The 72,089-nt window shown below is 43.8% G+C and overlaps 1 protein-coding gene across 1 annotated transcript; it reads left to right on the top strand.

Moving 5' to 3' along the window:
* Positions 1–29,381: 29,381 nt before the first annotated feature.
* Positions 29,382–44,802, top strand: LOC136625731 (N-fatty-acyl-amino acid synthase/hydrolase PM20D1-like). The gene is made up of 6 exons (XM_066600184.1): positions 29,382–29,450; positions 29,536–29,614; positions 35,792–35,863; positions 38,009–38,174; positions 39,089–39,188; positions 40,433–44,802. The coding sequence occupies exons 1-6, from the start codon at positions 29,410–29,412 to the stop codon at positions 40,560–40,562; spliced, it is 588 nt and encodes a 195-aa protein (XP_066456281.1). The 5' UTR covers positions 29,382–29,409; the 3' UTR covers positions 40,563–44,802.
* The last annotated feature ends 27,287 nt before the right edge of the window (positions 44,803–72,089 follow it).

Below are 72,089 nucleotides of genomic sequence, written 5' to 3'. Positions count from 1 at the left end.
ACAGTGGCTTCCACAAGGGTGGACAGAGGCAGTTCATGTGCTCATATATAAAGGGGAATAATGATAGGCAAAGGAGCACCTAGAGCAGTGATGGGCAACCTTTTTGGCTTGGTGTGTCAAAATTCGCCCAAAAACCAAGCATAACTCGAGTGGTGTGTCACTTCGAGAAAAAAAAAAAAATTGTGATATTTATCGTTTAAATAACAAAAATGTATAATTGTAATGTATAACTGTATTTAATAAACCACAAACTAATTATTTAACTTACCTGCTTAGTGACTTCTTTATTCATCCGTCAGTCGGTTTCTTTTGTTGATATTGATATTATTTAACAGTTAAATATTAAACTTTAAACTTGTGTGGGGTGCCGTGAACTGAGATAAGTGAGGGAAGGGGGAATTCTTTAACTTATCGCCTATTAGTGACTTTTTTGTTGCTGAATTTCATTGGCTAAATCTTCAGTTGAAGGTTGGTATTTTGTACACTTCAAGCCCAAGCAAGTGCTACTAACTTCATCTGTCAGTCGGTTCCTTTTGTTGTTTTTGATATTATTTAACCCCTAAGAATAAGGTCTCACAAAAGTACCTAGAGGGAAAAATTGTGAGTAAAGCCATTGCCATATTTTCAGGGTGCTAAAAGTGTCTGGTAATCGGTTCCAGGTAACTCAGATATCCTCTTAATAATTGCATCTTTATTCTGCATATCGTGACATAGAACTGGTGCACATTGTAGGAGAGTGTCTTTAATAACTTCTCCCTCACTGAGTGCTTTTCCATGCTGAGCTATGGAGTGAGCAATGGTCAGACTTGCAGACGTTACATTTGTAGAGCCTTTTACAAATTTAAAGGAGATGTCTCGAGGCAGCAGTGAAATATTTTTTTTGCCCAGTCCCCCTTCTTCAGCATACATTACTAAGTACCAATGTAAATGGCTTTTAAAGCCGGTTCCTACTTACAGTTCTGGCGTTTCATGAACTTATAAAAAGTTTCCCAAAGATGGCCGCCGCTTCTTCTCCCTACGCTTGCTTCAGCCCGACGTGCTCGCTCCCGAGACGCCGGTCACGCTTCGTATTAGCAGGGAGCTGTCCAGTGCTGATCCTTTCCCCCTGCACAAGTAACCCAGGCTTCGTAATAGCAGGGAGCTGTCCAGTGCTGAATTCTCAGCAGAAGGTACTGTAATGCCTCCCTGCAATTCACTTTCCACTGTTTTAGATGAAATAGTTTTTTCACCTAAATATATATGTGTGTGTATATATGCGTGTACACATTTTATATATATATCTATATATATATAGATAGATATATATAGTATACGTGTGTATGAGTATACGCATACGCGTATTCGTGAGTGTATATACACACACACACATTATATATATATATATATATATATATATATACACACACACATACCCACACGTTTTTTTATATGCGTGTGTATATATGTGTATGTGTGTGTGTGTGTATATATATATATATATATATATATATATATATATATATATATATAAATAATGTGTGTGTGTGTGTATATATGCGTGTACACATCTTTTATATATATATATCTCTATATATCTATATATAGATATATAGAGAGATATATATATATAGTATACGTGTGTACGAGTATACGCATACGCGTATTCGTGAGTGTATATATACACACACATTATATATATATATATATATATATATATATATATATATATACCCACACGTGTTTGTATATGTGTGTGTGTATGTGTATATATATATGTGTATGTGTGTATATATATATATATATATATATATATATATATGTATGTGTGTGTGTGTGTGTGTATGTATGTGTGTGTGTATGTATGTATGCGTGTGTATGCGTGTGTGTGTGTATGTATGCGTGTGTGTGTGTATGTATGCGTGTGTGTGTGTATGTGTGTGTATGTATGTGTGTGTGTGTGTGTGTGTGTGTGTGTGTGTGTGTGTGTATATGCATGTATGTATAGGCCCCGGCGGCAGGCTCCGGAGGCACGGCGGGCAGCATCGGGGGCACGGCGGCGGGGGCACGGCGGCGGAGGCACGGCGGCAGCATCGGGGGCACGGCGGCAGGCTCGGGGGCACGGCGGCAGGCTCGGGGGCACGGCGGCAGGCTCGGGGGCACGGCGGCAGGCTCGGGCAGCACGGCGGCAGCATCGGGGGCACGGGGGAAGGCTCGGGCAGCACGGCGGCAGCATCGGGGGCACGGCGGCAGGCTCGGGCAGCACGGCGGCAGCATCGGGGGCACGGCGGCAGGCTCGGGGGCACGGCGGCAGGCTCGAGCAGCACGGCGGCAGCATCGGGGGCATGGCGGCAGGCTCGGGGGCACAGCGGCAGCATCGGGGGCACGGCGGTGGGCTCCGGGGCACGGCGGTGGGCTCCGGGGCACGGCGGTGGGCTACGGGGCAGGGCGGTGGGCTACGGGGCAGGGCGGTAGGCTACGGGGCAGGGCGGTAGGCTAACACATCACCCCCGACCCCTCACTTACATGGGCGGCTTCTAGGCAGGGCTTCTCGGCTGGGCTTCTCGTCTCCGCTCGGCTGGGCTGGGCTTCTCGGCTGGGCGGCTCTGCACCTTCCTCTAACAGAGGATGGTAGCAGAATGGCCGCTCCAGCACGCTCCCGAGAGGTTACAGCTCTTCTGCGCATGCGCAGAAGAGCTGTAGCGGCTAACACACTGAAGCGGCTCGTGCTGAGCAGAAGACCGGACTGCGCAAGCGCGTCTAAAAAAGCAAGCCGCCAGCGAATTTAGACGGAACCATGGAGACGAGGACGCTAGCAACGGAGCAGGTAAGTGGAATAACTTCTGTATGGCTCATATTTAATGCACGATGTATATTACAAAGTGCATTAATATGGCCATACGGAAGTGTATAACCCCACTTGGTTTCGCGAGACCACCCCTTTAAGGATGGAATTAGATTGGCTCTTATAAAGGTGTAGCTGCCTGGAAATGTATTCCTTCCTTTCATCCTCACTTTTTTTTCAAGAGCTGGGAATGATTAGTTTCAAAATGTCTATTTATATTCCATGTTCTACTTACTACCGTTTCAGTACATAGAGCGCAAAATAATCTGCCCTTTTTTTCTATAATGCCATACATCTCGGTCCACGTCTTTTGAAAGGGTTGGCTACTACTACCACTTCCTTTACTTAACCTTGTTTTTTTAGGGCAGAAGACAGAATTATAGATAGCCTGTTAGCCCTGCAGCCAATTAGGGGTTAATTAGCCTAACTGACCACAAGGCACATGTAACTGTCTTTTAGGAAAGGGCAGTAATAGTGGTGAAATGGAGTCTGCACTATGCTGCAAGATGGCATTCCTCATGTAAATGAAGATGGCGGCCGCACAGGCCTCACCTCTCCCAGCCTCCCCCCTCACTTATTTCAGTAATGGTGGTTGCTGGTAATGACAGGACGATGCTGGTGGTTGCTGGCTGGTAATGGTGATGCTGGTGCTTAATCAGAGGGCCTCCAGAGATGTGTCCCCCATGGCACTCCGCTGCTCCGGTGGCCAGAAGGGAGGTCAGCGGCCTAGCCAGAAGTCCCAGAACTAGACAGTCTGTGCCAGAGTTCTGTTGTTTTGGCCTACAGACCTCCGTCACAGGAGGCCGTGCAGGACCTGAGGATGAAACATCCTCGGCATGCAGCCCCATACTTCTCTGTATGCGGCCGCATGCGGCCAAGTGTAAGCGAAAATGAGTACGTGTGTCAGTGCTGACCTAGAGCAATGAGACCCCAAAAATGGCACAGACAGATCAATGTGAGCTTGCAAAAGAAAAAGAAGGAAAGACAGCCTGTTCATTCCAAGTTGGAAATGACACAAAAGGGATGCAATGAAAACTACATGCAGGCACAAAACAAAATCCAGGCACAAAACAGTAGAAGCGAGCGCTACAATATGTTAGAACAAAAAGAATACACATTTTGCCTAAACAGACACTAGAAAGAGTTAATGGAACATGATGGTAAAATAAGGATACACAAAGTACAGACATCCAACATCATGGAAACTTTTTAATGTTGGTATCACTCACAGTAGATCGTACAAACTAAGGGTGCATTTATACTGCAAAGATCGCTCAAAAGATGGCTTTTGAGTGATCATTTTGCATAAACTACTACTTGGCACTAATGCCTATTTTGCCCCCTTCACACGGGTGACACGGCATCACCGTGAGAAAATCTCAGCGATACTGCATTGCTGGTCCGTGCGATATCACTGTGTCTTCTCACGGCAATACCGCGATTTTGTAGCGCTACAAAGTTGCATGTGACGCTACAAACCAATCAAAGCCATTAATCAAGTGCTGGCTGTGATTGGCTAAGCGTCAGCCAATCACAGCCAGCGCTTTCAGAAGGTGGGGATTTTTCAATCCCTGGCCAGAACAAAAGAAGATCAGTGCCAGAACCCAAGGAGAAGATGCAACCGGGCTGACAAGCGTGTCTAAGGTGATGTATGTGTTTTGTTTTTTTTCTGCAGCTAGGGCTTAGTTTAGGCTTTGACAGAAGGATATCCCACTGTCACAGTTGCATCGCACTGCACGAAAACCACGTTTTGTGCGATGCAATGCAACAGGGAGGAAGGCTCCATAGGGAAACATGGGCTACAAAACCTCACGAGTCACGTGCATATAGCGGGACCCGTGAGGTTTTGTGTTGTGTTGTCGCATGCTACAAAATATTGCATGTGTTAAGTAACCCATAGGAAAGCATGGGCTTCAGATACATGCAATTTGCAACATTGTAGCAACGCTAAAAAAATCAGTGACTTTGTCGCCTGTGTCAATGGGGCTTTAGTACCAAGCGGCAGCGTGTGAGCCGCTGGGAGTTGTAATCAGGAAACAGACCTCCCGCTGTTCCCTGATTACATTCGCTTTGATCTGCCAGAGGGGCTTACAGCTGAGAACAACTGATACAATGTTATCAGCTGTAATCAGCTCTCCGCGGGCAGAACACAGAGTGCGGTTCTGCTTATCAGCTGTTCTGCGGAACGATGGTTTTCAAGCAGAACTGTAAATGATCGTTCAGCAGAAAACGGAAGGATGGGCACATTTAGACACAACAATTATCACTCAAAAGCATAAAACAGCAATCCCCCAACTGATGTTCCTAAGGCCTCATGCCCAGGGCCGTGACAGACTCCGCCAGCGGAATATCACACTCCCCAAAGACCCCATACTCCTTTCTCTGGATGTATATTGAAGATTGTAAATCTCTCAGATATAACCTCTCATGGATTCTTCTGTTTCTCTAAGTGATTCCCAACCGGCATGCAGCAGCACCCTGGTGAGCCACTAGAACCAGCTAGGGGTGCTGCAGCTCACCGACCTGATACCTTGAACACCTAAGCGCCACTTATATGCACAGCATGCCACTACTGCGGGATGCTCTGATGGTAGTGTGTGCATCTAGATTTCTCCTCCCCTGACCTCTCCTCCTTGGTTCCTCTGATACTCAGGTGTGGGGCTGTAGAGAGATGGGGGGAGGAGTCCAGGTACACACTGTCATCTGTACATCCCACAGCAGTGTCATGCTAATCACATAAGTGGCGCTTAGAGCTTTAACCTATGGGATGGTGTGCTGTCAGTGCAGCCATGAGCGAGCCCCGACTCTGCTGGAAGTTTTGCAGGACATCAGGCAGAGAAGGGGTTAAATCAAAAGAAAAAAATATTTGGCCAAACATATGAAAAAAAAAAACAGGGACCATCATTAGTTATAGAGGGGACCAGGCTAGGGACATAGAAGGACACTGTTAGGGTATATTCATACATAGCATATTTTGGTGTGGACTCGTAGCAAAATTGGCATCAAAAACTGCACAGTTTTCCTGGAAACCCCTATAAGGTATGTTTACACGAGGTGGAAATGCTGCAAAATCAGCAGCAAAAAATTTATGGCAAATTCTACAGCATTTTTGTATCCAAAACAGAGTGAAAATCTGCGTCTGATTTCAGACGATACGGTGCTCACCTAAGTCTTCGGTTGTCAGCGCATTCCTTCACCTGGTACCCGGCGGTCTCTCATGAGTGCAGCACTGCTGACCAGTTGAGGACACTAGTCAGATGATGCGGAAGTAGCCAGTGGCGCTACACTGACTAGAAGCCACAGAATACCAAAATAGCAGAAGTAAAATCATACATCCTGATAAGCTCTGCTCCTGGTGTAGTGGCCCAAAGTTAATGGGGTCCCCTCCAGAATGTTCTATGCGTGTCTCATGCACTGTCTTGTTTGTGGAATGCATCACGTTTATGTGTATTTGATGGATGCAGGCATAAATGGGTTATTGTCTGGGTCATGTCTGGAAAATGTATCGTTTAGTCTGGTGTGGTATAAAAGAGTGGTTACATGATTAGGTAGAGAGAGAAGGGAGAAGCTCAAACCAGAAGAGAGAGTAAAGTTCTGAGAGAGAAGAGCCAGAGGATTAGAAATGGAGGAGTCTGAGAGGTGGTCCCTTGTTCCCGCCTGGGCCTAATCTTGTAAAAAAATTCCCCTTAGCCTCCATCTCTAAAAGAAGTGAATGTACCCGGACTAAAAGAAACGCGTGGAAACCGCATGAGTCCAGAGAGGAGAAAGGAGCTACTAGCAAGCGAGAGAAGTGTGAGTAACTGATAGGAGAGAGAGAGTTACAGGGAGAGTTAATGCCTACAAATACCCCGTAAATCCCTACTGTAAGAATTGTTGGACTGTTATCATTAATACATGTTTAAGTAAACACGCAGAACCGAACATTCTCGGTTCCTGTTCAGAAAAGTGTACTTTGTGCGTGGCCTACTTTATTTCCTGGGATTGACTTCAGAGGAATAGACCACAGAGGACAGAACGTTGGCATTGCAAGTGACAACTTGGATTACAGGTAACCATGGTTACTGTTCCGGTGATCTCCCCCAGCAGTAACAAGGTCGGGTACCGAGCTACCCTTAGGGAGGAGACGGTAGAGCCTGCTCCTCGGACGCTGCATTAGTACTACCCCCTGACAACACCCCATTTTTGGGATGGGTGTCTCACAGTAAAAAAAAATTCCCAGGGGTGTCCCAAGGCTGAACAAGTTGGGAAACACTGGTCTTAATTTTCAATTGTTGTGTAGATGCGCTTCCATTATTTCGATTATCTCATGATACTTGGTCCCAATTTACAGGAATTCAGGGTAAAAAAAATGTAAATGGATCCTGGACTAGCTGAAGATGTCCCTGGACAACAGCTATCAATATGGCCTATTAGGGTACATGGATGTCATAGAGGAGGGTCCTGCCTATATGAGCCGCAGCAGTGAAGTGCTTTGTAAAAGCAGATCACTTTCCACTCAGTTTCCATGCATATTCTGAGTGGATTCTTTCTGCTGTGTGTGGATGAGATTTATTAAACTCACTCATTATGCAGCTACTCTAATTTGCTGGGGGGTTTCCACTTATCCGCAACGTATCGTCACCGTGTGAACAGACCCTAAAAGTGTTCTTCTTTAGATTCACTACTGGTTTTGGCCATACAAATGCATGCAATTTGCGAACAATACCTTAGCCAAATTACACTAAATTTGCTCAGTAAATTACACCATAACAAGTTGGATTAAGCATCATTTCTCCCCATCTGATAAATACAAAAAGAACAAGCTGACATTGGCCTTCGATCAGTTTGATCAGCTGAGTTGTAATCTTGGTGAAAGATAAGCTTTGAAAAAAGTGTCATACTGTGCAATCAAGCCAAGGGAATCTGTCATCCACAAACCACTGTAAGGCCGCCTGCAGACGGGCGGGTCGGATCCGGCGGCGAGGATTCTCGCCGCAGGACCCGACCCGAGCGCCTGCAGCGACCAGCGTGTACTCACCCGAAAAAAAATAGAAATAGGACATGCCGCGGTTTGCTTGCCGCTCGAGATTTTGCGCGGCCAAACCGCGGCCATCTGCATAGGATTGCGTTTGTTAACGCAATTCTATGCAGGCTTCCAGCGGCGGAAATCCCACCGCGGAATTTCCACACGTGTGCAGGCGCCCTAAGGCTGGGGTCACACAGGGTGGATTTGCTGCGGAAATTCAGAGCAGAATTTAGCTGCAGTAAATCTGCCTGCAGCGCTTATCCTGGGATTAGCCAGCCATGTGAACCAGATTTGTCAAAAATCTCATCCACACGGGACGGACAATCCGTCACGGCAAAGCCAGCAGAAGCAGGCGCTGCGGCGTGGATTCCCCAGCATGTCTATTTTTTTATTCCTATTGTGGCCTCGCTCCCCCCTATGGGAGCACCAGCCGCAATGGAAAAGCATGCGGCCAAGCAACTCCAAAACCTGCAGCTAAGTGCCGCAGGTTTTGAAGCTGCGCTTTCCCGGAGGAAATCTTGTGGGTTTTCACTACTGCAAAACTGTGAGATTTCCGACGGGAATACGATCCGTGTGACCCCAGCCTAATGGCTAAATAGGTGAAAGATGCCGAGTCTGAATATTTCATTTAAATATTGGTACTCACCGGCCTTCCCACGCAGTAAGGTCGCAAATCTTCTGCATGCCATATGGCTATATACTAATGTATACCCAGAACTGCTAAACTCTGCAGTATACTGGAGAGGACTCCGAATGCTTTGGTGCACAAACCAATTTGCAGGATTACAGAGGTGAAATGCAAATTATGGCCCTTTTACACGGGCCGACAGTCTTTTACATGACTGCCTGAGTACTGATGTCACCGCTAAAGCCATCAGCGCTCATGCAGAGCATTTAAACTGAAAGACTTTCCACCAGCTTGCGGGCTTCTCATCCGCTTCTCGCTCAGCACTTCAGCTCCTATGGGACGTGTTGAGCGGAGAGCATTTACACAGAATGAGCAGGTTTTTTAAGCTTACTGAAAAGTCAGCTTAAGAAACCGCGAGCGACAAGTGAGCGATTTTTTTTTTCACATTCGCATTGAACAATTTACGCTCAAATTTGTTCATTTGAACCAATTTTGAGCAATAATCGTTACATGTAAATGGGCCTTTAGTGCAAAGACAATAAGTCTCATCACCTATCCAGCTATTCTAGCTACAGTAGTTATGTGGTGTTTTCTATGGAGACAAATTCTCTTTAAGGGTATGATCGCATGTCATAAAGTAAATCCATAATCCACATGCAGATTTGGTGCGTATTTTCAGCACGGAATTTACTCATTGCATCCCAATAAATGAATTTCTAAGAAAACCCCATTCGTTTACAGCAGAAAAAAATCCACGGCAGAAGATAGTTATACTGCAGATTTTCCAATCTGGAGCATGTTGTCTTTGCAGAAATGCTGTAGATTGGAAAATCTGCAGTATGACTATCTGCTGCCATGGATCTTTTTCTGCTGTAAGCGAATAGGGTTTTCTTAGAACCTCATTCACTTACATTGTACTGTACATTGCACCCACAGCTTGTATGCCAAAAGGTTCCACAAAAGTGTATATAAAGGAAAACGTAAATAAGCACTACACTTTGAATACTCTTGTGCTTACATGATGGACAATGTGATAACTTGCAAAAGTTTGAATTACTTTAACTAAAATGATGTTTCTGTGCTGAAAAATTTGCTGTAAAGTGCTGGCCACTGGGGCCTTACTTCCTTCTAGCTTGCTGTCCACTGCCTTTTATCATATCAAATCCATTTCAGAGACACCGAGACAAATTAGAGGAAGTAGGGGATTCGCCGCGGCAAATCTGCTTGCGGACACTAATCCTGGCATTAGCCAGCCATGTGGACGAGATTTCTCAGAAATGTTCATTTTTTTCTTCTTCCGCTGCAACCGCGCTCTCCTCTATGGGAGCGCCGGCCGCAGTGGAAGAGCGTGCAGCCAGGCCGCTTCAAAACCCGCGGCTAAGTGCCATGGGTTTTGAAACAGCGGATTTCCAGCGGAAATCCCGCAGTTTTCGCTGCGGCCAAAACGCAAGATCTCCGTCCAGAATCCTCCCAATGTGAACCCAGCCTTACAGTGCAATCCTACTCCACCTCATAGCTGACACAGATCGGTCTGTCTGGCACACGATGTGGCTGGAGATTCACTTAATTTATTAGGAGGCATGTGCCTCTTAATAAATGAGGTGCATGTCTCTCCAGCCCACTTTATATTACAACATATACACCATATGGAAACACCTGTCTTTATATATTCCAATGTTATTTGAGCAGATTCAGTGACAACTGAACAAAATGCCTATAAGGAGGGCCAGGTTGAAAAGAGTAGGGCGATTCAATGAGGTTGGCATAGTCTGTGAAAGAGGTTCCTTTCAACCCAGTGCAGCCACATGTCTGTTGGTGCCAGGTAATCTGGGGAGAGGTAAGGGGACAATAGTGAGACGTCCTGTAGCTGCAAGTATAAAGTTAACTGGATGAGGGGATTAGGAATGGAGTAGTGTGGAAGGAACCAGTGAGGGATAGCAGGATAATCCTGTTTCTACAATAGGTTGTAAACCAAATCAGGTCCTGAGGCTACTGTCTAGACTATGAGATGGTGCCAAAGTCTTCATTAACACATATATAGTGTCCATAGTATATGTAGACATAATGAATGCTCTTTTGTTTGCAAGTGTAACTTTGTGGCACTATAGTTTAGCATACAAAAGAATGCCTGCTCACAAGTTAAATATCCCAATGTGGTATCACCTTCTACAATAATATGTAATTGTATAAAATGGATGGGCATACAATTACTTGTATGTTGTGCTACAGGGTATTAGCAATGCAATGGAATTTTATATAGCTGCACATGAAAGAATCATGAAGTTTTCTTCTAACAGGCGGATTTCATGTAATGTTTTAAGTTGTCAGTTAGAGAATACGTGAAAAGGAGATTAAAGCATGAAGATCCCAAAGGGCTATAACCATCTGAGGCTTTCATGGTATATCCACAGCATATATCATACCCCAAATAGATACTGTATGTACTGCAATAGACAAAGAGTTGAATTTTACCAAAGGACTGCAAAAAGAAAATAAGTTTGGTACAATGTAAGCCAGTTAAAAAGGGGTGTTATATTACTTTCAGTAAGAGGAACAAAATAATCTTGTAGATATTACTGGCTATTACTTACTGGATATTACTTTTACTGGCTAACAAAAATAAATAATATTAAACGGCAAGCTTTCAAGACTACATAGGCCTCTTCATCAGGCAGGCATGACTGAAGAAACATATATACACGCACCTACAACATAGTTTATTTTAACACATTAAATAAACTGTGGCACAGAATATTTTTGCCATTTTAATTGCTTTTGTTGTGTTAAGATACCTTGTTGCAGCAAGTGTTGGGTTAAGCTCTGCTACATGTGTACACAAACGAGCAGAGACATCATGTAATAATTTAACATAAAAAAACAGAATAAGGGCTCACACCCACTTGCGTTTTTTTAACGCTGTGTTATCGCTGCGCTTTTTTAACACGGTTGTCAATGGGACTTTCTAATGTTAAAAATGCTTCGCACAAAAATCGCAAAGCGCAAACTTGCAATTTTTGTGCGATGCATTTTTTAACATTAGAAAGTCCCATTGACATTTGCGTTAAAAAAACGCATCAATATTGCAGAGTTTAAAAATCGCTAGTGGAAAGGCACCCTAAGGGCTCCTTTCCACTGGCGATAGCAATGTCGCTGCGAGAAAATCGCAATGTTAAAATGCATCGCAACTCTGCTAAATCGCAAGCTTTTGCGTTGCGAGAATCTGTTTTGCCATTGCAGTGTATGGATGACAGAAAAATGCAAACCGCTGAAACAATCCTCCTGCTGCGATTTTTAATCCTCGCATCGCAGCTTGCCCTTAAACATCGCTAGTGGAAAGGTTGTCATAGAACAACATGTGTGGGATTTTCTTGCGAGAGCTCGCACTCTCGCATCACACTGAAAACGTGCGATTACCTCACCAGTGGAAAGGAGCCCTAAGAGAGTGAACTTGGAGAGTAAAGGCTCATTTAGACAGGACACATACTCACTCTCGTGCTGCTGCACAGGAGCTAGTATCGCTGGCTCACAGCTGGGCGGCTGGAGATTTCACTCCTCGCTCTCCCTGCCCCTCTCTATAGACTTAACATAGCGGCCATTCAATACTGAATTGCTGGTATTTACACTGAACGATCAGCTCATCGTCCATCGTTTATGCAGCATAAACTATGGTCGATGAGCTGAACGATGATCCTTCAGTGTAAATAGCAGATGTTCAGTATTGAACGGCCGCTATGTTAAGTCAATGGAGAGGGGCGGGGAGAGCGCGGAGTGAAATCTCCTGCAGCCTCCCGACCCCCTTGCTGGTCGCTCTGTGAGCAAGCCAGCAATACTAGCTCCCTTGTAACAGAACAGGAGCGAGTATGTGCATGGACGCGTGTCGGGGGGGATGGGGGGCCAAACAGACCCTATTAGAGTCAATGGGGTTCATATGACACTGTTTGGGTGCAGCATATTCCAGAGCTAGGGGTTCCAATATTACCATTGTTTGTCTCCAAAGATGGAGACAGACAATGTAAATTATAGTAAAGTGCTTCACACGGGTGTGAGTGAGGTCTAATCATTTTAAAAGTTTGTCTTCAAATTGAGGTTAGTTCAGAGACCTGGGTGCCCCTACTATCCCTGCGGCAGCCATATTCTCATTTGCACAAGGAAAGACTAGAAGCAATGGGATTAAACTGAAAAGGTGGATAGCACTGAAAGCATATTTCTCGGGTTCTTTTGTTTTTGTTTTTTTTGATGATGTTCATCATGCGGGGTAAATAACGTATTATTTTGATAGCTCGGATATGTATTTTTGTTTTATTAGTTTGATTCTTTTATTATAAATATGGCAAAAGGTTTATTTTTTTACTTTTTTTTAATAATTAGTAAAACTTTATTGATCTTATTTTTATTTTGTCTGGGGACAATAACTTTTGATCGCTCCTGCAGTATGATGTAATCCCATAGCATTACATCATACTGTGATCGGACAGGGGCATTCTGCTAAGACAGCCCTTGGGCCTTTCCCTGCGATCTCATCGTAGGAGGCCGTATGGAACCCCCAAACATCAGTCGGGGGATTTAAATGCCGCTTTCAGAATTGACAGCATTTAAAGGGTTAACAGCTCCGATGAGCCGCGTGGCTTATTAGAGCTATTGCTGCTGGGTGTAAAAAACAGCCGACACCCACAATGCCACAGCTGCAGGACATAAAGACACTATAGGCTGGTCACTAAGGGGTTAAAATAAGTTTACTACTGATTTGTGCCAAAAAGAATGGAGGTTATTCCTCTTACTCCAGTTTTCAAAAGTGTCTAGAAAAGAGGGCTGAGCTTGAGTTGAGTGAAGATTTTCGAGACACTTTTGAGGCGCAACTTTTTAAAAAGTGTGAACTGTACTCTGTTTTTGCACCTGCTATACTTTGATATGAAATAAAGTGCTGCTTTTAATTCTGCATAGTCCCGCCTTTTCATCTTCCCTTTCTGGATATTTGATGCTCTTTAATTCAGGTTGAAGCACCTCTGAGTTACCATGTAGAGTCGCGGTCAGCGGTGGTTGTACATTGGTGAGTGCCATTTGCCTCTTTTCTAAGTTGGATTTTACTTTTTAAAAAGTTACAAAACTTATCACAATCTCACTTCAGTGGCTCAGGGGCATATTTAACCCCTTAACGACCAATGACGTACCTGGTACGTCATGGAGCGTCGGGGTATGTATGAAGAGAGGTTGCGTGGCAACCTCTCTTCATACAGTGCGGGCATCAGCTGTTTATAACAGCTGACACCCGCGGGCAATAGCCGCGAGCGGCCGCGCGGCCGATCGCGGCTATTAACCATTTAAACGCCACTGTCAATTCTGACAGCGGCATTTAAATCCCCCGAACATCCCGCGCGGCCCCCCCGCGGTGAGATCGGGGGAGCCATGCACGTATCATGGCAGCCGGGGGCCTAATGAAAGGCCCCAGGGCTGCCTTAGCAGACTGCCTATCAAGCCGTCCCCGTGGGGTGGCTTCATAGGCTGCCTGTCAAAAAGCAGTATGACGTAATGCTATAGCATTACGTCATACTGCAGGAGCGATCAAAGCATCGCATCTTAAAGTCCCCCAGGGGGACTTCAAAGTAAAGTAAAAAAAAGAATCAATAAAGTTTTTTTTTAATTGAAAAAAAAAAAAGTTGTAAAAGTTTAAATCACCCCCCTTTTGCCATATCTATTATTAAAAAATCTAAATAATAAATTAAAAATATGTATTTGATATCGCCGCGTCCGTAAAAGTCCGATCTATCAAAGTAGCACATAATTTTTCCCGCATGGTGAACGTCGTCCGAAACAAAAAATGAAGAACGCCAGAAATGCACTTTTTTAGTTACCCTGTCTCCAAGAAAAAACGCAATAAAAAGCGATCAAAAAGTCATATGTATTCCAAAATGGTACTATCAGAAACTACAGGACATCCTGCAAAAAATGAGACCTTGCTCAACTACGTCGACGGAAAAATAAAAAAGTTATTGCGCGCACAAAATGACGACAGAAAATAATTGAAAAAAATGTTATGTCTTTTTTAAAAAAAAAAGAGGAGTATAGTAAAAAAAAACCTAAACAAGTTTGGCATCGTAGTAATCATACCGACCCATAGAATAAAGTTATCATGTCGTTTTTGTTGCCATTTGTGCGCCGTAGAAGCAAGACGTACTAAAAGATGGCAAAATATCGTTTTTTTTTCCATTTTACTCCACTTAGAATTTTTCAAAAGTTTTTCAGTACATTATATGGTACTTTAAATAGCACCATTGAAAAATACAACTCATCCCGCAAAAAACAAGCCCTCATACAGTGACGTAGATGGATAAATAAAGGAGTTATGATTTTTTTAAAGGGGGGAGGAAAAAACGAAAATGGAAAAAGAAAAATGGCCGCGTCATTAAGGGGTTAAAGATGAAACAAATTTCTCAATATCATGCAACATTTGATACATTTACACACCTTTAAAAACGAGAGAAGGGAAGAAAAGCGGTCATCAAAATTCCCCTGATGATATATATTCCCTGTAGAATTGTAGCACAGATTCATATTGGCTGCAGTGTACATCTGGTGGTAAGTTGATCCTCATGGGGGATGTTGGAATACAAAAACTCCATAGCCATGGTGGCTGGGATAGCAACATTGGAGAGGGGACCTTTAGCTGATAGTTTATTCAATAGGTCAGGAGTGTCCTGCTCTGGAAGTATGGGTATCAATAGATACTGGCAGAATGCTTTGTGCTTATAGGACTCAAACAGTAAGCAATGGAAGAGGCCAGGATATCACCACTGATAAGGCGCCCACAAGCTATGTAGAAAAAGCACTTGGACTCAGTATGTAATGTATTGTTCAAATTGGATGCTTACATTCGTCTGACTATGGGGATATGCTCAGATAGTCACAAATGTTAATCAGGCTTATCATCATGCTGATCAATGGCTACCGAGGTCAATTCAATGCAGATATATGGATGGCCCTAAAAGTGGGCTTTAGGCCTGGTAGTATAATGGATGGTTCTAAGAGGATGGCATACTTTGGTCCGATATTGGTCTTAGTCGTCTGGGCACCAAATCTTTGCTTAATCTGGTCTGAAGACTGTATGTGGGTTGTGTTCTAATATTGGGTACTGTATTTAGTGGGGGTCCGTATTTAGGGAGGTTTCATCTGCGATCTACTTAGGGGGGGGTTGATCTGGGGGTCTGTATATAGAGGAGTCTAAACGGGGATCTGTATTTTGAGGGGCTTGATCTGTCTGTATGTAGGACATCTGATCAGGAGGTCTGTATTTGGAAAGGGTCTGGACTGGGGTTTGTATTTATGGGAAAGCATGGACTAATGTGCGCATTTAAGGACTTCGGGGCTGTGGCCTGTATTTAAGAGGGGGTATGGAGAATTAATTTGTGGTTCGTTATTTAGAAGAGGTTTGAACTAAGGTCTGTATTTAGGAGGCAGTTTGGACTTGGGTTTGTAATAGACGGGTGAGGTCTAGACTAAGGTGTGTGTTTAAAGGGTGTCTGGAATGGAGTCTGCATTTAGGGGTGTCTGTATTTATGAGGTCTACACTAGAATCTGTATTTGGGGGTCTGGACTAGGGTGTGAATTTAGGGGGATTGATCTGTGGACCTTTATTTTGGGAGGGGTTTGGGCTGTGTTCTTTATTTAAGAAGGTGTGGTATGGGTCTGTATTTAGAGGGTGTGGGATCTGTAGTTTTACCTACAGAATGCATTTCACAAAGAACTTTCTGAAAAGCGAGTTTACACAAGGAGGCCACAGGGCAGACTAAAACATTTTTTGACAAGAAGTTTTACCACAAATTGGGAACACGTTATTCAGATTGATTGTTAATGCCTGTGCGGTTAAGTGAGTGAAACTGCTGCTTACCTGCAAAACTACATCAGGGTACTCCAGGATGATACTGGTAAGGGTTTAACAACTACACTCCTAATTATATTCACTGTCATAGAGTGGCCTCTACTAACAACATTCTTATAGAAAAGAAGCAAGAAATAGTAAGCATGGATTATTCAGACTACGACAGTAAGAGCTCTTCGGGACCTTTCACATGGACTGAAACTGAAACTGGGGAAATCTGTACCAAAAACCACAAGGCTGCATGTTTGAATTTATCTGTAGTGAAGAGGGTCCCTCTAGGCATACACTATCCAGAATGTATAATATACACTCACTCCTGAGGAAAGAGAAAGAATTTTCATCATCACGCACTCTTCATCAATATCTATTAAAATACAAAAATCGGGATTTAAGGTTCCCTCCAGGTGGTACAGGGTGCCCTCCCATTTACATAAGATATTTCTGTCGGTCTCTCCTTTATGCTGCAAATGCGGGGCGGAGCAAAGGACTCTGCTGCATGTTTTTTGGGACTGTCCGGTGCTGGCGAGCTTCTGGTCTGAGGTTTAGTGGATTATATCTAAATTCACACTTTACCCTCTACCAAAATCTCCAGCTTTTTCCCTTCTGCATAAGGCCGCCTGCAGACGAGCGGGTCGGATCCGGCAGCGAGAATTCTCGCCGCGCGATCCGACCCGAGCGCCTGCAGGGACGAGCGCGTACTCACCCGCGCCTGGCGGCCCCGGCTCTTTCATGTGCCGGCTGCCGCGCAGCCGGCGCATGCGCAGACCGGAGTCGGCGGCCGGGTGAGTGCATGCCCCGCAGAAAATTAGAACATGCCGCGGTTTGTTTGCTGCGCGAGATTTCACGCGGCCAAACCGTGGCCGTCAGCATAGGAGTGCGTATTTTAATGCACTCCTATGCAAACTTTCAGCGGCGGAAATCCCGCGGGAAATCCCGCGGCGGGATTTCCGCTCGTGTGCAGGCGGCCTAACAGTGATATTCCACTGGCGAGCTACAAAAAAATCTGTTGTGTGCGGCAAGATCTTGTATTCCCAGACGCTGGAGACAGACAGCCCCGCCATCGGTTGTGTAAGATGGATTATGGAGATGGAGGACCACTTGACATCACTAAAGGGTACACAAGAAATGTTTTGGAGAACCTGGTATCATTGAATAGTGTTTCAGGACTCAGGAGTATAGGTCGCTACTCAACCCCCAAGCTGCTTAGTTTTGTTATAGTTACATATTTACATTCATTGCTATCTTTATTTGTACCCCCTATGTGTCCTGTCTGTTTTGTTAGATAGAATAGATTTTGATGTCTGGAGAGAAAAGATATGAGGTTTTATATAGTGTTCTGTTGAAAGAGGTGCAGATTGAATATAGAATATCGGTGAGACTCGGCTATTGGAATCTGCTTAATGTTGTGTATTTACTTATATTAGAGAAACGTTTTTAATTTTTGATATTAAGGTTTTAGTGAAGTTTGTATTATGCTGATCAGAAAAAGTAACAACCATTTTACTTCACTTTGAAGAATAAAATTCATCAAACTAAAGACAATCCCTCAAACAGCTATGTAAATAGAAAAATAAAAGAACTAGGATTTTTTTTAAGTGAGGAGGAAAAAAAATGAAAAGAAATAAAAAAGGCCATGTCTTTATGGGGTTTATGGTACATGCTCTTATTAGCTCAAAGTTACTAGTTGGGTACCACAGGGGTCAGTATTGGACCCTATTTTTAATATATTAATGACTTTGTAAAAGGATTGCGCAGTAAAATATCAAAATTTGCAGGAGGACACAAAATTATGGAAAGTAACAGAGGACAGTATACATTTGTAAATGAATCTGGATTAGCTGGAGTTTTGGACAGAAAAGTGGCAAATGAGATGTAACACTGATGTAAGATTCTGAACATGGGTAGAGGAAACACATGTCAGCATTACACACTGAATGGGAAACCACTGAGCAAAACAGACATAGAAAGAGACTTGGGGATTTTAGTCAACTGTAAACTTAACTGGATCAACCAGTGTCAGGCAGCTGCTACCAAGGCAAGTAGGATCATGGGGTGCATCAAAAGAGGTATAGGGATTAACACGATTGCACATTGTGTGAACAAGTACGCTCATGTGAACGAACCCTCAATTTATTATTAGCTTTTCTGACACTTGCCCTTCAGTTTCTGCAGACTGCATTATATTCTTCTTTAGATATGCCCTCCACTTTCCATTTGATAAACATATGGTAAAAAGGAAGAAAAATAAGTTCTGTGCTCATCCATCCTGGTTTCTTTAAATGCTTCCCATTCTTCCTTCTTTTAGGGATTGTTACAGATTGTGTTTTGAGAATCTAATTTCCCAACCTTCTTGTGCATTTCTTTCTTTAAGGACATCCATCCGTTGGATCCTTCCTGCCTTCTTTCTGAATTCATAACATCTGCCTTTTTAAAATCCAACCTTGAGGTCTGAATCTTCTCAGGTCTTTCTCCCCATCTTGTTATCTAAAATTCAAATGAAATCATGATCACTGCCTCATAAAGGTCTCAGCCATCCTTACTTCCTTAATAATTTCCTCACTGTTGGTAAGAATTAGGCCCAAGATAGCAGATGCCCTTGTTTTCTCTTCTACCTTTTGGAAGATAAAGTTGTCACCAAGAGCGGATAACAATTTGTTGAGCCCATTACTTTTGCCGGAGAGAGATTCCCAACAAATGTCTGGATAGTTAAAATCTCCGATGATCACTATGTCGTATGATTTAGAGAGCTTGGCCATCTTAGAAAAAGTTTATCCATATCCTCTGCTTGTCCAGGCTGCCTATAGTAAATGCCTACAATGGTCTCCTTTCTATTGTTTTCTCCTTGTATTCTTACCCAAACAGTTTCTACAGAACTACCATGCTCTGAAGCTTGAATTTCTGTGGAGATGTATGCTTTCCTAACATACAACACAATACCTCCTCACGTTTTATTAAGTTGGTTTCTTATAAAAAGGTTGTATCCCTCAGGCCTTCTATTCCAATCATGTGTATCATTCCACCAAGTTTCCGTGATGCCTATGACATCATATTTCTCTTCCTGTGTTAAAAGCTCCAATTCTCCTAGGTTTGTTTCCCATGCTCTGTGCATTTGTGTAGAAACATTTTAGTTTATGTTTAGTGTCTCTTGCTCTTCTACTTTCCCTAGGAATTTTTGTTCCTTCTTTTCACTTCTAACAGAAAGGTTGTCACTTGTATTCATTGTGCTTCTTTACAAGTCACTAGTCAAACCACGCATGGAATATTGTATACAGTTTTGGGCACTGGTACTCAAGAAGCACATATCAGAGCTTGAGCGGGTACAAAGGCGGGCAACTAAAGTAATAAGAATAGGTGGACTACAATACCCAGAGAGATGATCAAAATTGGGATTTAGTTTAGGAAAAAGAACGGATGTAGGGCAACCTAATAACTATGTACAAATATATCAGGGGACAATACAGGAGATCTCTCCCATGATCTATTTATACTCCGGACTGTGACACTACGTCTAGAGGAAAGAAGGCATGCAATGATACAATATTATATGTTATAATCGTTAATAACTTCAAAAGGGTTGTTATCCAGGGATTATTCCGATTGCTGGATTGGAGTCAAGAATTAATTTTTCCCTTAAGTGGGAAAAATTGGCTTTTACCTCATTTGGTTTTGTTTTTGCCTTCTTCTGGATCAACATTGGGGGGGTAATAGGCTGAACTGCATAGACATGTGTCTTTTTTCAGCCTTACATACTATGTTTCTATAACTGTATATTTTTGCCTGGCCTTTTATTTCCCTTCCCATATTGTTCTAGTTTAAAGCTCTCCTGATGAGTGTAGCATGGTGCCTGCCAAATATATGCTTATCTGTGTTTGTAAGGTGCAACCATCTCTAGCAAGGAATCCATCCTATAGGTAATTTACTCCACAGTCTAGAAATCCAAATCTTTGCTGACAGCACCATCGATGTAGCCAGTTGTTGAACTCTAGAATTCTGTTCCATCTACTTATTTCATGGCCATCCACTGGGAGAATGAATGAGAAATAGAGATGAGCGAATGTGCTCGGCCACGCCCCTTTTTCGCCCGAATACCGCGATTTCCGAGTACTTCCGTACTCGGGTGAAAAAATTCGGGGGGTGCCGTGGCGGCACGGGGGGTAGCAGTGGGGAGTGGGGGGGAGAGGGAGAGAGAGAGGGCTCCCCCCTGTTCCCCGCTGCTACCCCCCGCACCGCCATGCCTCTCCCCGCCCCCCGAATCTTTTCACCCGAGTACTGAAGTACTCGAAAATGGCGGTACTCGGGTGCGTAAGTACTCGAAACGAGTATGTTCGCTCATCTCTAATGAGAAGACTACTTGTGCCCTTAGTTCCTTCACTTTCCTGACGAGGTCTTCAAAGTGTTATTTGCTCCTACATGTATCAGTAGAAATGGGTAATGGTCTGTAGGACTGAAGAGTCTTGATAGATCAGAGACATCTTTGATTTGTGCACCTGGAAGACAGCACACCTCTCATGAGGTTACGGCAGGTCTGGAGACAGCAGCCTCTGCTCCTTTCAATAGGGAATCTCCCACAACCGGCACTCTTTTTCTTCACAAGAACACTTCTTTTTCTCCATCCAAGAGCATTCTGGGAGCCTATTATAGTGTTCTTTGTGTACCTCTTTGTTGCTCTGCTACGTTAGAGCATGGTATTGGTTTCTGAGGATTATGGGTGCTGGCTGATTCCTGACCCTCCTGCTTGTTTAAGTCACATGCTTTCATTTCTTTGCTTCTGCAGGTACGCTGAAAATTTATTTTGCTTCAATTTTCTGAAATAGATATTTCAGTTCTGTCAAGGAAATCCTCATCTTCCTTAACCCCTTCCCTTCCCTCGTAAGGGTACGTCATGGGAGCAGGGTACTTCCCGCATCTGGACGTACCCTTATGTCCTAAGGATAGCGCCAGATCATGGCAGATCTCATGCTATCCCGCAGCGGGAGCCGGCCTCCCGCTGTGACAGCGGGGGTGCATCGGAGATGCGCCCACCCCCCCCCCCTTCCCGCTGTTAACTCCTTCCCTGCCGCGATCTAAGTAGATCGAGGCAGGGAAAGGGTTCACAGAGGGAGCGCGCTCCCTCTGTAGCTTCAGACGGTTCTCGCGATGTTATCGCAGAGAGCCCAGCTGGTTGCTATGGCAACAGGACGCCAGATACCAATTACTTTGGGACGTGGCCAAGGCGGTTATACGTGGTAAAATAATTACCTATATGTCATCACTTAAAAGAAATATGAACGATAAAATTACCCAATTTAGCGATCAACTACGTAACGCCTACTCGCGATTCCAAGAAACACCAAACAACAAAAACAAGCAAAATTGGATCATAGCATAGGAATCCTACGAAACCTGGCTACATAAAAGAGAAATGTTGGCCTACTCACGCAAAGAAGCAAAACTATTCAAATTTGGTAACATAGCAGGGAAACTAATGGCAAATTTAGTACGAGGACCCTTACAGAAGGCCAACATAGTAGGCTTGAAAGACACATCGGGAAATGTTCAAACACACCCCAAAAAGATCAACCACATATTCTATGAGTTCTATTCAAAACTCTATGCACAAGCACAAACGAGAACAACTCCACAGGAAGATAACTCTCAAACATAACCTGGCCTACACTCTCGGAGGAACAGCGCGCCATGCTAAATTCTCCAATTTCCCAAACAGAAATTAAAGACGGTATCAAAGGGTTGGGAAATAATAAAGCCCCGGGACCTGATGGATATACGAGCGAATTTTTTAAAATATTAAAAGAACAAGCTACCCCAGTGCTTGAAAAATTGTTCGAAGGCTATATGTGAGATAGCCCCATTCCCTCGGACATGAACACAGCATACATCAAATTACTGCAAAAGCCGGGCAAAGACCCCGCCGATGCTAAATCCTACAGACCAATCTCCCTAATCAACACCGACTTAAAATTAATGGCCAAAATTACGGCAGATCGTCTAGCCAACATCATGCCACACATGCTTTCACCAATGCAAACAGGTTTCACGAAGGGACGCTCGGCCATCACGAACATAAGAAAGATTCTAACAATCCTAGATGACATCAAACTACACCCGACGGCCCACCATTCACCGGCCCTCCTCACAATAGACGCGGAGAAGGCCTTTGAAACGTGTCGTGGTCATGGCTAAGGGGAACATTGGATAGGATGGGGTTTACAGGCCCCTTTTTACACCTATCAATGGAAACTATACTCCTCCCCTCAGGCACAAATCAACACTCCAGGCTTTCTCTTAACAAGATTCCCTCTACAGCAGGGCACAAGGCAGGGATGCCCCCTATCTCCCCTTCTATTTAATTTGGCAATTGAACCGCTAGCAAGACTATTAGAGAACAGCACAGAAATCAGGGGCATAAAAATTAGAGGAAAGGAGATAAAAACCATGCTATTTGCAGATGATAACCTACTAACACTCGCCCAACCAAAATCGGATCTGCCAAAAGTTTTTGCTTTACTTAAGGCCTTCGTAAATATGTCAGGTTTCAAAATCAATACCACCAAGTGTGAGCTACTAAATATCTCCCCCCAGGGTAAAATTACAGATAAAGACCTCGAAAAATGCCCCGTAACCATAGCACAAAGTCACATTAAATATCTAGGTATAAATATAGGCAAGAGACCGGAGTCCCTGTACACACTAAATTACCCCCCCAACATAAATCAAAATAACAAAAGAATTAGACAGATGGAACAACCTCTCCCTCTCTGGTAGATGCCACTTGATTAAAATGATCAGCTTCCCAAGACTCCTATACCCACTACAATCAATTCCACTACTACTCCAAAGACGTGACCTGGCGAAACTGCACACAGCGTTTCTAGCCTTTGTGTGGTCACGCAAGAAACCACGCATTGCTTTGAAGAAGCTAATGCTATCCAAAAGTAGAGGAGGACTCAACTTCCCAGACATCAGGCTATATAACATCGCTAGTCTTATGAGACACGCCTTAGACTGGCTGAAGGGCACCAATAACTATTCAAACATTACCCTGGAAAAAGAACTGTTTGAACCATGGAGCCTCAACGCCCTCATTCACACAACTTACGCTAAGCTGCCTGCGAAATGTAAACAATCCATTATGGCAAGAGATACTATAGCGGCATGGAAAATAACACGCAAATCATTTGGTTTACCATTTAAAATCTCAAAACATATGGATATATGGAACCACCCAGAATTCAAAGAGGGGAGAGATAATAAAATGTTTAAGACATGGTGACTCAGAGGAATTACTAAAGTCCACCACCTTCTCCAACCAGAAAATTCTAGATATAAAACCTTTGAAGAACTGCGTAGGGAGTATAACCTACACGCATCGCATTTTCTGCCCCTAGCACAAGTGCAGAACTTTCTAGGGGAAAAGACTAGCAGACATAACAAAAGAAAAAAATACTTAACCCAACTGATATAGTGATAAACAATCGCACATGCAAACAATCAATCTCTGGCCTATACAACAGACTTAGAGAGGGATAGATGAAAGAAAATGACTCCGGGCTATTTAAAAAATGGGCAAGAGACTTAAATGAGCCAGAACAGCCTGAGGGAATAGTTAAAAGTTGGAATGTAGTGAGGCAGGCGACACCAAACAAGCGATGGCGAGAAACATACTTCAAATTTATTCACAGAGCAATATACGGGTTTGACAAACCTAGGAGCCATAATGGCCCAGAGAGACTACAGGCATGCCCTCGATGTTCCCTGTCACACTCGGACTTCCTACATGGCATATGGCATTGCCCTAAAATTGAGAAATACTGGGAAGAGGTACATAAACTAATTCGAGATATGGAGAAACAAAATCTACATCTAACCCCACAAACATTTATATTTCACCAATTACCAGAAAACACATGAAAGGCCAAAATGATTTACCACATCCTATTAGTTAGCAAAAGATGTATTTTAAACAACTGGCTGATAGCTAAACTACCAGAAGTAAAAGACGTCATACAACAACTAAAGTATGTGTTAAAAATGGAGAGAATAGAGATAGACAGATGTGCGGAGTCCCAAGCTAAAAATGTTTACAAAAAATGGAGAGAATTTATAGAAAAATATCTTGACCCTAACGAAATAAAAGAATGCATGCAACAATTTACCAACACAAAATGATACCATGAACAAAATCACATGAACCTATTGGGAATTCTTAAAGTCACATGACAAAATATAGAAGGAAAGTGACCATGGGAAAGCGTACTGCGGGTTAGTTTAGTAAACCACTAGCCACTTGTTTCATTTATGTTTATTTAACAAAGTATTACGTTTTGGGGAATTAGGGGAGGGGGGGATAAAAGGAAATAAATAAAAGAAAAATTGGATGGCACATAAGTGTAATTAAAAACGTTTGACAAACAGAAACTGTTAAGATGCGACTAGAACTTTATGTTTAATATGTTTTTATTGAAATTTCCATATTAATTACATATAAACAGAGTAGACATTAGAGAGAAAGAAAACAAAGAGAAGTGGCAACCATTTTATGGCTGATCTCGCGGGACTGCCGCTTGCGATTAAGATTTTTAAGGACAAATGTCGCTACAGCTGCATACATTGTAACTTCGTTTGAGAGTCCTTCTCATAGAGTCCTGAGGGAGTCTTTCATAAACTGTTAAAGTATGGCACTTAGCCCTCGTATCCAATACTTTCGGATAACCTATCAGGCTCGCATATGTATAAGTTACTGGCCAACTTTGAGATAACAAAATAACATAAGAAGTAACTAAGGGAGATTAGAATATAGAGACATGGGAGAAAGAGAAATTCCCGTAGAGAAGGAGGTAGTGTAGGGGCATGTGAAAGGAGCCCATCAAGGTTTATGCTGTTATTAGTTTGTCTGGTTAAGACTAAGGCTGGAGGCTTGCTCCACTTGCCCTCTGCGGCCCATCCCATCACCACCCCACTGCCAGTTGGAATTGTGGTGAGTCACGGAACATATTCCATTGCACCCAGGCTCGGTCAGTCAGTCTGGGGACCTCTACTCCTATATCACCCAGTTCTTCCATGTACATTACCTGGTTTAGTTCTTGAATGAATTCTAGGACTGATGGCGCCTAATTACTGCGCCAGTGGCGTGGTATGACCGCTCTGGCTGCCGTAAGGAAGTGTCGTAATAGTCCTTTTTTGATGGCAGCGTACGGGCCCAGGATGACTGACAGTAGCGTTAATTGAGGGGTGACCCACGCTGCGCAGCCCGACGCCGCCTCATATAGCTCAAAAACTTTCCTCCAGAAAGGTTGGATGAGTGAGCATTCCCACCATATGTGCAGCATGGTACCCCGCTCGAACCCGCACCTCCAACTGTCGTCCGGGATTGAGGGGAATATGCGGTGTAGTACATCTGGGCATCTGTACCACCTGGAGAGGAGTTTAAAATTTTTTTCTTGTGCAGCGCAGGCCAGGAGTAGGTTGTGTGCGAATGTGAAGGCCTTCTCCCAATCAGTCATGCAGCTCCACTGAAAGCTCCCTCTCCCACTTCCCGACATAGCCTGGCAAACCCCGCGTGAGCCTATCCAGGATGATTCTGTAAATTCGGGATAGGGCCCGGGTCGGAGGCTCGGTTTTTAAGATCAGTTCCTCAAAGGGCTCAGGGGGGCCCCCAAAATTACGTGACCCCAACTGGGAACTCCAGAATGAGATAGCTGAAGGTATTCCAACCATAGCAATCTCTGCTCGGGCCTGGACCTTTGTAGCTCATTGAAAGATGGGAGTCCCCCCACGCCCACAATCTGACACCATCGGATATCTTCCGACTCCCTCCAGCCTAGAAATTTCCGTCTATCCCAGCTTGGTGGGAATGCCGGGTTATGAAACACTGGAGTTAAGGCTCCCCTGCGGACTCCTACTTCCCTTTTATTCGTCACTCTGTCCCATACTTCTAAACAATTCAATGTCACCGGGGTGTGGTGTGGGGCAGGTCTATCGGTCTATCCTCCTTCTTGATCCAAGGCAGTAGTCTCATGTGGGGCCAAACCAGTGTTGCCTCCAATCCCACCCATTGTTTTGAGGCTGAGTGGTGTTGCCAGTCTACCAGCCTAGTAAGGACTGTTGCTGAATAGTACAATTTAAGATCCGGAAGGCCTACCCCTCCCCTGGATTTTAGGCGTGTCATGGTTCGATAGCTTATGCGGCTGTTTCTTCCTCCCCATACAAATCTACAGAATATTTGATGGATCTGTTTGAAATACTGTACTGGAATCCTAATTGGTAAGGCCTAAAAGAGGTATAGGAACTTTGGGGTCACGTCCATTTATAGGACATTTATCCGCCCGAACCAGCTTAACTGTTTAGTGGCGTATCCCTTCAATTCTTTTGTCACTTTTTCTAGTAGGGGAATATAATTAAGATGATATAATGATGTCGGGTCCGCTGCTATGTGAACCCCCAGGTATTGTATGGAGGTTGAGTGCCATTTAAAGTTGAACTGGTCAGCTAGATGGGCTACTTCTCTAGGGGGGAGCGAGATGTTCAAGGCCTCAGACTTATGCAAGTTTACCTTGAAGTTGCTCAGGTGGCCAAAGTGGGCGAATTCCTGTAGGATTGCTGGGAATGTGATACGGGGCTGAGATATAAATAGTAGAAGGTCATCCACGTAAAGAGTTGTCTTACAGGGCTGGTCTCCCACCTGCACACCCCTCACATCTAGGTTACTTCGCAATGCCACAGTCAGGTGTTCCATGACGATGGCATACAGAAGGGGGGATAAGGGGCATCCCTCTCTCGTCCCGTTCCTGATGGGTACCGGGTCGGACACGAGGCCATTTACCCGGATCCGCGCCGATGGGTTCCCGTACAGCGCCATAGTCCATCTCAGAAAGCGTGGACCTATACCCAGCTGCGTCAATGAAGCGTCCAGGAATTCCCAGCTTACGCGATCAAAGGCCTTTTCGGCGTCGATTGAGAGGAGACAAAATGGCTGCGGCAAGCGTTGGGCCTGGGATATCAGGAGAGTTTTATTGGTGTTATCTCTAGCCTCCCGTCCTTTTATGAAGTCTACTTGGTCGTTGTGGATATGGGATGGGAGCCAGCCTGTTCGCTAGTATCTTAGAGAACAACTTGACATCGATATTAAGAAGTGATATGGGGCAGTAGCTAGAGCATAGATCAGCATCCTTGCCAGGTTTGGGGAGCACCGTGATGTGGGCCATGAGCGACTGCGGAGGGAACGGGGCCGAAGGTGAGATTTGGTTAAATGTCTCTTTTAAGATTGGGGTGAGAATCTCTCAGAATTGTTTGAAAAAACGGGGAGTAAACCCGTTCGGACCCGGGGCCTTTCCCGCCGGTGAGGATTTAATGGCTTTATTGACTTCCTCCACCGAGAATTCTGAGTCCATGAACTCTTTAGCCTCTCCTGGGATACCCGGAAGGGCCGTCCTTTGTATATAAGCCTCTATCTTAGCTATCCGAGCGACGGGAGTCATATCAGCCAGTTGACCTTGTATGTTATAAAGGTCGTGGTAATAGGCCCTGAAGGCCTGTTATTTCATGGTTGGAGTCATGCGGTGGCAGTGACATCTTGGTAGTGAGCCGCCCTGGCTTGACAACTCAGATGCCTTTTTCCTAGGCCTAGACTTCTTCAGGCCGAAGGTGGAGGCTATGGCCATTGTCAAAGTCTCAGAAGGCTGATATTAATGGTATTTTTGAGCCATGTATCTCCATCTCCCTATCCCTCTGGTAGTGGTAGCTTCCATGCATTCACCTGGGGTGCTTCCTATTAACCCTTTAATAGCGGTGCCGTCGTTACGACAACCTGCCTAGCCGGGTGTTTACAGTTTGGACTCCAGCGGACCCTGACATTTAACTATGTCGCTTGCTAGCGGGCATGCAGCTCTTTTAAGATTTTACCCCCCTTTCTGATGGTGCTGATGTCATAGCCAGCTCGCCCGGTCTACCGTCTCTCTTCTAAGCAGGAGGCGCTATTGGGCGGAAGTTTCTTTGTTATCAAAAGAAGGCTGTTATCGTCCTGTTGCATGTTGCCTCGCTGCATGTGGTATCTTGGCCCCACGTTAATGAAGTCTGGTCCCATGGGACGAGCCGGTCACAAGTGGCCTTGGTCGTAATTTGCAAATTTACCTCTCTAGTGGCATTCTTCAGTCGCCCTAGCTCTGCTGGTGTTCCCGACAACACAAGTGGATCCTCGGGTTTCCGAGATGGGTTCCTCACACTGGCGCTGCTTTGCAGCAGTGCAGGGTTACCGTGCCAGAGACATCGTATGTTCAGGCTGTGTTACGGCACTTATTACTTGGACAGCGGTGCCTTATTGGAAGCTCCTCGTCTGGAGCCTTTTTCTTGGTGGGGGGGATAGGACCGTTTCTTCAGGTCCCTTTATGCTCCGTCTCTATCCATGCTGGATGCGTAGGCACCCATTAACGCTCGTCGCAGTTAAAGAGCTGATTACGCTTCTTTACACGTGCGGCTTCTTATATTTTCTCACCCCCTTGGGTACTGCTCTAGAAGTTCCCAAGGTCTTTGCTGTGTCCCCCAATGATACAGACGAGAAAACTAGATTTTGTAAAGAGCGTACCGTAAAATCTTTCTTGTCATGTTTATTATGGGGCACAGCACCCACCCAGCACCACAGCACCCTTTTTGTTACTCTATGGTCGCACTGGCGCCCTCCTAAGTTATTTTAAGCACTACCATTTGGTAACCAGCCCCACTGGGGCACTCCTACTGCTTGCGTACAAAACTGATTAGCTGAGTACCTGCAGAGGGTATATAGCGAGCGGGACGGGCTAACTCGTTAGTCTGCTTAGTGTCCGCCTCGGTCAGCAGGGCCTATATACCCAAGGTCAAAGCTGTGTCCCCCAATTAACATGACGAGAAAGAGATTTTAGAGCAAGTTCTTTACAAAAATCTAGTTTTCCCCCTCTGGTCTCGGGACAGAATTTTCTTCCAAAACTGGAGGCTTGTTGTAATGGACTCCTCATGTCAGGCAATAAAACTGAATGACATTGTGTTTGCCGTATGAATGTATATACAATCCATCTGCCATCCTGTCTTTACAGTTTGTATTCCCACTTAATGTCATGATGGCAAACCTGTGGCTCTTCTCTCCAATCATCAGTAGGTAAGAGGCCTCCTTTCTGATCGCAGACATGTATACATGATGTATAATGCAGTATATGTACTTGTCAGCTTTGTTTTCTATTTAGAGTACTAGAACACAAACCTTCGAGCAATGCTATGGTGCGGACAACAACTGCAATAACCATTTTCAATGCTGGATTCAAGGTAATATGCTGATTATATCATTATTCTCTTAGGGCAATGAAATCTCCTTAAGAGATGGAGTGGAAATGTAGCATGGACTATGCAGGGGGGGACCTAGATTATAACGCAATGCAAAGTTTGTTGTATTAAGGCCCTTTTGAACAGACCGATGATTGTATGATCACTGCTTCATCTAAATCATCCAAGACGTGAAGAAAACACTTGTTTGTCAGCGGATCACATCGTTCATGCGCCCATAACAATGACCATTTGTCAGCAGCAAATCTCCCCGCATACACAGGAGATGTGCTGCCAACAATAATGGAGTCTATCAGCTACACAAAGTTATGCGCAATCGTTTGTAAGCCATTCATCCCCCAACAATCAGTGTAAAAGGGCCCAGAAATGATTGTTGATCATCACTTGTTATGGGCAGTGTATCTGCCAATGTAAAAGGACCCTTAGGGTGTTTGCATCTTACAAGTACTTACTGGGCTGAACTTGCAGGTGCAGATGCAGCCCAGCAATTAGCACTGCATTGCTAGTGGCGCTGTGTAAAGAGTGCCTTTTAGTGTAGAGAATGTTTTATTGGGTATGTGATAGATACCTATTGTTATGTAAATATCTATGCACTATGAAAATTTCATGTCAGTCTAAACTTAGGGCCCATTTACACGCAATGGTATTCGCTCAAACTTACAAATTTGCGCGATAATCGTTACGTGTATATGCGGGAAGTCGCGCACTATTCGTTCACTTGTCGTTTATGGCTGGTTTTTAGCCAGCATAAAAATAGTTGTCAGGCAGTTCTAAATTCGTCCCATTTGAATGGGAATTGTTGAATCTTTTCAGCAGCTGAACAACATGAGGGGAGGGGTGGGGTGGAGTGAGTGTTTACCTTTCCAAACACAATGAGTACGTTGTTTACTCATGCCAGCTGAAGACAATGGATTTCTTCACACTAATTAAAATCCTCCTGGCCCGATAAACACACGCCCACCTGAGCAAACAATACTGAGTTTACTTTAGCTAATGGGGGAAATGGAGACAATTTCAAGCAATTATATTTTATGCAACAAAAAAAAAGTCGTCAATTTGTTCAGTTGTTCGTCTGTTTTAGCGATAATCGTTGCATGTAAAAGGGCCTTTACACAGGACAACCTGTCAGGTGCAGATGTCCGACAGTCATCCCATTGATAATCGTTTCTGTGCTTTTACAATGGATAAAAAGAATCTGAATACTTATGAACAAAACATTGTACTTGGATAAACAAAAGTAAATGACCAGATGAAACAGCGCTCTGTTGTTCAGCAGAAAGAAAAAACAATAGGTGGTAGATCGACTCACCTGGTACCAGGTGAGATACACCTTAGCCAAGGCGACCCACCGACACCTAGCATTCAAGTTTGCATAGAATAGCCCCGCTCCGCGATCCAGTAGGAAACCAGAGAGCCTGCTCAAACCAATTAAGACTTCACCTGATGGGAGTCTCCATGTAGCCAGGGATTAGGAAGGAAAAAGGAGATTCAGCGCTCACAGGATCCGGGGTAGACCATTTAGTAGTCCGATGTATTGAAACAAGAAGTAACTTTAAATACTATAATGCAACGCGTTTCGGCTTACGCCTTTGTCAAGCAATACAATTAAAACCTTACAGATCGCACATATATACCCATATGATCAGATGTACTTACTCAATCGAACGCTGGCAACATTACCATGTGGGTTCTAAGAGAACGAGTTAGTCAATTGACTCCAGGTCACAACCTACGTGCTATCAAGGAACGCGGTGTGCGCTCAGAATTAGAAAGCCTGGAACGCAATCTTTGTGCTCCATTTCTACTATGCTAGTCCGACCAGCACAGACATCTACCCATTCACAAAAATCAGTAGTAGACAAATTAAACATACATTACAATCCACCTCAGCATAAACACTTCTTACTCTCTTGGAGGGCAATTTGTGCTCCAATAATTGTTAACAAAGAACCTATATGAACACCACTCCATTGTCACCACTACTACACAATTATCATAATTATTTCATCATTCCTATGATATAATCCTAGATAAATTTATAACATTAAACACAATTATAATTTGTCTACTACTGATTTTTGTGAATGGGTAGATGTCTGTGCTGTTCGGATTATGATGGTAGAAATGGAGCACAAAGATTGCGTTCCAGGCTTTCTAATTCTGAGCGCACACCGCGTTCCTTGATAGCACGTAGGTTGTGACCTGGAGTCAATTGACTAACTCGTCCTCTTAGAATCCACATGGTAATGTTGCCAGCGTTCGATTGAGTGAGTAAATCTGATCATATGGGTATATATGTGCGATCTGTAAGGTTTTAATTGTATTGCTTGACAAAGGCGTAAGCCGAAACGCGTTGCATTATAGTATTTAAAGTTAGTTCTTGTTTCAATACATCGGACTACTAAATTGTCTACCCCGGATCCTGTGAGTGCTGAATCTCCTTTTCCCTTCCTAATCCCTGGCTACTTGGATAAACAGTGAAGAATAGACCACTAAAGTTTTAAGGTGCCCAGATGACCATCTAATGTATATGGGGGGTGTCCCATCCCTCCCCAGATGGCAGGGGAAAGAAGGAACAGGCATGTTAGATTTGAACATGCCCAATACTTTGTTTTCATGGGAGATAAGCTGCTGGTGGAGGTGTCTAGCTGGTGGTTATTCCCTCTCCCTCTTGAGAACACATGCTCGCTGTATATATGTATACATGTATATTGGGTGGGAAGAATAGTTAACTAAATTCAGCATTCAGACAACCGCTGTGGCCCTTTTACACACAATGAGAGGTGCACGATTCTAGTTTGCCCACATGAACAAGCTGGTGATATCATCGCCATCTCATTCGCGCTCGTGCAGCCTGTTTAGACATGCAGATCATCATTTAAACGCAACAAGAAGTGAACGAGCCAATGAACCGTTTCAGCCGGCATAAAACTAAATGCTGACCGAAAAACAAAAAATTCTCAGTCATCATTTAACCATTTATTACGTTTTAAACTGAACGATTTATCATTCAAACGATTTTTTGAAAGCTAATTATTCCATCTAAACGCACTTTGAGTCTTTTTAGACTTAAGCACCCAACAGTTGTCCAGAGATTGTCACTCCTGTGCTTTCAGACAGGTTGAGATTGCTTCCGCCCTCCCGCCTCTATTCGTGGTAAACGGGTAGTCTGTAGACCGACAGCTACCTGATTACACAGGTGGATCGTCAGTACATTTTTATGTCTTCGCAACCTGAACAGCGAACGTTCAGCGAAGGAATTATTGTTCGCCATTCAGGTTGCTGGCAGCTTTTACACAGAACAATTAATATGCAGATTCTCACGATCCAGCAGGAATCTGAGCAATAATCGTTCAGTGTATAAGGGCCCTGAGGTCTATGGCCCCTTTTGTCCTGAAACAGCCTTTTAAGGCTTTCTTTACACTGGCATCATGGTTGGTTTTTACAGGAGGCATGATGAATGCTCAGGGATCCTTTGTTTAACAGATCCTGGAGTATCTCATTGACTTGTAATGGGTTTGGCATGTTCTCCTTTGTTCACAGGATCGAACTGTACATAATGTTTTATTTCGGTCATTAACCCTTTGCAATCCAATTTTGGATTCAGGGTTTCCTAGGGAGCTTTCTCTTTCTGCCATTTTACAATGGTGCCATCTGCTGACTAGAGCCAGTACTGCGGTATGGGATATGCTGGAGAGGCCCCTAACAACAGAGCGGCCAGTAATATACAATAAGAATGCTCTGCCAGATGTAATCCGACATCGGAGCTGTATAGCCTTCAATCAGAATGTCTTCAGATGTCAGACAGTGGATTGGAAAGGGTTAAAGAGTAATTGAAACACAGAGGGAAAAAAACTAAAGGAGGTGTACAGAGATGTACATATAATGGCCACTTGATTACAGACACCTACCTTTTGACGACTGGAACTTGAGGACACTTCTCCAGCCATGCCCATGTATAACCTCCAGTATACATGCTCACCTCTAGCCAGATGCAGTGTAGATTTTCAAAGTAGAAAAGGCCAGCACTTAGAAATCTTTATTCCAATCAGGTTAAGGGGCCACTCCAGCAAAAACACATTTTTCCATGCCTGCCACCCTCACCTGATTGCTTGTCACACTCTGGAGGTCTCCTATGTGTATTGCCGTCACTTCCCTGCAGTGCATGATCTGTATCGGGCACTATCTTAAAGGGGTTGTCCCGCGAAAGCAAGTGGGGGTATACACTTCTGTATGGCCATATTAATGCACTTTGTAATATACATCGTGCATTAATTATGAGCCATACAGAAGTTATTCACTTACCTGTTCCGTTGCTGGCGTCCTCGTCTCCATGGAGCCGTCTTGCGCAGTCCGGTCTTCTTTCTTCTGAATGGGGCCGCTCGTGCCGGAGAGCGACTCCTCGTAGCTCCGCCCCGTCACGTGTGCCGATTCCAGCCAATCAGGAGGCTGGAATCGGCAATGGAACGCACAGAGCCCACGGTGCACCATGGGAGAAGACCTGCGGTCCACCGTGGGTGAAGATCCCGGCGGCCATCTTCGCAAGGTAAGTAAGAAGTCACCGGAGTGCGGGGATTCAGGTAGACACTATCCGGTTGTTTTTTTTTTTTTAAACCCCTGCATCGGGTCTGTCTCGCGCCGAACGGGGGGGCTATTGAAAAAAAAAAAACCCCGTTTCGGCGCGGGACAACCCCTTTAAGGGCGCCCACCCACTGGCGTTTGCGATTTTCGTGCGTGAAAAACGCAGCGTTTTTCGCGGCTTTTTCGTGCCTTTTCCATTAATTTCCATTGACATTCATGGGTGCATTAGGAGAAAAATAAGGACACATATGCAACTGACAGTTCCTATGTTAAAAATCGCAAAACACCGCAAAAAAAAACGCCAGTGGACAGGAGTACATTCAATTCTAATTGCTCTTGAGAAAAAACCAAAACGCAAAGAAAAAAAATCGCCAGTGGGTGGGCGCCCTAAGGCTGAGATTTTTTTTTATATTCAGGTTCACTTCTATTCCATGATGCATCAACACCGCTTTAGCTGAGGCTGTACCATTTTCGCCTGGTGGAGGAATCGTTTATCATTGCCTGCTATATTCCCCTAAATAAGCTACAGATCATAAGTATACAGTTAGGAGGATGAGCTGTGATCTCCTCTATTATACCTGTGTGATCATCATCAGTAACTGTGATAGGAGTGTCTGTGTCCTTCTGTAGACAGGTTTGGTAGTAGGATCCTTGTAATGGCATCACATAAACTGAGAATTTGACTAGAAAATGAATCCCTTACCCCTAAGTAAATCTGAACTGGTCAGAACTGAGATCACATGACCATCTGAGAGGAAAAAGGGCGGAGTTTCAGATAGAAAGGAATAACTAACCAAGGTAATACTAGCTTACTTGTATATACTGGGGAAATAGTTACATAATTAATGAAAAAAGAAAAAAAAAGCAAGTATACCAAAAATGGTGTGATCTACTAAATAAATCCTGTGGATGTAAACAACTCATCGATGAAAGGGGTCGTAGGTGGATGTTGGGAATCATGCTGACAAACAGGCGGTTCACAGTCAAGCAAATCGCAGCTGAATACAATGCCGGCGCTGCTCCAACTAATGTGTCTGAAAGCACAGCTCATCGCTCCTTACTGCGGATGGGCTATAACCGCAGACAACCAGTTCAAGCAGCATTGCTGTCTAAAAGAAACAGGGAGGCGAGACTCCAGTGGGTGAAAGAGCAGACAACTTAGATCAGATTAGTGGAAAAACATCACCTTCTCAGATGAATCCAGATTTCTGTTGTACTGTGTTGGTGGGAGGGTGATAATTTGACGCAAGCAGCATGAATTGATGAAGCCGCCTTGTCAGGTGTGAACAGGTCAGACTGGCGGAGGTGGGGTAATGGTGTGGGGAATGTCCTCTTGGCTCACCCTGGGTCCTGTCTTATCTATGGATGGAAGCCATGATGAATTGCAGTTCTGACGGCCAAAGGAGGTCCAACACTACTGGATGGGTGTCTCTAACAAAGGGGTTATTCAGTATATATACTTTGCAAACTAGTACTCCAGACTTTGTATCATTGCCTTTTTGCCATGGTTTTCTTGGGACCGCAGCAGGGAATGAGTTTAATCTAGTTTAACCGGCTCATGTGTTTGTTTCCATCCAGTCAAATGTGATCCCTGCCACGGCGAGAGCTACTGTCAACTTCCGACTTCACCCATCTCAAACAGTGGCCGAGGTAAGGAATGCTGCCTTCTCGTATACATATCGGTTGATGAATGCTCATTCATGTTACACAATGTTGTGTTGTAAGATATATCAGCACATCTACTTCAGCTTAAACAGGGCAATTTTTTGTGACCAATTTGTCTTATTGCTCCAATGTATCTAAAAACAATAATGAAGCAAATTATTGATAACTAATAGATTGCAAATAGTCTTGTTAACCCCTTAAGGACATGGCCTATTTTGGGCCTAAGGACTCTACGATTTTTTTTAGAGATTTTCATCTCCATTTTTCAAAAGCCATATATTTTTTTTTTCCTTCAACATGGCCATATAAGGGCTTGTTCTTTGTGTGGCGAACTGTAGTTTTTATTGGTGCTGTTTTTGGATACATAGACTGTATTGTAAAACTTTTATAATTTTTTTTTTACGATAGCAGGAAGAGAAGATAACTTGTTTTTCTAAATCGCTGCATTCAAAGTCCTATAACTATTTTATGTTTCCATGGACGGAGCTCTGTGAGGGCTTGTCTTTTGCGTGATGAGCTGTAGTTTTTAGAGGTACCATTTTGGGGTACATTCAGCTTTTTTGATCACTTTTATTGTGTTTTTTGGGAGGCAAAATGAAAAAAAATAAGCATTTAGCCTCAGTTTTTTAGGGTTTTATTTTTCTTTTATGGTTTTATCCTGCACGTCAAAAAAGTGTATGCAATTTGTTGTACGCGTCGTTACAGATACGACAATACCAAATATGTGAGATTTTAATTTAAAAAAATACTAATAAGGGAAAAAGAACAAAAAGGGTTTTGTTTTGTTTTTTTTTGGGGGGGGGGGGGGGGGTTCACACTATTTATATCCCTCTATGGGACCTGCACCATTATACCTATAATCGCTATGATAAAGCATTGCAGGACTTCTGTCCTGCAATGATTTATGACTTGTAATAGTGATCATAGGCAATGACAAAGCAGGACGCCTGTATCTGGCATCCTGTTGCCATGGCAACCCATCAGCCCTCCTCAATTACATCGCGGTGGTCTGATGACGACACAGATCCCGATGCACCCCTGCTGTTGCAGCGGGAGGCTGGCTATCGGTGACAACTGGCCCCTGCTGCTGCATCTCTTCTGATCTCGCACTATCCACAGGGCGTAACTGTACGTCCTGTTGGGTTAAGTACCCTGCTACCAGGGCGTACAGTTACTCCCTGTGCCGTAAATGGGTTAATAATAATGTTGTACCACTTTGTGTATACAGCCCCTATGCAATACTGTGTGTCTCCATGGTTACACACTACAAACAAAACCTTTATAGTCAGATCCTTCATAACACACATACTTTTTACATAATATACATGTACGTTCTTTATAATCTTCAGGCTATCTGTTACTGAATGGGGGCACAAACTGACGCCCCCCCCCCCCTTCTTTCTCTTCTTGTCCTATTACTTCTCACAGCTCATTGTTTGTTCTAGTTGTATCCAGCCTATACAGTGTTAGGTGATATCAATCACCTGGACAGTACTGACTCGTACATCTTACCTACGCTGATACATTCTTGGAGGGGTCAGCACTCCTGGTAGCCAAAACAGTGCAAAACCTTTATTGCTGTTTGGATAATGGGAGTGCTGGAAGAATACTGTGGCTCATCGTTTCGGGGCTCCCCCGGGTTCTACCTGCCCTTCAGGGTGGTGGTTGGGTTGCTGCGCATACATACATACTGCACTCCCCTTAAGAATACAGCGGTCTCATAAGATCACTGTATTCTTTCAGGGCTCTTACTAGACAGACACCCCAACATTTTCTCGTGTTGGTTGGCTACTAGGAGTCCAGAGCTGTCCCTGTAATATGTTGCTCTTACATGCACCAGTATATTAAGCTGACAAATCCGCTTTAAAAGGGTTCTCCCAGTAGGAGACATTTTTTTTCAAACCTCTATAATGACTCCACATGATTTCTGCAGCCAATCAGTGGCATGCACATCATTATGGTGTCATCGTTACAGCCAGGTTTAACCAATCCCAGTATGGATAACTGGAGAACAGCAGGGGAATTTACTGGGTGAATATTTGGTCTGTTGTTGTTGTTTTTATCCCATTGTGCCCAATCCCAGAAACCCCTCGAAGTGTGATAATCCATCATCAATCTGTTAATTTGCAGGTGTTGGACATAGTGAAGAACACCCTACATGATGAAAGAGTAGAGATCTCCGTTGTGAACTCATTTGATCCTTTACCCATTAGCCCGTACGATGAATCAAGCTTTGGGTACCAGATTTTACAGCGAACAATCCACTCTGTCTTTTCAGCAGCCCCAGTTGCCCCAGGTATGAAATATATTCTCTCTACCAGCACAATGGTTGTTTCCTATCTGTTAAGCCAATCCTTCTTAGCCCCCTTGGTTGATATTACAGGATAAATTCATCAGGGCTGTCAGCATGGCTCTGCAGCTGCAGTCCCACTGATGTTATCCCCATTATTTCCTTTTTTCATACTCTCCTCCCTTCATCTGAATGGACTGTTCTTAGCTCCAGTTACCGTCATTTGACAGCTGGACCTAAGAAGAGTCTGACTGGGTGAAGGGAGGAGAGTTTGAAAAAACAAGAAAAGCAGGAATAGAGTCAGCGGGACCCTGTGTCCAAGAAAAACATGAATAAAAGCAATTAAAAAGTTGTATGCACCCCAAAATCATAGCTATAAAATCTACAGGTCGCTCGCAAAAAACCTTGATCATGAAAGGGTTTATCAGTTTGCCGCATCTTTCTCCAGCGCTTTATTCTTTAAAACGACCCTCTGGTTTCTGGGCAGCATTCTGGAGGCCGGGTATTACCTTTAGTTATTCTTCCCAGCCCTGCCTCTGTTCTTCCGGTTCCAGGTCCCGTTTTCAGTCATCCAAGATGGCCAGCGTGATCTTTAGACTACCTAATGCTCACAGTGCATTTGTAGTGTTAGACTACTAATGCACTATACCTGCTCTCTGATTGGCCAGAGCTACTCATGTGATCAACACTGGACAATCAAATATGGGGCCCGAAACTGGCGGATCAGAGGGGCAGCAGAGAAGAGCAACTGCAGGTAATGTCTTCCCTCTCTCACCTGTCCCGAGACAGAATTTTGTCCTGAAGCTGGAAGGTTGCTTTAAGATTGCCATATGATCTCCTCCAGCCTTTAGTAAATTCATCCTCACGTTTGTATTGTATGACGTACAGAACTTATATGTCCACTTTGTGTCTTTCATTAGGTGTGTGCATTGGAAATACCGACAGCCGTCACTTTGTCAACCTAACCGACAGCATCTATCGTTTTAGCCCTTTCAAATTGAAACCCGAAGATTTACCCAGGTAGGGTGACTAACAGAAACCTCGCACTTTGGTAGTCTGAGATAACTTGCCCAGTTTGTGTTTACCAATGCAAGATGATATATTGACTTATTACATATACATTGACATGCCCAAAGTCCTGGAATAGCGGTATGTTCTGGGATTATGAAGTGGCATTACCTCAGCTGATGACTTGGGAACCCCCCACACCTCTATAAGTTGTGAGGTTGAACACTGGCCAACGTTCTCATGGCAAAGCGACTTGACTCATTGGAGTTCGAGCGAGGCATGATAGTGGCTGCCAGATGGATGGGGCATTCCATTTCCAAGGTTGTGCGGGTATTTAACATTCCCTTATCCACAGTATCGTGTGTGGCAGGAATACGTCATAGAAGGCATTACCACCTACAATTGACAGTGTAGTGGTGCTTTAAGAGGCTCTGCCACCATCTTTCTGCACCCCTCTCTGAGAGTGCCATAAGGTAGTGCCCATCACACTGATATGTCTGTTGTATAGAGCTGTGCAGGAGTTTTGAAGAAACTTGCATTTTACTAATAGCAGGAAGACCGAGAATTAGTCCTGCATATTCATGTGATTGCAGCTAGACACATCCACCCTAACTGGACCTTAGAGGACTGACAACATGTGGCGCGGTCTGATTAGCCATAGTACCAATTGTTTTTTCTGGTGCAGACCCCATAAAGGTGCCTGTCCACATGGCTCAACATCCCTCCAGATGTTTTCTATCTACTTGTTGAATCGATGCCACATCAAATTGCTGCACTTCACCGCACTAGAGGAGGTCTTACGTGATATTGGTTCCTGCCCCATGACAGCTATTTCATATTGTATTTATGAATATATCTAAATGGGGTGTTTAGGAATGGAACATATTAATTTTCATGATCTGTCAGTTAGGCAGATTATACGATTGTTTGGGGAGGGGTGTCTGACTGGAACTACATTCTCTACAATGCCACACTAATATTTCATGTAGAACTGCCGCCAGCTCCAATATGAATTCCCTGGGTCTCTAATCTGGGGGCTTCGCGTTTTGAGCTGGTTGCAGTTGTGCGTGAAATTTAGTGTGGTACCGTGTGGGCCAAAAAAATCTAAGTGGCCTTTTATTGTCTAACCAAAAAGATTTCTATTTGCAAACTACACAGGCCCCTTATCCAGCAAGGTCGTAGAAATGAGGTATATTCCTTGATGCGTACTGTATGTTTACGGCTGCATAACCACGTGGTTTTCTTTCGTCTTGCAGGATCCATGGGTTTAATGAGCGCATTTCTTTGGAGGGTTTAGAACAGCTTACACAATTCTACTATCAACTGATCCAAAATGCAGACTCTGATAAAGTTCCTGTTGCTCATCAAGCCACCCATGAGCTATAATGATGGAAAGGGCAAAGGTGCCAGGACTAGTCTATCTGATGGTGTCAATGGTTGGTTATGTTAATTAAAACGGCCGTGTCCTTAAGGTTTTAACTTTTTTTCCTCCTGACTTTCAAAAAATCATAATTTTTTTTTTATTATTATTTTCCGTTTCCACGGCTACATGAGGGCTTGTTTTTTTTTTTGTTTTTTTGCGAGACGAGATGTACTTTTCAGTGCTACCATATAATGTACTAGAAAACGTAAAAAAAATTCTATGTGGAGTGAAATTGGAAAAAAAAGGCAACTCTGCCATCTTTGCGCATCTTGTTTTCACAGCATACACATTGCGGCAAAAAGGACATAACTTGATTCTGTTGGTCAGTACGATTACTACAATACCAAATTTATGTAATTTTTACTTTTCCTGTACTTTATAAAAAAAATACATGCATATCTTTGGGAAAAAATTATCTTCTGCTGCCACAACTTTAATTTTCCGTTAATTTAGTTTGTGAGGGCTCATTTTTTGCAGGACGGTCTGCAGTTTCTGTATGACTTTTTGATTGCTTTTTTATTGCATTTTGTTTGGAGACGGCGTGACTAAAAAAGCGCAATTCTGGCGCTGTGTGCTTTGTATTTTTTTGCCAACTTTCACGGGGTGGGATATATGGTTTATTTTGATAGATCAGACTTTTATGGATGCGGCGATACCAAATATGCAGTTTTTTTTCTTGTTATAAACAAAGGTGGCGGGTTAAATTTCCTCTTATGTTTTCCAAGAATTAAAGTGTGAAAATAATTTTTTTTTATTAAGTCCCCACAGGGAAATTGAACTTGCGATTTGTTTGATCACTCATACAGTATAATGTAATACCGCAGTATTACATTATACAGCATGATGACAGGTAGGCACATTTATTAATGGCAGCCCTGGGGGCCTTCAAAAGGCTCCTGGCTGCCATGGCAACCTAACAGCATCCCATAATTGCATCACAGGGAAGGGGCGTATTCATTTAGAGGGTTAACAGTCGCAATCAGCATTAGCGCTGGTCAGGGTTGTTTTCTATCACAGACAGCTAGCAACCGCCTTGTATGGAGTGGGATTCTGCTTCATATAAACCCCGAACACGCAGGTTGTAACTGTATGTGCTGTCGTGTTACGCGGTTATGGGTGGCCATTAAGGGTGGTACTTCTGATGTGCCGCCTTTCTACCACTTCAGAAGAAGTTAGTATTGCTGTGTATGCTGCAGTCCTGATGCCTAAGGGCTCATAACAGGCATATTGTCGTAGTTCTAAAAGCCCATTGATTTACATTGGGCTACTCACAGCTGTGTTTTTCTCACGCATGTATTACACACGGGACAAAAAAACGCCGCATGTCCTATTTTGGTGCGTATTATGTGCATAATATGCCCATTATAAGCTTATGGGAGCCTAAAATACCCAGAGAATCCTCCTGTCACGTACATATTTACTGCGTGTTACACGCTGAATACGTAGTGACAATACACCTGTATGGGTGAGTCTAGGCATTGGATAGTGATTGGAAACCAATAATGTCATGTCAAAGCGTTTTAACCCCTCAGATGCCACAATTAGTGCTGACTGCAGCATCTAAGTGGATTGGAGCCCCCTCAATGCATCGTCCTCCACTGTGGCCTAATAGACCCTGACCCCAACAGGACCGAATACACCTAGCTGTCATTAAAGAAAATGACATTTGGAGGTAATACACTGCACTACTAAGTATTACATTATCTAAGTGATCAAATAATTGTATGTTCAAGTCCCCTTGTGGGACTAATGGCTCCTTCATAATGGCGATCGCGATATCGCCACTAGAAAATTGCGGCAAAATTGCAATTTTGCTCATGAGATGTCTGAGCGTTGGCAATGCTTTTTCTTGCAATAGCATTGCTGCTGCTAGCGATTTTCATGCGCAATAGAAGTTTCTAATGTTAGAAATGCATTGCATGAGATTCATGCGTAGCGATAGGAAGGAGGCTCCATAGGGAAACATGGGAGATGAAAAAAGGAAGAAAAAAAAAGCAAAACACATAAGATAGGACATGCTGTGGTTTGGGGTTTTTTTTTTCTCTCTATCTCACATGAGTGAAAACATCGGAAATGAATCCATTGAAAATCATTGGTTTCATAATTCTGCTTTTTCACTCGCTCTCGCAACGCACAAAAAAAAATTCATGTGTATAAATATAAAAATCACATTAAAAAATTGCCATTTTCTCACCAGATCCACTATTTATGACAAAATCGCAAACAAAAAAAAACTACAAAATTGATATTACACCGTTCAGAACATCCTGTACTATAAAGGTATTGTGGTACACATCCTAAACAGTTCACTGGATCACTGACGGATCCTCTATGGAGACTTAAGGTACAACGAGGATTGCTCAAAAGCCATCTTTTCAGCGATAATCGTTGCGTGTAAATGTGTGCCACCGTGCACTTTTCGTCCATCACTGAGTTCAGCTCAGCATAGAATCCACTGGCCCTGATAAGAGGGACCACATGCTGAGTACTCTGCAGGCAGCGCTGATAACATTCTTTCAGCAGCTGTCCCCCTGGAGAACAATAGCGATATATTTTGAGAACAGACCACCCACTGTTCTCTAAATACATGCAAATGAGGCTACTTAGCTTCTAGTGGGCTGATTAACCCATTAGTATCTAATGCAAAATGATCACTCAAAACTGTCAGTTTCTGACGAATTGTGAGCGCTCATCTGTGTGTGTAAATGGACCTTTAGACTGCAGTTACAATATGCAGTGATCTTTAGAAGCTGCAGAAAACAAATGGTGCTAAATTTTTTATGAAACTCTATTGCGAGAATGATTGTCAACCCAAAATACTTGCCTTTAAAGTGATTTTCCAGGCAGTGCCTGCTGTCACAGCCAGGATACACTGGGGTCAGAGCAGAAGCCTCAGCTCCAACCCCTTTGTAATGGCTGGTGCTCGTAATTACAGGCACAGCTCTCATTGCAATCAATGGCCACTACACAGGGCTCCCACCCCGGTGTTTCCTAACTGTGACAACGGGCACTGCCATAAAAAACACTTTTGTAGGGGAAAACAAATTCCCCCAAAGGTATCCATAGCATTTATGTTTATTTCAGACTTGAATATTTTACTTTACTGACCATAAACTGAGCCTGTTAACTGAGCTGACAAAACTGCTGCTATTAACCAGTTTGGTGAGGTGTGACTTCTAATATAAAGTTATCATGTGATTAATGCGCCATGTAGGTTTGGCCTCTGCCTGAATAATTAACGTAGAAATCTATTAAAATAAGGTACTAGTTTTTGTAAGGGCCCCTTCACACGGGCGTATGCTCATCTCATGCACCTTAGCGCTGCATATTTGGAAACTAACTATGCTTTTTTGCGTGTGCATCAACGTATTTTACCGCACTTTTTCTGCCCACAGGGCATGTTAACTTGCGTGCAGCAAACAAGACACACCGATTTGAAATAACTAATTAGTTCCAGATGGATGCTTTTTTTCCCCATCCTAATTATGCAGCATATCACACGTCTCCCTGTGTATTGCGTGCACTCTCCTCTTGACTAGTATGGAGACCTCTGGTGCACAAATGTATAGAAAGGTGGTATAGCATTTTTTTTGCATGACCCAAATGTGCGCTCAAAATCTGGAAGTGTGAAGGAACCCATTGTAATCAATGGGTTCTGTTCTCTGCTTGTTGCGCGTGCAGAAGTAAACACGCCTGTGTGAAGGAGCCCTAAGAGAGATATTAATATGACTTTTGTACCCAAGACAAGTTTTCTGTGAACCTCACACTGGAGACGTATTCTGAGCATCCTCGTACCCCGAGTGGTAGTGTGGCGGCTGGAACTTGGCAGGCCAGGCATTATCCTATAGGCATTACTAACTGGAAGACAGACTGTGTATTTTTATTCTGAATTATTTGAAAATTCATTAAACCAGGTTCACATTCTTTCATAATTGTTATTAAAGGCACAAGTTGTAGTGTATCGGGGCAGGTAGGAGGGGAATGCAGAATAATGCACTAATTCATATGAATGATTCATTCGGTTAGAGATGTTCCCATTAATCTGTACTGATTGGTTGGCTACTTCTGACAATGCAGATGTATTGAAAAAGCACTTAAACTGTTTTTGTGAATGTTTTCTGAAGATAAGCTGATGGGCAATAATTTATTTTTGTGCTATTTTTTTAATCGAAAGTTCAATAAAGATCATATTTAATTATTCTGTATCTGTTTTGTTTTACTTCAATAGGTAAAATATTATGTTGTAGTATTAAACATGTAATGGGCGTTAAGGGAATCTGTCACCTACTTTTAGACCTATGAGCTAAGCTTAGGGGCTGACAGTATGTGACCCGCTGAGTCCGGGGTTGTAAGCATTATACTTACCTCCCCTGTTGCATTGAGTGGCACTAAGTAGTCCTCCCATTATAAATTTAAAATGGACGGACTACTTAGCAGCTCGGCTCATTGCACTGAGCGGCAGCTTTCAGCGTTGACAGCAGGGGAATGACAGGGAAGGTAAGTACATCCCCAGAATCAGCAGGTCACCTACTTTCAGACCATAAGTTTGGCTTATAGGAATAAAAGTAAGTGACAGATTTCCTTTAAGGGTATTTTTACACAGGCAGATTCCTTACCTTGAGCAGTGACTGACACAAGTTGATCGCTGCTCATTTAACTCCTTGGTATTGCAACCATTTTTCTTTTTTTTTTCATCCACAGCTTCCAAGAGCCATAATTTTTTTTCCAATCAGCATATCTGTAATGAGGGTCTGTTTTTTGTTTGTTTTTGTAGCATGAGTTGTATTTTATTAGTAGTTCCATTTAAGCTACAATGTAATATATTAAAAACTTTAAAAACATTTTAAGAAAGATGAAATGGAAGAGAAGTGCAATTGTCCTGTTTTTGTGCTTCATTTTTTACAGTGCTCATGCTGCAGAAAAGAATTTCTACCTCTATATGCTGTGGGTCAGTACAGTTATGGCCACAGCAAACCTATCGCTTGTTTTACTCAAATAATTGTTTTGGTTTTTTTTAAAGTTAAAATTGCTTCCTGTCACCATATTCCGAGACCCCAATTTTTAAAAAATGCCATAAGTGGGGTTGTGTGAGGGCTTGTTTTTTATGGGGCGAGCTGTAGTTTTATGCGGGCACCATTAAGGGGTATATATGACTTTTTTAATTCACTTTTCTGCAGGAATTTCAGGAATAGTCTTTGTTTTGATAATCCGCTTATAAAATGGTTGTGGAAAGACGGTCAGTCAGACGAGCTCACTGCCTGATCTGCTAGTGAAAGGCCTTCTACAGTTTGCTTTACACCGTGATATGTGGAAGCTGCAGAAGCAAAATCGTGTAAAATTGTTAATAACTCCCTATTGCAAAAATGATTATCAGCCAAAAATACATGGATTTAGTAAAATAGATGGTCTCCATATGGCTGAAATAAGCTCCTGATCTCGTGTGTAACAATATTGTGTTATTTTGATGCGACAATCAATTTATGTCTTTGTTCATAGGATCACTAATTATACAAGTCATCTTATGTGAAAGGAACAATCTGTTCCTCGCTTCCTACAAAACCACTTGTCCCTTCTTAAGTCCTGTAAGCTACCACAATTACTAAGCAATGTAGTGTATCTACTCACAGAGCACGGCAAAAGCAAACCGCTTGCTGCAGTATTTTTAAAGGGGTTTTCTGGGCTATTACAATAGTTGATCGGCTGGGGTCTGCGGCTTTGGACCATGGCTGATCAGTTGTTTGGATGCTCATGTTCAGCACCAAAGTACAGTTTAAGGCCTTTTTCACACCAACATAAGCGATTTTACATTCGACCGTATGGGCTGGAAAATCGCATGAATGATGAATTGCCGCGATCAAGTTCCGATCTCTAGCCGCGTATTTTTGGCAATTCCCACGCGCGACTGCTGTGTGTCGGTAAAAAAATACGTTGCAGTGCAGAAATCCCTCAGTCGGCAGAAATCCGAATACTGGACTCCGATAAACTCCCTCCCCCTTCCTTTTTTCAGCTTCCGTATAAGTTTATTGGAGCTTCTTGCGTATCTCGGCCAAAGATAGCGCAAGACCTATCTTTAGTTGCAGCGTATAAAATCGGCGACTAAAAATGGTTGCCGTTGTTCTATTTTTGACATGTTTTTTTTACGCAGCTAGAAGTCACGCATCTGAATGAATACATTGAAATTGCAGGTGCGGCTTCCATTAAAAGTAATGAGAGCCACGGTTGGTTTTTTGTTTATATTTTTTCTATTCACCAGTTGGCATAAATAATGTTACCCTGATTATTTAGGTTCATTCAATTAGATGTCAAAATTTATAGTTTGTTTTACACTATAAAAACACTTTCGTAAGAAAATGTTTGTTTGTTGTTTGGTTGTTTTTGTATTCTATTCTGTGTAATAACTTTTTTTCTTGGACTGAGCTAGGTGAGGGCTTGTACCATTTTAGGTTATAGAACATTTCTTAAATTGCTTTTTATATCCGTTTTTAGGATATGGAATTAACACCAAAAAACATTTATTGGTCCTTTTTCTTTTCAATTCATTTTTGTAGAACGTTTACTGCAGGGGATGCTTGGTGCATTAGCTTCATAATACAGTGATAACAACTATGTGTAGTTTTATTATTTTTTTTATCATTTTTAAATTGGGAAAAGTGTATTTTTTTTTTATTTTTTTTTCAACATTTTGTTTTAATTTTTTTTCTTTAGCCCCACTAAGGAATCAGACTATGTGGTCTTCAAAATATTCATGTACAGAGGAGCTGTCAATGAATGTAGTCGCAACCCTTCTGACTCTATTTCAACCTTTCTTTTGTTGAAACCACTGTTCAGCCGCTTACACACGGCACGTCTGGATTCCGCATGCGGATTTCCGCCACGGCAGACCTGTGATTCATCGCGGAAGTGAATTTAAAATGTTTGTGGACGATTGCAGATTCCATAGTTTTTTTTTCTGCACGGATGTAGGCGGATGCACAGCGGATCAGCCACGTGGAGAAAAAAAATCACACTTCTTTGTTCAAAGAAGCCCTGCCTCCCCCCCCACCTCCCTGCCTTGTCTCCAGGCAATCTGAGAAGTATCTGCCTACAAATCTGCAATGCACTCACAATTACATTGCGGATGCACTGTGGATTGAACGTTTCCATAGAGATCAATGGAGCCCGTACACGTGGAATCCGTGCCATAATGAAGCATGCTGCAATTTATTTTCCGCTCGTGGAATCCGCAGTTCACATCCGCTTGTGTGCACGGAGCTGCGGAAGCTCATGCTTTCCTCTGGGGGAATTTAACAGTGAATCGTCCATGCGGGAGTTGATTGTGGATTCCGCAATTCAGATCCATATGTGTGCAGGGGCCTTCCTCTGTACCAGTTCTGCTTAGATTGGCTATTGGCACTTGAAATGTATCAACTGGGTGGACAAACCGTACTGGCTGTAACTTCAGATTTGACTAAAAGCAGTGGGAACCGCCCACCTGACACATTCCAAGTGTCAGGAGCCGAGTCTAAGGGCTCCTTCACACTTGCGATCGCTGCTTTTATTAACGCAAATGTCAATAGGACTTTCTAATATTAAAAATGCATCACACAAAAATCACAAAGCATAAACTTGCGATTTTTGTGCATTGCGTTTTTAACATTAGGAAGTCCCATTGACATTCCTGTTAGAAAAAACAAAACACAGCAATCTAGTGATCGCAAGTGTGTAGGAGCCGTAAGGTGAGCTGATACGGGGAAGTGGGGATGAATATAACCCAAAAAAAGGCCTGCAATAAGATCAGTGGGGCCACAGCTGCAAAGCTATCCACCTGGCCCTGCTGACAGGTCTCCTTTAATACACAGTAATACTTCTGTATTGCAGTATATTTTGTCTGTCGGCGCAATGTTGAATACTTTTCACTCTTGCATGGGAATATTAAGGGTGTATTGTTCCATTTCCCTTCTTTGGATTAAACATAGAAGCAGCGATCTGCAGCACTTGTTTGCAGGGAAGTTCACTAATCATTTTCAACAAAAAAGAAGAAAAATCTTCATTACAGATGTTATAAAGTTAAATCTGCAGTAAGTATAGCAACTCTCTAAAGATGTTACAAAATTAAAACGTGCGGAATAAACCTCTCACACTTCACACTGGAGAAGAGAAGGCATTCCAGAAAACTGGCATCAAAAATGTCCATGATGATAAAGTCTCCCCACTGCCCCGCTGTATAATTGTAATGGGCCAAATTTACCATAAGGTGCATTACACTTAGCGCTGCATGATGAGAGCAGAGAAAGCATTCAGATGTTTTCACACATACCGGAATATTCCACTGTGAAAATTCATACCAATATCTATATGTTTAACATGCAGATTTTCAGCGGAATTCAGCTATTACATCACATCTGTTACACGTACAGATTTTTTCCATGTAATTGAATATTCTGCATGTTGTGGCATAATCTGGTACATGTGAAAGCACCCTTAAGTGGCTCCGCTGGGTTCCCATCTATCAGTTGTGTCCAGCAAATGTTTTCCTGCTGGATCCAGACACAACTGATGCTATTTTAGTGCCCTATTTACACCATTGCGGCATCCATAGCCAGACGGGAGGGAAATCATGGCATGCAACATCTTTCTGCATGGAGCCGTTGCAATGCTTTTTTACTTTTTCTTGTTTATCATCTATGTTTTTGTTCAATAAGAAAAGTGATGAAAATCCAAATATAAAAAAAAAAAAAAAGATTTCAACTTGTGTTTTTTGATGACAGTCAGGATGTGTCTTTACATACCAGATTAGCGGAATTCACCAAGTTATAGCTTACACGGTTTTCACAGAGTCCTCAGACAGACTATAATTCAATATAACTTCCATGAACTGAAGGCAGTGTAATGTCGCAGCCACTAGGGGGCATTTAAAATCTAGTTGCTGAGCTAGATCACAAGCACAAATACCAAGGTGCTTAAAAATTAGAGACATCTTTTAGCATAGATGGACCGCTTTAGGTTGTGCCTAGATAGGTTTGTACTTGGTTAGAATGAAATGTTGGTACAGGTGTGTGTGTGTGTATGTATGTGTATAATTATAATATATAATTTATTTTTTTTTAATGTTTTTATTAAACTTTTCCAAAACGTACATCAAAACACAACATGTGAAATTAAGATAATTGTCTCTACAAAATTATGGTAGTAGATGGTGTCCATTCATCGGCACTAATTGGTCACAGCTAGAGATGAGCGAGCGTACTCGGCCACGCCCCTTTTTCGCTCGAGTACCGCGATTTTCGAGTACTTCCGTACTCGGGCGAAAAGATTCGGGGGGCGCCGTGGATGAGTGGGGGGTTGCAGCGGGGAGTGGGGGGGGGGAGAGGGAGAGAGAGAGGGCTCCCCCCTGTTCCCCGCTGCTACGTTCGCTCATCTCTAGTCACAGCGCTTAGCCATTCATTGAATTCAATCAGTGGCTGAGTGCTGCCTCTGATTGGCTGAGCACAGGGACCAGTCATTGAATGGCTGTGATTGGTCCCTAGTGCTCAGCCAATCAGCGGCAGTGCTTCCAGGAGGCTGGGATTTTTAATTTCCCGGCCGGAAGAAATTGATGCAGAACCGTGCCAGGGAGAAGACGCGGCAGAGCCACGACAGCGCTGCTAGGTGAGTTAAGATTTTTTTTTTGCAATTTTCAGCAGCTAGGGGTTATTTTCAGGGAAGGGCTTATATTTCAAGCCCTTCCCCAAAAATACCTGCGGGGTTGCCTTTATCCCATTGCTTCCAATAGGGCAGCAGCAGCACCGGCCCCATTGAAAGCAATGGCATAGCATCGCGGTCCTCTGCCACAGCTGTGGCAGAGAATTCTTTCATCCCCGCGGGGAGTCCCATCATAACTGAGCACTGTGACAGTGCTGTCACAGTGTTCAGTTATGAGGGGACCTTTGTGGAGCAGCTGCTCGGGTGAACGGGCAAAGTTTCATGCGCAAACTTGGCTTGTTCACGTGTTTTCCGCTCATGCAAGCAGCGGGTTTTTTTCATGCACATTGGGGCGCAAAAAAACAGTCATCTGAATGAGGCCTAAAGGGGTGATTCCCCCATCCCTGGTTGTTCCTGAAACCAGCATGTATAATAGAAACAATTTTGCAGTCTATCACTGATTCTCTGTGATAGCAATCTGGATAAAACTCCCCCATGTCACAATAAAGGACCGTACCGTTCTCTCTTAAAGAGTGATGTTTTGGCCCAGTCCATATGAAATACAAAGGCCAATTTATCCAAAAACACAATCAATGGAGAACTGGAAACTTAGTAGTGAAAGAAACCTGCTTTATTAAATTGTGCTCCGCATGACAGGATACAATTCATGGAGAATGCGTTTCTGTCCTATGCAGGACCTTGATCAAGGCCATGCTGAAGACAGAAACGCGTTCTCCGTAAATTGTATCCTGTCATGCGGAGCACGATTTAATAAAGCAAGTTTCTTTCACTACTAAGTTTCCAGTGCCCCACTGATTGGATTTTCTGAATGAAGTACTGCTGTTACTGAGCAGTTATACTGGAACAAGTGAAGAAACTAGCGAGACTCAGAGTGAGTGCAAGAGCAAGTAAGGTGGGACTACTTTTTTCTTTTTTTCTACATTCAATTATCCAAAAATAGTTTGAAAGGAGGTGCTGTTGGCTGTAACCACATCTGTAAGACAGCCTTCAGACCAGCTGCCGATATACAATGTACGTTTCCACGCCCCGCCGAGCAACAATATTTATTATGATCTAAATGACCAAAAATCGTTCCAGAGAGGTTCTTACGGGCAAAAATGTGTCAGATGTGTTGTGGTATAGTTATGGATCTGTGACCAGAAGGCCTGTATTATGGGCCAAGACCATAAACAATGGTACAAGTTTGCATTTGAGGCTTTACATTTAAAGCAGTTTGAGGTGGTATATATGCCCATGTGGTGTCCCTTCACAGCAGTTAGGTAAGATCTATGGGTAACTTGTAGTCTCATTTCTAATAAACTGGCCAAGAGTAAATATTTATAAGCAGATGACATTTCTAGAATTGCCACCGGGGTCAGATCTGGAGTATCCATGGATCACTTTCTAACTCCAGAATCAACATCATCTAATTCTCACATATTGTGAATCAATCTGTACAATTGAGAGATCAAGCCCCATGAAGTCATTGGTTTTGAGATCCAGGTATTTCATATGGAATTCCAATTTAAGTCTCAGAATTCTGGTAAAAGTTGTTGGAAATAATGCCTAGCCTGTAGATAAGAAAAGATTGGCATTGGCAGCTCAGGGAATTTTTGCCTCATAACCTCGTAGGACAAGATAAGTTTTTGTTTGTTTGTTTTTTTTTTTCTTTTTGTGTAATAATTTGTCTATTGAATCGATTCCCCTGGTGTGCCAATCGTGAAAAATCCTGTATGGGCTGTTATTTTGAAAAATTATTTTAAATGCTATGCATGGCCGTTTTCCGCCCCATATAGAATTTCTATATAGATGATTCTTTTCTCATCTTTTGGTTTTAAGAATATGTTCAGGGAGTGAAGGAGGTATAGCTATCAAGGGAACTCCACCATTTTTAAGGTTAGCTCTTCCCCAAGAAAGAGAGATTTTTCCAATGGCTTAAAGTTGTTTCCAGATTTTTTTATGTAAGGTTCTATGTTTGTTTTATTTAGTCTGGAGGGGTGTCTAGGGACGTGTATTCCCAGGTATTGTATGGAGTTTTTTTCCCCATCGAAATGGGTATTGGGTCGTCCACAGAGGTCTTGTTGGTTCTTTAAGCAGCAGTGCTTCAGTTTTGTTTAGGTTTAGAGTGTAGCATGAGAGTTTGCTAATATTCTCTATTTCTCATATTAGCGGTATCAAGACATTCAGGGGGTTGCTAATCATCAAAAGTATGTCATTGGCAAATGCCGCTACTTTTATTTCTAGCTTAGCTTATCGGATGCCCGTGTCGTAGATGTTAAGTGGCGGAGTAGGGGGTCTATGGACAGGTCAAAAAGAAGTAGTGAAAGTGGGTATACCTGGCGGGCCCCCTGGAACAGGTCGATTGTCGGTGTGTTACGTCTGTTGATGGTAAGATAGTGGTGGTGTCTGTGTGCATCAAGCTTATGTAATTCATAAAGGTTTGTCCAAAAATACAACGTTCGAGTGTTGTGTATAGGAAAGGCCATACCATTTTGTCAAGAGCATTCTCAGCATCTAAGCTTAGAAGCATTGTGACTGGGCTTTGTGCAATTACAGTTGCCGCTGTCGCAGTTCTAATATTTTTAGGGTGTTTCTTCCTTGTATAAAACCTTTCTGTGAGGTGTTGAGTACTGAGGGTAAGATAGATGGTAAGCTGTATGCTAATATTTTATATAGCATTTTGTAATCTTGGTTGAATAGGGCTATGGGACTATGAGAACAGGGATCAGCAGGGTCGGTTTGGGCAATAAAATGGTTCTAGAAGTACCAAAGTCATTTATTAGGGTCCCTTGCTAGTATATTGCATTGTAAAGCTTAGTAAGCATCGGTACTAGGTCTATTGCAAGTATTTTGTAGTATTCCCCTGAAAAGCCATCAGGTCCTGGTGTTTTCCCCTTTTTTGATGTTGCTATTGCCCTACGCACCTCTTCCTCCAGTACTTCAGTATCCAGTGGTTTGTTCTGTTGGGAGTTTAGGCAGTCTGACCATGTCTAGAAAGGTGTGTATGTCTTGTGTGTTAGAAGAGACTGCTCTGTAGAGGTCTTCCAAATAGTTCTAGATTATCTGAGCTATCAGGGTTAGTCGCAATGTTACCCATAGTAGGGTTTTTTAGGGTCAAGATCAGTTTGTGCGGTTAGTGTTGCTTGTAGGGATGAGCGAGTATACTCGCTAAGGCACTACTCGCTTGAGTAATGTGCCTTAGCCGAGTATCTCCCTGCTCGTCCCTAAAGATTCGGGGGCCGCGCGCAGCTGACAGGTGAGTTGCGGCAGGGAGCAGGGGAGAGCGGGCGGGAGAGAGGGAGAGAGAGATCTCCCCTCCGTTCCTCCCTGCTCTCCCCTGCAGCTCCCTGTCCCATGCCGGCCCCCGAATCTTTAGGGACGAGCGGGGAGATACTCGGCTAAGGCACATTACTTGAGCGAGTAGTGCCTTAGCGAGTATACTCGCTCATCCCTAGTTGCTTGGTAAGACTTGCTAGTAGGCGGCCTGTTTTATTGCCCCATCTATAAAATTTGTTCTTTGCTACTAAGACTTGCCAGTGTGAATCAGTGTACACAAACGCATCTAAGAGATGTTTTGCTGTCAAGAATGTTTGGTAAGAGTGTGTAGTTTGGGAGTTTGTGTTTTTTTACTGTGCCCTCAACAGGGAGGAATGCAGTTCGGCAAATTTCTCGTAAATGTTTTTCCTCCTGTGGGAAACATAGACTATGATATGACATCGCATTACTGCCTTGGAAGCCATCCTAAACAGCGCTATGTTTTCCTTGTGTTCCCTATTGTCATCTGCACAGTTGTTCCAGTGGAGCTTCAGGTAGTCTCGAAAGTCCTCTGGCTCCACCAGATAAGTGGAGAATCTCCATGTCTTTGACAATCGCTGAGAAGGGACAATCTGAAGCTCCAGTGAGACCGATGCATGATCTGAGAGGATGATTGGATGAATTGTAGATTGATGGTGGCGATCGAACAGCAAACTTGACATAAGGAAAAAGTCGATTTGTGAGAAGGAGTGGTGTGCATCAGAGCAGCACGTATATTCCCTGCTGGTGGTGTTAAGCAGTTGCTAGGGGTCACAGAAATTTAGTTGATCGATGAGTTGTAGTAATGCTTAGGTGGTTGATAGTGGTTGTATGGTGGGACACGTCCTATCCAGTAAATTGTCTTGCACACCATTAAAGTCACCTCTGATGATTAAACAGTCTGTCAGATATGGTTTTAATAGTTGTGTTAGGTCAGAGTAAAATAACGATTGGTCGCTATTAGGGGTATATATGTTCACCAAACAGTACATTTGCGAGTCTATACTTACTCGCAGTATGAGGTATCTGCCCTGCGGATCTGCTATGGTGTTCTCTAGTACATATGGCACGTTTTTCCTAATTAGTATGGCTACACCTCGAGCTGCTGACATGTGTGATGCTGTGTGGCAGGAATCTATCCATGGTGCCTGCAGCTCGCCCCCTCCTCCCTGTCTCCAGTGTGTTTCTTGTAGATAAACAATGTCAGGTTTATAGCGTTTTAGATGTGTGCCTACTTTTTTCCATTCATTTGGCGTGTTGAGCCACGCTATGTTCCAAGATAGAAGTTGTAGGGTTGTGGGTGTTTGGAGTTCATCTATTCCTATTTGAGTGGGCATGATTATGTGAGTTGTGTTGAGTTAATTGCCTCTATGTAAGCTCCGAGATTGTCGTTGTCCCTCTCGGTCCCAGCGAGCCGCAGCCACAACAGAACATGGCTCGTACTGTACAGAAAGGAGTCTGCATCTCCTAAGTAAAACCAATCTCTGAGGGTCAAACAAATTGGGCTTTCAGGGTCGGATTCCTCGCTGCGGCGGGTGGCACAGGTCTATATTTAGATGTTCAATTTTTCTGGTCATCAATATCAAATAGTAAGGGGTCCAACTCCAGGCACCCCTAACGATGAGCAGATTGAAAGGGCCATGGTGCTCTGGCCTCTGTATAGTGTCAGTGCCTGGTATTATAGCTCCTCACTTTTCGCTTCGTTGGGACTGAGCTGCAGAGAGCTGCGGTATCAGGCACAACTACTGCATAATGGGCCGAGCCATGACTGGTAAACAATGAAGAGGCCGCAGTACGACCACTTCAATCAGATGCAAAGATTCAGACCCAAAATTATAGGAATAGGTCATCAATAGGAAAGTCCTTTAAGTTTTAATATTTACATCATTTTTTTATTTAAATAAATTGGTTTTATTAGTATCTAGAGATGAGCGAGCATGCTCGGTAAGGGCAGTTACTCGAGAGAGCACCGCTATTTTTGAGTAACTGCATGCTCATTGGAGAAAATTCGAGGGGGGGGGGGAGCGGGGGGAGAGTGAGAGATCTCTTTCTCTCTCTCCCCCTGCTTACACCCGCGGCCCCCCTGAATTTTCTCAGACGAGCATGCAGTTACTCGAAAATAGCGGTGCTCTCTCAAGTAACTGCCCTTACCGAGCATGCTCACTCATCTCTATTAGTATCTAAAAATATGACAAGAAGATATGTCAAGACGTGGATACTAATAATCTCTGGATGATCCATATGCTGTATTAGCACCTTCCTCTCTTAGTCAGAACAGAGATCCTCAGTGTGATCATGTACTACATAGTAAGTCATTCATTTCAGGCGATGTGCAGCTGTCTGCTGCTTCCCTTGGTGAAAGCAATTAAAGGTACAGTACCTTTTGAGCTTCTACGCCCATATAGCGCAACATCTGGCCCCGCTGGGAGAGAGGGCCGTGCGGAGATGGGAGGGGGATATCCCTGACCTGACCGAAGGGGAGGATGAGGATATACTAGGTGGATCTGGTCCCCCCCTGGTTAGCGCGAGAGACAAACTCATCCAAGTTAAAGGGGTTGTCCCGTGAAAGCAAGTGGGGTTAAATACTTCTGTATGGCCATATTAATGCACTTTGTAATATACATCGTGCATTAAATATGTGCCATACAGAAGTTATATACTCGCCTTCCCTGCGCTGGCGTCCCCGTCGCCATGGTCCCGTCTAATTTCTGCGTCTAATCTCCCGATTAGACGCGCTTGCGCAGAAGGGTCTTCTCCCATCTGCTCTGTCCCAGCACGAGCGGCATTCTGGCCCCGCCCCCTTGTACGCGTCATCACATAGCTCCGCCCCCTCGCGTGTGCCGATTCCAGCCAATCAGGAGGAATAGACCCCAAGAGGGTCAAAACGTAGCAGTTACATGGAGGAATAAATTGTCACGTTTTGCTGTAAGACGCCTGGGATGCTGCCTCTCTATTTGTGGTAAATTGGATTGAGGATTCGGGTTTTTGGCTCTGACCCTTCTTGTGGCGTGCATTCCATGGACCTTGTGGTCTCTGACTGATCGGTTTAAATATCCAGAGGTGTGCTGTGAGTGTATATAAACGGACTACTGTCCACTGAATCTGACACCTGTGGTGTCAGCTGTCTATGTTTGTATGTTGGTTAATCAACTTCTGGCTAAATAAAGTTCCTTTAAAAAAAAAAAAAAGGTACAGTACCTTTACAGGGGATGACTGGTTGGGTACATAAGCACCCAACAGCCGTCCCATGGACTACCATCCAAGCGATAGTCCTGTGAATGGAAGCAGAACAGCTGGGGATCATTCTGCCCGCTCGCCCACCTGCCTCCATTCACAATAAATAGGTGTCGCTCAAACATTGAGCAGCTCCTGTTTACACGACTCGACAGTTGCTTGGTTTTCAGTTCTGCTACAAATCAAGCGATTCTGACACGTAAGTGATTTCTCATTCAGTGCCCTATTGGCAGCCGCGTCTACACAGGAAGATTACTAACCAAATTTGTTGTTTCTAGTGAGAATACCCCCCCCCAATGTAAAGGTACCTTAACACAATGGGGTTGAGCTTTGCAGCAATTACAACACCGCATGTGCAATTTTAACATAACTTTTTTTTCAACTATTGAATCTTGTGGACACTATTAAGTGGGGAGAGTCGCGTCACGAGCCGCGTTCACTTGGAGTCACCTGTTGTGCTTACAGCCTCGACTACTATGCTACTCTGAGTCAGGCTTGTGCTGGATTCTCCAAGCTGTGTGTTTCCTGCCGGTAGTGACTAGGTAATGATTTCACCAGCTCTGTGGTAATCGCTGTAATTGCTGGATATTTAAACCCGCAGCTTTCTATTTCTGGGTTTCCTGAATATCCTGTTTTCTTATTCTGGAAGACTGATCCTTCTAACATCCTATTATTTGGACTCTGCTTTTCCTACTGTTGCTCATCCATAATGTGCGACAGATTCCAATGAGATGTTTTTATGTTGCACTTCAGTTTTGTTTGTGTTGAGACTTGTTTTTATATTAAATCAGACTATGATTGAAACCGTGTCTCACCCGTTCAATGTCGAACTTGCTACCAGATCATGCACTCAGGATTGCGTATGCTAGAGGGATCTCTTCTGAACCTCAATAATAAAACTTAAACAATACATTATATGTACTCCAAAGTGGTGCCAATAAATTATGCTACTCGTTCTGGAAAAACAAGTCCTCATATGTCAACAAAAAATAAAAATGTTGCAGTTCAAGAAACGCGATGATGCAAACATTGAAAAAAATTGCCTGATCATTAAAGGGGTGGTCCGAGTTATATTTATTTCAGTGAAAGTATGTTGTCCATGCAGTAAAATAAACAAATCTTCTTCCCCTGCTCCCACTATATCCTACTCCAGGTATCCTGCCCCAGCCTGTCTATGGGATGTCACAGGTACTGCAGCCAGTAACAAAGCTCAGCACGCTATCGTTAAATTCTGTTATTAGCTGCAGTGCTTATGACATCCCATAATCTATAGGCGGGACTGCAGCTTGTAAATAAACAGAACAGCGGAGGACAAAGCACTGACGTGGCAGCTGGGAGAGGTGAGTATATGCCATTATGTTACTTTATTGCATTGGACAACTTAAAGGGGTTGTCCCACGAAAGCAAGTGGGGGTATACACTTCTGTATGGCCATATTAATGCACTTTGTAATATACATCGTGCATTAAATATGAGCCATACAGAAGTTATTCACTTACCTGTTCCGTTGCTAGCGTCCCCGTCTCCATGGTGCCGTCTAATTTCAGTGTCTAATCTCCCGATTAGACGCGCTTGCGCAGTCCGGTCTTCTCCCTTCTGAATGGGGCTGCTCGTGCCGGAGAGCTGCTCCTCGTAGCTCCGCCCCGTCACGTGTGCCGATTCCAGCCAATCAGGAGGCTGGAATCGGCAATGGAACGCACAGAGCCCACGGTGCACCATGGGAGAAGACCTGCGGTCCACCGTGGGTGAAGATCCCGGTGGCCATCTTAGCAAGGTAAGTAAGAAGTCGCCGCAGCGCGGGGATTCGGGTAAGTACTATCCGTTTTTGTTTTTTTTTACCCCTGCATCGGGTTTGTCTCGCGCCGAATGGGGGGGGCTATTGAAAAAAAAAAAAACCCGTTTCGGAGCGGGACAACCCCTTTAATTTTACTAACAAAATATAACTCAGCCCTTTTGAGGTGCCAAAGAGGATGGTGACTAAAGGGTTAAAGGCCACCTTAACATAGCAGATGGGCCCACAAGTTTTGATCAAAATGATCACTAAGAACCTTGCAGTTCCATGCAGTTAGTAATTATAGCTGTAATGCAATTGTTTTCAAAGGGTAGGAGTGATGAGGTATCCCTGTCTGCCTTGATTGGTCTTTTCACCCTCAAACCCCAATTAGCTCCTACCCAGAAGAGAAGAGGGAGGAAGAAAGGAGGCTGAGAAGACACACCACATATGTTGTAGCATGTGTGACAGGCACTGTAAGTAATGCCTGTCAGACAAGTGATCAGCGGCGACAGCTGCAGCAAGTCCTCAGGGGGACGCTCAGTAAAGTAGGGGAAAGCAATGATAGGCAGTCTGTGTGGTGGGGGGAGAACCATGCAGAGCAGTTTGTGTGACGGGGGTAACCATGAGGGACAGTCTGCATGATAGAGGGAGACTCATGGGGGGCAGTTTGTGTGATGGGCGAGATAACAATGAGAGGTAGACTATGTGATGGCAATGCAAAGCACTCTGTGTGACGGCAAAGAACAACAAGGAGCAGTTAATTGTGATAGGGAGAAGAATAATGGGCAGTCTCTGTGACAAAGGGAGAACAATGAGAGGCAGTCTATATGACAGGAGGGGGAACCATGGTGGGCAGTCTGTGCAAGACAGTGTGCTTGGAGTCTGTGTGATTTTGCTATTAGTGGCTAATAGCAAAATAATATTATTAAATGCGAATAGGGTGGGGAGTGTTGGGAAGCCAAAGATATTTTGCAGAGATGAAACATGACTGGAAGAAGTCATCATGGAAGTCTGGCCCAGATGTAGAAAGAAAACTCTCCAATCACAAGATGTCACTTGTGACTGTCTGATCAGTATTTTATTAATGCGTCCAGCTAAGTGACTGTTATATAATCACTGCATTCAGTCTCAGCATTGTGGTAATTTTGGTATTCCTATAGTGTTTTTATTTATTCAGCAATGGTATGATGGTGTTATTGTTTTTATTATTATTTAGGGGTAGGACCAATTACATTCCTTATTCTGGTACAGCACAGTGTATGCTCTGTATTTCTCAATATAGCATGAGTCTTGGGGTGTACAGTCTGCACTACTGAACACCAGGATCTGGCTGTGTACTAATTAGCAATGTCATGTGTAAATGTCATTGAGCGGCATCTGTGCCACTACTAATAATTATCTGTACAGTGTCACAATTGATCAGTGATAAACAATAGTTTTATTGGTGAACTTCTTTGTTAAAAGTTAACTCTTCTGTAAAGGCAAATTCCCACGGACTGATTTCTGCCACGTTTTGCGCAGCAGAAATCCATGGCGGTATTCCGCAGCTTTTAGGTTCTATTGAACCCAATAGCTTTTTGCCTTCCAATATTCACGCTGCGGAATTCTACCGCGTGAAAGAAATCTTGACATGTTCTTTTTGCCGCGGAAAAACTCACGGACGGCTTCCTTTGTAGTCAATGGAAGCTGTCCATCACGCGATAACTCCGCGCCAGTTTGCCGGACAGGACTGTCTCGGCGGATCCAGAGAGGCGAGTATGGAATTATTGGAAAAGTGCCGGCTCTAGCTGCGGCCCAGAGCCCTCATGTAATAGGACCTCACCACTGACCAATTATTATTATGATTGCTAATAAAGGAGCAAATCATGACAATAATTGAGTGTACTAGCAGAAACACATGGCAACAGCACTCCTACACATTTTATATCTGAACAAAGATACGTAATTCTTGTATATACTAACTACAAAAAAATCAGGGTTATTAGCACATATTTTGATTAAAGCATGTGGGCTCAACAACCACATCCAGGATACCATGCTTACAGATGGGCCCTAACACTAACCCATACCTCTCTTTTGGGCCTGTGCCTCCAACTGATTCAGAGTAGTAGGATACCAGGCTCTATAGCCTAATTAAAATGACTTGGGAAAGATAGGTTTCCTACCTTTAGCAGACACCACTCCATAGGCCTAAAGGCCCAGTTACACTAAGCGATGATCACTCAAAAATCACTAATCGGCGATCGTTTTAGCGATAATCATTGCGTCTAAATATACAGTCATCATGCACTTTTCAGCTAAAGGCTATAGTTAAAAAAGGGGTTCAAAGTTTTAAAAAGATAAAATCAACCCCTTTACTTGTCAATAAATCCATTTAAATATGTAAGTACAATAGCTTGGGGAGAAAAACGTGTCGGGGTGTAGGTGGTAAGGTGGGCTTTTTATATATTCTGTACTGCTGGTGATATGCATAGATTCAATGCTTTGTATGCTTGATGTGTCATTTTATACGATTAAATGTTTGTTGATATATGATTTTGCATACATACATTTTTTGAGCATATACTTAATTCTATGAACTTGATATGTCTTATGCCTTCCTTCCGCTTGTCTGCTGCACATTGGAGACTCATCTCTTTTGTACTGTAACATCTTTTTAATTGTAATGAATAAAATATAGAAAAGTTTTTTTTATGGAAGCTTTGCGTGCTGACCTATTTTTGGAAAGATGTGATACAGGCAGGCATGGAGGCTCTAGTATCCTGTTGTACCACCTCTAGCTTAGATAGAAGATGTAATATGGGCAGGCATTGAGGCTCTAATACCCTGTTGTACCACGTCTAGCTTCGATACAAGATGTGATGAGGGCATGGAGGCTCTAGTACCCTGTTGTACCGCCTTCAGCTTGGATACAAGATGTGATATGAGGGGCATGGAGGCTCTAGTACTCCAATGTAGTACTGACAGGACTCAAACCCAGGCGAGGACTCTTCCCAGTGAGCTATTCATCCTGTTGACAGCTTCACTGCAGAATTTTGTTTCCGGTTCTTTAAACCTGGGCTTGGCACGCCTTGTGTGATTATTCAGCCTTTAGTCCATCACTCCCGTTTCTGCCAGCTGTACCTGCTGCTCCGTGTATGACCTCCGGCTTCCCACCGACTACATACCTGCCTGCTACCTTGCTGTACCTGCTGCTTGGTGTATGACATCCGGCTTCCCACTGACTACATACCCAACACTGTTCCTACTGAGTTGACCACAACCTGAGGACTCTGATCCGGACCCTTTTCCTTACAATTACCTTGTTCTACCACCTTTTGCTTGGATACAAGATGTGATATCGGGGGCATGGAGGCCTTAGTACCCTGTTGTACTGCCTCTCTAGCTTGGATACAAGATGTGATATGGGAGGCATGGACGCATGGAGGTTCTAGTACCCTGTTGTACCATCTCTAGCTTGGATAAAAGATGTGATATGGGTGGGCATGGAGGCTCTAGTACACTATTGGGATTGAGATGTAACTGGATGCCAAATTTTAAAGCAAAATGACTCCTTCCCAGCATCTTATAGGATGCAAGACTAATGTGGCCTACAGGACTGAGAATGCTAGGACAGGGAGCCATAAGCTCTGTTCTCTACCATGTGGATCAGTGTTCTGCAGATGCTGGTACAATTGAATGTGGGCACAAGCATATGAGTGGAGTACCACCACACTCCCTCCCCACTCCCACTTCCCCTGCAGCCCCACCAGGTACGCCTCTGAACAGAAGTAATACTAAGTAAGGGCTAAAGCCCACGGCCTCATTTCTGCCGCGTTAAACGCGGCAGAAATCTGCGGCATTATGCAGCAGCTATTAGGTTCTATGGAACCTAATAGCTCAATTTTCACATTGCGAAATTCTACTGCGGCATTCCTTAGTGTGAAAGAAACCATGGCATGCTCTAATTGCCGTGGAAAAATGCGCAGCTGGCTTCCATTGTGAGCACAGCGGAAGTATCACAGACCCACCCACTACCAGCCGCATCATCCCCCACTCCTGATGCGTCATGCCCTGTACTGCGCATGCTTGCCGAACAGGATTCAAGCTGCAGATTCGGAGAGGTGAGTATAGGGTCCTTGGCAGAGTCTGTAAAGGCCGTGGGCATGAGGCCTTAGCCAATACAATGAAATGACATAGTGAATGTGTTGTCTGCACTGTTCATGTTTTCAATGTGCATGAAAGTATCTGTTGTTTATACATAACAACACACATATGGCACACACATTTGTCCCTGCTAGTGTTGAGGTTTCATTTTCATGGCTACCTCCTACTCTTCTGCACAGGAAGTGCTTCATAAAAATGGATTATTGAACCCACCATGCTATGCTGCTGGCAACTGCAGATTTAGAAGATATTGACAGACTGAGAACTACAACTTTTTACATAAAGCTGTAACTTTATAAACTGTCTTATAATATCCATAATAGTTTCTACATGATATGACTTATTATTATTGTAACAGTGTGAGGATATATATATATATTGCCATATGAATTCCCATATGCCTAGGGACAGTGCAGAAGACCTTAGGTTCCGGCGAGGGCACACCCTGCGGGGTGTTAACTCGTACAGATAGAGGGTATGGATGCCCGGAAATAAGCCCAGGGAATCCATGGCCTCCTTCTGAGGTGAGGTAGGGATTCCCCCCTCCTAGGAGTAGGGACTTACGGGCAGTGGAGAAAACCCTGACGCAAGGGAGAGGCGACCGAGGAAGAGTGCAAGGTCTGATGCTTGATCTCCGTATAAGTTTTTTAGGGGGGTTTGTGAGGATATATATATATATTGCCATATGTTTTTTATGCTTTATACCTGAATGCAAGTTCTATTCAATTCCAAATGAGAAAAAACTTATATGTCGCCTTACATCAGATATTCCAAAGGCCTTGCCAGGCGAAGACAAAATGTATCTTTAAACACAGCAAGGGAAGAACCAGACACAAGGACGCGTACTTGGCTGTTTTTCCAGAGGCGCCATAGCAAGATAACAAATGTTCAACTATGCATCTGGACTTTCACTGTCTCAGGCCGGAAATCCGGACTTCCCATATATGGTTATTAGCCCATCACCCATTCCTGGTGATGAGACAAAGGGTATAAGATCTCATGTAATCTGTAATAAAGGGCGAAGCGCAGCCATGTCCCGTGTGAGAAACTATACCAGACCTCCGTGTGGTGTCTCTTCTTACCGCCGGCAGCGGGGCAAGTGGGGTGGGCCTGATTGGTGCTGTACTTAGAATATTACCCTGACAACAGTACAATACAAAATAAGGCACGGCCATTTCATTGGTCTGACGAGTGATGGTGTTAAAAGCCCCCTGATCAGGAACGCAACCAAACGAGTCCCAAACTCCCTCTACAACTGATGTTGTAGATTGCATTCTTCTGATCCAGATGTAATTGCAACATTTTTGTAAGCATTGGACAACTATCAAATTTACGTTAAAACCCTCGAAAGTTCTACAGATTACATATGGATGGAGGTAGGCGAATGACTGAGACCTCATTCACAGTTTTCAGTTGTTTTTTTTTATTAGACATAACAATAGGAGTACTCTCGATAGTCCCCTCTGGCAGCGGTGTTTCTCCTAGAGGATCAAAGAATGTCGAACTTCAAGGAGACAACAGAAGTGGCCGCGGCCCGGCCTTAGGAAGCATTGCTATGTGTGGCACTATTTAGTAGAATGTATGCCAGAAACTGGTGCTCATTATGCTAGAAACCTACGTGTAATGGTCAGGTGCAGGTTTGGAGCCTCTTCTTGCGACCAGTGCGGGCAGGTACCGTGGTCAAAGCAAGCCAGAGGTCGGTACACAGGAATAGCAATTGGAGTTTAGAGGAGCAGGCGGTAGCGGAGCTTGACAATAATCTCGGAAGGAAGGAGGTGCACAATCAGGTTTAAATAGAGACTCTAATCAGGTAGCAGGGTGCAGTTAATAAAGAGAATAGGAACAGGAGCAGTGAACAAGGACAGGATTCAGCAGGAGATCTCTCTAAGTAGCTCAGCCAGAAGAGTACAGGAGCTCCTGGGTTCAAGTCCTGACAGTAGCCCCAACTTACAGACATCTCTGATGAAAATACCACATGAGCCTAAGGGCATGGACATTGCACAAAGGCAGCTTGTGATGCACGGAGTTGCTGTTAGATAAGACACCTGTATTTAGAGGCTTATGCATCCCATTACATTTGTCACTCATAGCTGGGCGTACAATGGAGGAAATTTACCATGAAGGCAATTTAATGCCACTTTTCTGGCATATTGGGGCACACTTTTTACTGATGTTTTGGCAAAATTCTGGTGTAAATTGCGCTTATTTTGGAGCAAATCAGCTTAAAGAAATGTACTATATGGTTGAACCAAAAAGAAAGGATCTTAAGTCTCTCACTTCACTTTCAAAAGTGTCTAGAAAGGTGGGCGTGGCTTGTCGCTTGGCCAGGATTTAGGGTATAATCACACGAGTGAGTTTCAAGCGGGAGTTCTGTCCAATAGCGATATCGACAGAACTCGCAGTGATTTTGTGAGATTCAAAAATCACTGCATGTCCTATTTTTGTGTGATTCCTCAGAAGAAATCACCAATTATTTCCTATAGGATCTTCAAAAAAAGAAATCACACTTGCATGCCTTGTGATGTGCAAATGAGTCCAATACAATTTATACTACTGAAACTATTGGAAGCACTTGCAATTTTCACACACGGGGAAAAAAAAAATCGCAAGTGCTTCAATGTGATGTGTTTTTAAGACAAAATGCATCACCTTCACATCCAGAATCAAAATTTTTAGAATGCAATATCAGCCTGAGTTTCTCGACCGATATCACACTCATCTGTGTTAATGCACCCTTAGGTCGGTGTCACACAGGCGTATTTGCACAAGCGAAATCTGCATACGCAATACACAGAGGATAGAACCTATTGATCTGAATTGATTCATTCATATATGTGTATTTTTCCTGAGCATTTTGGTCACACAAAAAATGCTGATATTGCACAAGAATTGCCATAATACAGTGACTTCCACAAGGGTGGACAGAGGCAGTTCATGTGCTCATATATAAAGGGGAATAATGATAGGCAAAGGAGCACCTAGAGCAGTGATGGGCAACCTTTTTGGCTTGGTGTGTCAAAATTCGCCCAAAAACCAAGCATAACTCGAGTGGTGTGTCACTTCGAGAAAAAAAAAAAAATTTGTGATATTTATCGTTTAAATAACAAAAATGTATAATTGTAATGTATAACTGTATTTAATAAACCACAAACTAATTATTTAACTTACCTGCTTAGTGACTTCTTTATTCATCCGTCAGTCGGTTTCTTTTGTTGATATTGATATTATTTAACAGTTAAATATTAAACCTTAAACTTGTGTGGGGTGCCGTGAACTGAGATAAGTGAGGGAAGGGGGAATTCTTTAACTTATCGCCTATTAGTGACTTTTTTGTTGCTGAATTTCATTGGCTAAATCTTCAGTTGAAGGTTGGTATTTTGTACACTTCAAGCCCAAGCAAGCGCTACTAACTTCATCTGTCAGTCGGTTCCTTTTGTTGTTTTTGATATTATTTAACCCCTAAGAATAAGGTCTCACAAAAGTACCTAGAGGGAAAAATTGTGAGTAAAGCCATTGCCATATTTTCAGGGTGCTAAAAGTGTCTGGTAATCGGTTCCAGGTAACTCAGATATCCTCTTAATAATTGCATCTTTATTCTGCATATCGTGACATAGAACTGGTGCACATTGTAGGAGAGTGTCTTTAATAACTTCTCCCTCACTGAGTGCTTTTCCATGCTGAGCTATGGAGTGAGCAATGGTCAGACTTGCAGACGTTACATTTGTAGAGCCTTTTACAAATTTAAAGGAGATGTCTCGAGGCAGCAGTGAAATATTTTTTTTGCCCAGTCCCCCTTCTTCAGCATACATTACTAAGTACCAATGTAAATGGCTTTTAAAGCCGGTTCCTACTTACAGTTCTGGCGTTTCATGAACTTATAAAAAGTTTCCCAAAGATGGCCGCCGCTTCTTCTCCCTGCGCTTGCTTCAGCCCGACGTGCTCGCTCCCGAGACGCCGGTCACGCTTCGTATTAGCAGGGAGCTGTCCAGTGCTGATCCTTTCCCCCTGCACAAGTAACCCAGGCTTCGTAATAGCAGGGAGCTGTCCAGTGCTGAATTCTCAGCAGAAGGTACTGTAATGCCTCCCTGCAATTCACTTTCCACTGTTTTAGATGAAATAGTTTATTCACCTAAATATATATGTGTGTGTATATATGCGTGTACACATTTTATATATATATCTATATATATATAGATAGATATATATAGTATACGTGTGTATGAGTATACGCATACGCGTATTCGTGAGTGTATATACACACACACACATTATATATATATATATATATATATATATATATATATACACACACACATACCCACACGTTTTTTTATATGCGTGTGTATATATGTGTATGTGTGTATATATATATAATGTGTGTGTGTGTATATATGCGTGTACACATCTTTTATATATATATATCTCTATATATCTATATATAGATATAGATATATAGAGAGATATATATATAGTATACGTGTGTACGAGTATACGCATACGCGTATTCGTGAGTGTATATATACACACACATTATATATATATATATACCCACACGTGTTTGTATATGTGTGTGTGTATGTGTATATATATATGTGTATGTGTGTATATATATATATATATATATATATATGTATGTGTGTGTATGTGTGTGTGTATGTGTGTATGTATGTGTGTGTGTGTGTGTGTGTATGTATGTGTGTGTGTGTGTGTGTGTGTATGTGTGTGTGTGTGTGTGTGTATGTGTGTGTGTGTGTGTATATATGTGTGTGTGTGTGTGTGTATATATGTGTATGTGTGTGTGTGTGTGTGTGTGTGTGTGTGTGTGTGTATATGCATGTATGTATAGGCCCCGGCGGCAGGCTCCGGAGGCACGGCGGGCAGCATCGGGGGCACGGCGGCGGGGGCACAGCGGCAGCATCGGGGGCACGGCGGCGGGGGCACAGCGGCAGCATCGGGGGCACGGCGGCAGCATCGGGGGCACGGCGGGAGGCTCGGGCAGCACGGCGGCAGCATCGGGGGCACAGCGGCAGGCTCGGGGGCACGGCGGCAGCATCGGGGGCACGGCGGCAGGCTCGGGGGCACGGCGGCAGCATCGGGGGCACGGCGGCAGCATCGGGGGCACGGCGGCAGGCTCGGGCAGCACGGCGGCAGCATCGGGGGCACAGGGGAAGGCTCGGGCAGCACGGCGGCAGCATCGGGGGCACAGCGGCAGGCTCGGGCAGCACGGCGGCAGGCTCGGGGGCACGGCGGCAGGCTCGGGCAGCACGGCGGCAGCATCGGGGGCACGGCGGCAGGCTCGGGGGCACAGCGGCAGCATCGGGGGCACAGCGGTGGGCTCCGGGGCACGGCGGTGGGCTCAGGGGCCGGGCGGTGGGCTACGGGGCAGGGCGGTAGGCTACGGGGCAGGGCGGTAGGCTAACACATCACCCCCGATCCCTCACTTACATGGGCGGCTTCTAGGCAGGGCTTCTCGGCTGGGCTTCTCGTCTCCGCTCGGCTGGGCTGGGCTTCTCGGCTGGGCGGCTCTGCACCTTCCTCTAACAGAGGATGGTAGCAGAATGGCCGCTCCAGCACGCTCCCGAGAGGTTACAGCTCTTCTGCGCATGCGCAGAAGAGCTGTAGCGGCTAACACACTGAAGCGGCTCGTGCTGAGCAGAAGACCGGACTGCGCAAGCGCGTCTAAAAAAGCAAGCCGCCAGCGAATTTAGACGGAACCATGGAGACGAGGACGCTAGCAACGGAGCAGGTAAGTGGAATAACTTCTGTATGGCTCATATTTAATGCACGATGTACATTACAAAGTGCATTAATATGGCCATACGGAAGTGTATAACCCCACTTGGTTTCGCGAGACCACCCCTTTAAGGATGGAATTAGATTGGCTCTTATAAAGGTGTAGCTGCCTGGAAATGTATTCCTTCCTTTCATCCTCACTTTTTTTTCAAGAGCTGGGAATGATTAGTTTCAAAATGTCTATTTATATTCCATGTTCTACTTACTACCGTTTCAGTACATAGAGCGCAAAATAATCTGCCCTTTTTTTCTATAATGCCATACATCTCGGTCCACGTCTTTTGAAAGGGTTGGCTACTACTACCACTTCCTTTACTTAACCTTGTTTTTTTAGGGCAGAAGACAGAATTATAGATAGCCTGTTAGCCCTGCAGCCAATTAGGGGTTAATTAGCCTAACTGACCACAAGGCACATGTAACTGTCTTTTAGGAAAGGGCAGTAATAGTGGTGAAATGGAGTCTGCACTATGCTGCAAGATGGCATTCCTCATGTAAATGAAGATGGCGGCCGCACAGGCCTCACCTCTCCCAGCCTCCCCCCTCACTTATTTCAGTAATGGTGGTTGCTGGTAATGACAGGACGATGCTGGTGGTTGCTGGCTGGTAATGGTGATGCTGGTGCTTAATCAGAGGGCCTCCAGAGATGTGTCCCCCATGGCACTCCGCTGCTCCGGTGGCCAGAAGGGAGGTCAGCGGCCTAGCCAGAAGTCCCAGAACTAGACAGTCTGTGCCAGAGTTCTGTTGTTTTGGCCTACAGACCTCCGTCACAGGAGGCCGTGCAGGACCTGAGGATGAAACATCCTCGGCATGCAGCCCCATACTTCTCTGTATGCGGCCGCATGCGGCCAAGTGTAAGCGAAAATGAGTACGTGTGTCAGTGCTGACCTAGAGCAATGAGACCCCAAAAATGGCACAGACAGATCAATGTGAGCTTGCAAAAGAAAAAGAAGGAAAGACAGCCTGTTCATTCCAAGTTGGAAATGACACAAAAGGGATGCAATGAAAACTACATGCAGGCACAAAACAAAATCCAGGCACAAAACAGTAGAAGCGAGCGCTACAATATGTTAGAACAAAAAGAATACACATTTTGCCTAAACAGACACTAGAAAGAGTTAATGGAACATGATGGTAAAATAAGGATACACAAAGTACAGACATCCAACATCATGGAAACTTTTTAATGTTGGTATCACTCACAGTAGATCGTACAAACTAAGGGTGCATTTATACTGCAAAGATCGCTCAAAAGATGGCTTTTGAGTGATCATTTTGCATAAACTACTACTTGGCACTAATGCCTATTTTGCCCCCTTCACACGGGTGACACGGCATCACCGTGAGAAAATCTCAGCGATACTGCATTGCTGGTCCGTGCGATATCACTGTGTCTTCTCACGGCAATACCGCGATTTTGTAGCGCTACAAAGTTGCATGTGACGCTACAAACCAATCAAAGCCATTAATCAAGTGCTGGCTGTGATTGGCTAAGCGTCAGCCAATCACAGCCAGCGCTTTCAGAAGGTGGGGATTTTTCAATCCCTGGCCAGAACCCAAGGAGAAGATGCAACCGGGCTGACAAGCGTGTCTAAGGTGATGTATGTGTTTTGTTTTTTTTCTGCAGCTAGGGCTTAGTTTAGGCTTTGACAGAAGGATATCCCACTGTCACAGTTGCATCGCACTGCACGAAAACCACGTTTTGTGCGATGCAATGCAACAGGGAGGAAGGCTCCATAGGGAAACATGGGCTACAAAACCTCACGAGTCACGTGCATATAGCGGGACCCGTGAGGTTTTGTGTTGTGTTGTCGCATGCTACAAAATATTGCATGTGTTAAGTAACCCATAGGAAAGCATGGGCTTCAGATACATGCAATTTGCAACATTGTAGCAACGCTAAAAAAATCAGTGACTTTGTCGCCTGTGTCAATGGGGCTTTAGTACCAAGCGGCAGCGTGTGAGCCGCTGGGAGTTGTAATCAGGAAACAGACCTCCCGCTGTTCCCTGATTACATTCGCTTTGATCTGCCAGAGGGGCTTACAGCTGAGAACAACTGATACAATGTTATCAGCTGTAATCAGCTCTCCGCGGGCAGAACACAGAGTGCGGTTCTGCTTATCAGCTGTTCTGCGGAACGATGGTTTTCAAGCAGAACTGTAAATGATCGTTCAGCAGAAAACGGAAGGATGGGCACATTTAGACACAACAATTATCACTCAAAAGCATAAAACAGCAATCCCCCAACTGATGTTCCTAAGGCCTCATGCCCAGGGCCGTGACAGACTCCGCCAGCGGAATATCACACTCCCCAAAGACCCCATACTCCTTTCTCTGGATGTATATTGAAGATTGTAAATCTCTCAGATATAACCTCTCATGGATTCTTCTGTTTCTCTAAGTGATTCCCAACCGGCATGCAGCAGCACCCTGGTGAGCCACTAGAACCAGCTAGGGGTGCTGCAGCTCACCGACCTGATACCTTGAACACCTAAGCGCCACTTATATGCACAGCATGCCACTACTGCGGGATGCTCTGATGGTAGTGTGTGCATCTAGATTTCTCCTCCCCTGACCTCTCCTCCTTGGTTCCTCTGATACTCAGGTGTGGGGCTGTAGAGAGATGGGGGGAGGAGTCCAGGTACACACTGTCATCTGTACATCCCACAGCAGTGTCATGCTAATCACATAAGTGGCGCTTAGAGCTTTAACCTATGGGATGGTGTGCTGTCAGTGCAGCCATGAGCGAGCCCCGACTCTGCTGGAAGTTTTGCAGGACATCAGGCAGAGAAGGGGTTAAATCAAAAGAAAAAAATATTTGGCCAAACATATGAAAAAAAAAACAGGGACCATCATTAGTTATAGAGGGGACCAGGCTAGGGACATAGAAGGACACTGTTAGGGTATATTCATACATAGCATATTTTGGTGTGGACTCGTAGCAAAATTGGCATCAAAAACTGCACAGTTTTCCTGGAAACCCCTATAAGGTATGTTTACACGAGGTGGAAATGCTGCAAAATCAGCAGCAAAAAATTTATGGCAAATTCTACAGCATTTTTGTATCCAAAACAGAGTGAAAATCTGCGTCTGATTTCAGACGATACGGTGCTCACCTAAGTCTTCGGTTGTCAGCGCATTCCTTCACCTGGTACCCGGCGGTCTCTCATGAGTGCAGCACTGCTGACCAGTTGAGGACACTAGTCAGATGATGCGGAAGTAGCCAGTGGCGCTACACTGACTAGAAGCCACAGAATACCAAAATAGCAGAAGTAAAATCATACATCCTGATAAGCTCTGCTCCTGGTGTAGTGGCCCAAAGTTAATGGGGTCCCCTCCAGAATGTTCTATGCGTGTCTCATGCACTGTCTTGTTTGTGGAATGCATCACGTTTATGTGTATTTGATGGATGCAGGCATAAATGGGTTATTGTCTGGGTCATGTCTGGAAAATGTATCGTTTAGTCTGGTGTGGTATAAAAGAGTGGTTACATGATTAGGTAGAGAGAGAAGGGAGAAGCTCAAACCAGAAGAGAGAGTAAAGTTCTGAGAGAGAAGAGCCAGAGGATTAAAAATGGAGGAGTCTGAGAGGT

The sequence above is a fragment of the Eleutherodactylus coqui genome, chromosome 4 (assembly GCF_035609145.1).
Source record: "Eleutherodactylus coqui strain aEleCoq1 chromosome 4, aEleCoq1.hap1, whole genome shotgun sequence".
Lineage (NCBI taxonomy): Eukaryota > Metazoa > Chordata > Amphibia > Anura > Eleutherodactylidae > Eleutherodactylus > Eleutherodactylus coqui.
This window is presented reverse-complemented; position numbering and strand designations above follow the sequence as displayed.

Bases quoted from the DNA above. Each gene is read 5' to 3' on its own strand.
- LOC136625731 (XM_066600184.1), top strand. From the start codon at position 29,410: ATGATGGCAAACCTGTGGCTCTTCTCTCCAATCATCAGTAG. The intron at 29,615-35,791 runs GTAATATGCTGA...GTTTCCATCCAG, and splicing joins TTTTCAATGCTGGATTCAAG to TCAAATGTGATCCCTGCCAC. The intron at 39,189-40,432 runs GTAGGGTGACTA...TTCGTCTTGCAG, and splicing joins AAACCCGAAGATTTACCCAG to GATCCATGGGTTTAATGAGC.